The following is a 72089-nucleotide window of genomic DNA, read 5'->3' as shown; positions in this document are numbered from 1 at the left end:
CACACTCAAACGATCTCTATCATAAATCTTATTATTATCATAATTTAAAATTAAAATTAAGATTATTGTTATATCTTATTAAGTTAACATTATGATAGAGATATAGAATATAGATATTGATAATTGATATAGATATTTGATTGATAAAAAAAAAAGATCGGAAAAAATTCTTCCTCCCCCTCATCGTTACATAGATCGTTCCTTTTATAGGCCAAATTATAAATTGAATTTTCATTTACGACCCCTGAACTATGCTCAATTAACAACTTTTTATTATTTAATATTATTCTTATTATGATTTATTTAAATATTATATTTTATTCTTGTGCATAGTTGACTCGTAATTTTTACACCGTTGCGTCGAGCGTTGAGAGTTGGTTCATGTCCTGGTTCCGGATTTTCGAACGTCCTTTCGTACAATTTTATATCGTGTACTTTGCGTTTTGTAACTTGTACTCTTGTCATTTTTAGACGTTCTTCATCAATAAATTGAACCTTTTGAATTGTATCTTGTACATTTGAGCTTTTTGGACGTTTTGGTCTTTCAAATCTTCGTTTTTGTCTTTAAATCTTCATTTTCGAGCGATTTGCGTCTTTCGTCTTCGTACTTATTTATTTAACTATTACAACTAAAAATAAGGAAATTACATTTAAAAACTTTACATATTGGAACGATATTGCTACTAAATATATGTTCATTTGGAACACTATCAAATATCCCCACACTTGAGCGTTGCTTGTCCTCAAGCAATACAGAACTTGAAATAAAAACATACATGAATCACTTTTTTTATTCATCACATTTTGTACATCAGTGATTTTGATATAGCGGTATAAACAATGATAGTAATGATGGTTAAAGGTGGGTGTGTCATCCACAGTTGCCTTGGGTTTAGGTCAACGACACTTGCAATCAAATAGCCGATTTACTTTCGGTTTCCAAAGCAAAGTGCACATTTGAAAGGCGGTTTACAGTCCCACATGACTATAAAAATTTAGATCCTTTAGGAAATAGGATCTTTATGAAAACATTTGATCTTTTGAAAATTCAATCTAGCTTTTACCCTAGATAAGTTTTCTGATTTGATCCACCATTGGTGTTGCAAAATATATTTGTGGATCAATATTTTGGCTAAAAACATTTAGGTTCGTGTAATCCACTGCTATCCCGGTATCAGAAAGCACACATCCAGTTTACTTGTTCCGTATATTACCTTTCGGCAAACTACCGTCCGGTTGTAAAGGAAAGCGATGAACAAGAAACTGTTAAGGCAATGTCCCGTGACATGCAGATGATTATGGTCTTTTAACGTGTCGGATGCTAGAACTATCCTTGGTAGGAGCGATAGTAAAGATCATCCTATGATTTTTCGGTCTGGCACAAGGTCCTGTCTCCGACCATGCTATGCAACCACCGTTCTTACGGTTGACACCCGATTTGGTTCAGGTGACCTAATGAATTCCAGGTGAATTCCTAGGATTTTACGTTCAATGGTAATGAACGCATTGAAAATCGGTTTTCAGAAAACAAATCGGTTTGTATTTTTGATCAAAATATTTTCTCGTTCAAGCTCGAGTTTAGATATCATTGAATTCCATGAGTTTGAATTCTCAATCTTTAAGGTCAATCTCAAGGATTGAGTAATATCAGTCTTAAAAGCTGATTTTTAATCTTTAAGGAGATTATCCTTTCTGGGGATCTGATTCATTAGTCTTATCAAGCTAATTTGCACGGTGCCTCCCCATTGTACGAGATAAATCCTTCTCATGGTTAGGATAAATCTGACCACTTGGCGACCCTGTTTGATGCTGAGGTCCGTGGATTTCCTGCTAATTTTAGAGATGACTTTTCTAGATTTTTCGTCAACCTACAGCTGGTCTGGACGACAACTTCATGACCTAAATCAAGAAGCGCGTGTCTTTTTCGGAAGACTTTACTTCCTTTTAATGATGGAATTGATTCATCGTGTAGATCCATCTTTCTTTAATAAATCGGGTAAAACAGTTAATTTAGTCCAAAACAAAAACACCTGCAATAACTTTACAGAAACATGTGATAGATAGTTTTTAATTGAATAACTTGGTACATTCTCCCCACACTTAGTTTCTTTCTTTGCCTTTTTATTCTCCTTTATTTCATTTTAAATGAATTCAAGCGTTTTAGGTTGTTTCTCAATTTATGCCCTTTCCGAGGTAACGATAATTTCGGTATTAACACCTAGTTTTCACCGTTCATAAATATGTATAAACATAATTTTGACTTCATTTAATTGAAAATTTTTCAAATTTTCACAAAATTTGGCAAATAAACCAAGTATAAACCTGAGAGAATTTATAACCCTTCCCCACACTTAAGATCATGCAATGCCCTCATTTGCATGAAATCAGACTATAATTATAAATTCATGAGGGTGATTAGCGTAGAAAAGTGATTAAAAATACCGAGTTTGTAATTACAAAGCTCGTCGAATGATAGATGGCGCCTCATCGTTCATTCCTTCATTTGTTATATCATATTTGTTGTTTTGCGTCTTGTCGTCAAAATTAGTACCTTTTGCTTAACTTTAATGACAGTCTTTGAAAGTGCGTTGTTTTACCCTGTTTTGTACATAAGATAAAATACAAACATATATATATATATATATTTTTTTGAAGTTTGGTTTATAACCCCACTTTTCAAAAATTTATAAAGTATAATATTTTTGGCATACTTTAAATCAATAAAATTAAAAATAATGATAACAAAATTTGTCGCCCCGCCCTCTGGTAAAGCAATTTCGGCTCAACGACCTAGTCTTTAACTCACGACGAATTTTAGAAATCATTTTTTTAAACTTAATGAAATAAAGTAAATTTTTGTTTTTAAAATCATTCAAAACATAAATTTAAAAAGCATATTAATTTTATATAAAACCTACTAAATAAAAAGATTCAGAATGGAGGGAGAAAACTAGTTCTTTAGTGTCTGCTACCGGAAAAGACCAATCGGGTTCCATTCTCGGAACTACACGAGAACAGAACAACTAACTCTAGATAACATTTTCTTAGAACATTTGAATCTCCCCACACTTAGGTAGCTGTGGTGTCGAAATTGTGATTAACTTCATCGTCAATTTCTTTTGGTCCATAATCAACTTGCCTATCTGTGACTTTTTCTTTAAGCCAGTGCCTAGCTTCTTCTGTGAAATCCCATAATTCAACTAGTTTCGCCTTTTCTTTAGGCGACAGATTGGATACTAACCGGTTACATAACTTAAAGTTCCCCTTACTTCTAGCATCGATAGCCCGTTTAAAAAGTTTCTTCATTGAACTGTTAATAATGGGTCATTTAATTTCGTATCAACAACGGGGTTCTTTGTTATCAAGTCATCATTAGGTGTTACTTCATCTTCCCCACACTTAGGCGTTTTATTATTGTTAAGCACTACCGTTGGAGTTGGTAAAACAACATGGTTATTACCAATTGTTTTTACTGGTTCAACGGTTTTGGTTGGTGGAGATTTAGACTTTCGAATCATAAAGGTGATTGATTTGTTACCACTTTTAAGTGTCATTCTTCCATTTCCTACATCAAATAACGCCCCGGTGGATGCAAAGAATGGTCGACCTAAAATTAGAGGAACGTTTGGGTCCTCTTCTATGTCAATGACAATAAATTCGACTAGAAAGGTTAAATTGCCTACTTGAACGGGTAAGTTGTCAGCAATTCCAACTGGGTGCTTAATGGTTTGATCAAAGAGTCGAACACTCATATCCGTTGGACTTAACTTACCTACACCTAATCTCTTATATAAGGAAAGAGGCATAACACTTACACTTGCACCTAAATCTGCTAGTGCATCATACATGACACAATCACTAAGTAGACAAGGAACAATAAATTCACCCGGATCACCTACCCTAGGTGGAGGTTTTGGTGGAACTGTCTTCACCAGGTTTATATTTACGGTTTTTGTTTCTTGTACTTTCTTATTCTTTTTCTTCTTCTTCTTTCCAGAGGTATCACAATCTTTATTACTTGTTACTTGCTCATACTCAACTCCTTTTCTTGGAAACGAGATGGGTGGTTTGTATGGTGCCACCACTGGCTTTACATACTCGGGTGGTGGTGTTGGTGTAACTTCTTCATTGTTACTCACATCTAAAACCTTCCCATCTTCTGGAGCTGGTTTTTCAGAATTTGTTGACACCATATTAACATTCTCTTTCCGAGGATTTACTTCAGTATTACTCGGTAGCTTTCCTTGTTCCCTCTCATTCATCATGCTAGCAAGAGTACCTACGTATTTTTCTAGATTCAAAATGGAAGCTTGTTGAGTTCTTAATGACTGATCAAACCTCTCGTTCGTTTGGGTTTGAGATGTAATGAATTGTGTTTGAGATTCAATCAGCTTTGCCATCATTTCTTCTAGATTTGGCTTTTTCTTTTCGGTTTGTTGTGGTGGTTTATACAAGCTAGGTCTTTGTTGATTGAAAGTGTTGTTTTGAGTTGGTTGGTTATTCGGACCTTGTTGGTTGTACGAGTTGTTGTTGGGTCCGTTTGGATTGTAAAGAATGTTTTGATTTCGATTGAAGTTTAACTTTGGCGGTTGATAATTATTTTGATAATTATTTTCAGGTCTTTGGTTCATATAGGAAACATTCTCTCGTTGTTCCAATGTTGGTTCAATGTGACAATCTTTCAATAAGTGTGGTCCACCGCATTGCTCACAACTGATTCGTATTGCGTGAATATCTTTATTCATCTTTTCCATTCGTCTTTCGAAAGCATCTATTTTTGCGGAAACGGAATCAAAGTCATGGCTAGAATCGGCTCTAGCCACTTTAGATGAACGAAAAATATCTTTTTCTTGGTGCCACTCATGCGAGTGGGAGGCTGTGTTATCAATAATTTTGTAAGCTTCAGTTGCGGTTTTCTTCATAATGGAACCACCAGCTGTTATGTCGATGTCTTTTCGTGTGACGATGTCTACGCCTTTATAGAAGATTTGTACTATTTGAAAAGTATCTAATCCGTGTTGAGGACATCCTCTCAACATCCTTCCGAATCTTGTCCACGCCTCATATAATGTTTCATTTGGCTTTTGCGCGAACGTAACAATTTCTCCTTGAAGTCTCACGGCTTTGGATGCCGGAAAGAATCGTTTAAGAAATTTTTCAACTAAAACATCCCATGTGTCAATCGCCCCTTCAGGTAACGATTCTAACCAATCTTTGGCTTCTCCCTTTAAAGTCCAGGGAAATAACATGAGATAGATTTGTTCGTCTTCCACTTCTCGGATTTTGAATAGTGTACAGATCCTATTAAACGTACGAAGATGTTCGTTTGGGTCTTCATTCGGCGTACCACTATATTGGCACTGATTAGTTACCATGTGTAGAATTTGTCCTTTAATTTCATAATCTGGAGCATTAACTTCTGGTTTAATAATGGCGTGACCTTGGCCCGTGCGTGTGGCTCTCATTCGATCTTCCATACTTAGAGGTTCCAGATTTTCCATAATTGAATTTGTTGTATCCGAATCACTAGAGGATTCTGATTTAATGGTTTGTGGCTCAGGAGGAATAATTAGTGGTTCAGGATCTTGGAATTGTCCTTGAATATGCTCCGGGTTCTTAATTGTGAAGTCGGGTTCAAAAAAATGGATTATCGGAAATTTGAACTAAAGTACTTGGTCTACTGGATGACGATTCTAAAGAGAAATCAACGGCGGTTATATTTGTTAAATGTCTTGATCTAGTTACAGGTGGTGAACGTACAAAAGGTGGTGAACGTCTTGCTCGGTGCATTCACTGAATATCCTATTAGTTTTTAAAAGGAAAGAAAAATTATAATAAGTTATCCAATCAATAGACTTTTCTGATTTTGCCCACGTTTCGAATAGCCAAAAGATGCAGCAGAGGGGCAGGATTCGTTTGGTCTCAATATAATTGAGGACTGTTTGGCTCCAATAACCCGGTCCACGTACAAATCCAACTATTACTACGAACCAGAAAATTTTGATGTCTATTAATTTAACCACTTAAAATAAATTTTCGTAATTTTAAGAAATTTAGATAAGAAGTAGAATAAAAATCTATGTCCTAAAACTAGAATAGCGAGAAATAAGAGAGAAAAAGAGTGCGTCGAAAAAAAAAAAAAATTGAAAAATAAAAATGGTTGAAAAAAATAAAAGGTCGAAAAATAAGAAAATTGTAGCGCGTCTAAAATTAAAAAGGGATTCTAAACGAAAAACGGGAATTACTTAAAAGGATACTAAAATTTTAACACGGCGTCGCAAAATTTTAAGGCACCTAAATCTTAGTCTAAAGAAAAAGCACTTAAGGGATTTTACGGCAAAGCCTAAAAATCTAAAAGTATAAAAATAACTATGGCAAAACTAAACTTAATACTAAAAGTTGCGACTATAGTCTAAAAATCTAAAGGTAATAAAACTAAAAAAACATTTTTTTTTATAGACAAAATTTTAAAAATATATATATTTTTTTTTTTAATAATTTTTTTTTTTTTTTTTTTCGTTTTTTTAAAATTTTTTAAAAAAAAACGATTTTTTTTTTACAAATTTTTTTTTTTTAAAACGAATTTTTTTTTTCTTTTAAAAAAAACGATTTTTTTTTAAAAAAAACGATTTTTTTTTTTTTTTTAAAAAAACGATTTTTTTTTTTTTTTTTTTTTAAAAAACGATTTTTTTTTTACAAATTAATAATTTTTTTTATAATTATAATTTTTTTTTCAAAACTTTTTTTTTTTAATTCATTTACTATTCATGAATAGTAAATGAAAATAAATTAATTAATTTACTATTCACATGAAAGCGACATGATAGCAATTATTAATTATAAGTTACATAATATACTCCTGAAGTATTTAATAAATACGACTTTTTTAAAATTTACGTATAAATTTTTGATTCTTAAATATTATTATATTATTATATTCTATTTCAATATTATTATATTATTATATTCTATTTCAATATTATTATATTATTATATTTTATTTCAATATTATTATAATTAAAAATATAGCGTTTTAGCGCTCCCCGGCAGCGGCGCCAAAAACTTGATGATGTAGCGTGAGGGTACGAAATAGTATTAATTTTACTACGAAATACTACAAAATATTACACAAGTTTTAATTATTTTACGGATGGATATACCTAAACCTTGCTACAACACTTATAGGCAGTGTACCTAATCGTAGAGTAGTGTAGTTTTTAGTAAGTCCGGTTCGTTCCACAGGGAGCTCGTGAAGTTTAACGCTATATTTTTATAAAACTATATTTTTACAAAAATATATAAATATAAGTAGTATTATTATTATTATAAAAGGGGGTTTTTACCGTTTAGTGACCGGTTTGTCGATTCTATATTTTAAGCGCAAAGATAAATGACGATAATTAAAGTGCGTAAAATAATGACAATAAATAAAATGACAGTAAATAAAATTTCGAGTAATAAAATGACAGTAAATAAAGATACGATGAGAAATACAATAAAAGAATTATGCTTATTTAAACTTCCGTAATCATGATGTTTGACGTGTTGATTTTAATTTATTACCATGGGTTAATTGTCATTTGTCCTGGTTTATTTGATACGTCTATCTGGTTTTTGTCCATAATAGTCCATCGGTCATAAATATAAAGTGCGAGTATCCTCGTCAAATTACCCTTATACCCGAAGTCAAATATTCCAACTGATTAAGGATTTAAACTGTGACGCAGTTATCACTTCTGTCAACAATTACACCAGTTATCACTGTATGTAATCCACCCCTGTTTTAATTAGTTTATGAATATTAATTCATCCACTTGATCAGAATGAATAATCAATTACCCAACCCAATTGATTAATTAAATGATTATAACAGATTCCATATGAACGTCACTAAATAGGACAACCATAATCATTATTAATTATTAGGTTAATTAATTTGAAGATAGGTTCGACAGACTCCAATGAGTTGTCACTCAATTAGACAATACCCCCCATCTATTAATAGTCAATAATTCAATTTCCACAAGTGTCGGTCTTTTGCCCAAACCTTAATTATGGTCCAAAGTCCAATAACCCAATTTTAGTAATTAGCCCAACATCATGAGTACTTCATTTTAAATAAGCATAATAACGACTTAGCTACGAGACATTAATGTAAAAAGGTTGAACATAACTTACAATGATTAAAAATAGCGTAGCGTTACACGGACAGAATTTCGACTTACACACTCAAACGATCTCTATCATAAATCTTATTATTATCATAATTTAAAATTAAAATTAAGATTATTGTTATATCTTATTAAGTTAACATTATGATAGAGATATAGAATATAGATATTGATAATTGATATAGATATTTGATTGATAAAAAAAAAGATCGGAAAAAATTCTTCCTCCCCCTCATCGTTACATAGATCGTTCCTTTTATAGGCCAAATTATAAATTGAATTTTCATTTACGACCCCTGAACTATGCTCAATTAACAACTTTTTATTATTTAATATTATTCTTATTATGATTTATTTAAATATTATATTTTATTCTTGTGCATAGTTGACTCGTAATTTTTACACCGTTGCGTCGAGCGTTGAGAGTTGGTTCATGTCCTGGTTCCGGATTTTCGAACGTCCTTTCGTACAATTTTATATCGTGTACTTTGCGTTTTGTAACTTGTACTCTTGTCATTTTTAGACGTTCTTCATCAATAAATTGAACCTTTTGAATTGTATCTTGTACATTTGAGCTTTTTGGACGTTTTGGTCTTTCAAATCTTCGTTTTTGTCTTTAAATCTTCATTTTCGAGCGATTTGCGTCTTTCGTCTTCGCACTTATTTATTTAACTATTACAACTAAAAATAAGGAAATTACATTTAAAAACTTTACATATTGGAACGATATTGCTACTAAATATATGTTCATTTGGAACACTATCAATTCGTTTGGATAAACTAGCTTGAAACTGGAAACTATAGTTTATTTTTCAAGTTAGAAGGGTTTATTTTTTGCAAGTATTTAATAGAATAGTTGAAGTGAGTAAATTATACAGTTAGTCGTGTAGTTTGCATCAAATTATACCCAAAAGTAAAAATTTACAGATATGGGTGATTTAGCCGTTGTTTGGATGATCACAAAAAAGCTACATTAACAAGCCATAACATTATATTTGATATTTGGGACTTAAGAGAGGCTTACTGTGACGACCCGAAAATTTCCGACCAAATTTAAACTTAATCTTTATATGATTTCGACACGATAAGCAAAGTCTGTAATGTTTAGTCTCAAAAATTTTGAAATGTTTTCATTCATTCATTTAACTTCGACTACTCTCGACGATTCACAAATATTAATTGTATATATATATATATATATATATATATATATATATATATATATATATATATATATATACATATACATATATATATATATACATATATATACATATACATATATATATATATATATATATATATATATATATATATATATATATATATATATATGTATAATAAATTAAGAAATGTTAATAAAACATTAAACGATTCGATTGATATGATAAATAATGAAATACATTATGATTTAGAAACATTAACAAAAAATTAAACGTATAACGTTATACTTATTTGTTTCAAATAAATATCTAAGTAATGAAACGTGTTTATGTATATTATAGTTTCAAATTATTTAGTAAATAATCGTAACATTCGTTTATTAATTCGATTGATATTTAAATAAGTTATTGGCGAATGGGTCTAATTACTGAAAAAGGTACACGTCGGGAAACGTAAAGTACAAGTTTACTCAGCATACGAAAGGACGTTCGAAAAACCGAAATTGAGACATAAGTCGAGCGTCAACGTACAAGTCCTCAGAACGAAAATTACAAGTCAACTATGCACGTGAATATAATATAATATATAATTAATTAATATAAATCAAATATATTATATATATATTATATAATAATATGTCGACAAGGAAGTGGCCAAAAATTGATGAGCTGGAAATCACAGGCCCGCGATCATGAAGCCCATAACACACATACATATCGCGATCGCGGAGCAAAATAATGTGAGCTGGCCTGGAGGGCCATGCGATCGCATGGATTTTACACTATAATCCCATGCGATCGCATGGGGTGCAATTTCAGGATATGTCTATAAATTCAATCGAGTTCAGTTTCTGTCACACACACATATTCATATATCTTACTCCCTCTGTTATTTATATTATTATTATTAAGATTAATATTATCATTATTAATCTTATTATTATTATTATTATTATTATTATTATTATTATTATTATTATTATTATTATTATTATTATTATTATTATTATTAAGTATTATACATAAAATATTACGACGAGGTCATGAGTGTGACGCCCCGTACAAAACCATCGTGTACGAATCATCAACAACAGGATCATTACATGGTCAAACACTATATGCTGTTTGAAAACCAATTTGCATTCATGAAAAGATAACGTTTTACAAAAGATAATATGCTTCCTATGAATAGAAGCATAAACATAAGTGATGTGTTCTAGAGGGTGTGTATGAAACGGCTATCAGTTTTATATTTATTTACTACAGAAAATCACCTAAATTAAACTAAAACACAAAAGGCAAGTATACCTATCGTGTAATAATATAGCTAAGGTAAAGACCGGGAGGTCGATCCGTGGACACTATTATTGGGTGTCTTACTAGGTCAAATTAGTTAATTAAGTAGTTAAACTAGATTTAGTGATATATAGTAATTATAGGTAACTTTGGGGGTTTTTACCGTTTAATGACCGGTTTGTCGATTTTAAAACTTAAGTCACAATTAAAACCTAATGCAAAATATAACTTAATTTAAAGTGTAAAGTAAATGACGATAATTAAAAGTACAATAAATTAAAAGTGCGATAAATAAAATGACAGTAAATAAAAGTATGATGAGATATAAAATAAAGGAATTATGCTTATTTAAACTTTCGTAATCATGATGTTTGACGTTTTGATTTTAATTTATTACCATGGGTTAATTGTCCTTTGTCCTGGATTATTCGATATGTCCATACGGTTTTGTCCATAATAGTCCATCGGTCACAATTATAAAGTGCGAGGGTCTTCGTCAAATTATCTTTATACCCGAAGTCAAATATTCTAACTAATTGGGGATTCGAACTGTAACAAGGTCTTAATACTTTGTTTAATGAATACACCAGGTTATCGACTGTGTGTAATCCAAGGTTTTAATACTTTGTTAACAATTACACCAATTACCCTTGTATGTAATCCACCCCTGTTTTAATTAGTCCATGATTATTAATTTACCCACTTGGCCAGAATGAATAATAAATTACCCAACCCAATTGATTAATTAAATGATTGTAAAAGATGTCATATAAACGTCACTAAATAGGACATGCATAATCATTTAATAATTATTAGATTAACTAATTTGAATATAGGTTCGACAGACTCCAAAGAGTTGTCATTCGATTAGACAATACCCCCCATCTATTAATGGTCCATGGTCCAATGTCCACAAGTGTCGGTCTTTTGTCCATACCCTAATTATGGTACAAAATCCAATAACCCAATCTTTAATATTTAGTCCAACATCATGATTACTTCGGCTCAAATAAGCATAATAATAACTTAGTTACGAGACATTAATTTAAAAAGGAAGAACATAGCTTACAGTGGTGAATAATCGCTTAGCGTTACACGGACAGAGTTCTGACTTTAAAACCCGTAAAACATTTCTTACAATAACTCAATTATTATTAAACTTAAATTAAAATTATAATTATAAATATATATAAATTACATATATAGAGAAAGAAGATTGGAAAAAGGTGTGTCTTTCTTCATTCTCCGTAGTCTCGTTTTATAGGCAAATGTTGATTTGAAATTTTCACTTACGACCCCTTAACTATGCTCAATTAACAACTTTTTATTATTTATTATTATTCTTATTATGAATTATTTAAATATTATATTATATTCTTGTGCATAGTTGACTTGTACTTTCAGCTCCGTTGCGTCGAGCGTTGAAAGTTGGTTCATGTCTCGGTTCCGAATTTTCGAACGCCTTTTCGTATAATTTAATATCTTGTACTTTGCGTTTTGCGGCTTGTACGTTTGTAATTTTTAGACGTTTCTCATCAATATATTGAACCACTTGGATTGTACTTTGTACATTTGAGCTTTTTGGTCGTTTGCGTCTGATAATGCTAAAAACGAACATATATTTCATAGCATTATTCCTCAAGAAAGACAAGCTTTTAGTTGCAATTGTTCTATTTACAAGTGATATTCGTTTAAATAATAAAAGGTGAAGACAAAAGACAGATTCGACGAATTGAAGACGCAAACGACCAAAAAGCTCAAAAGTACAAAATACAATCCAAGAAGTTCCAATTATTGATAAGAAACGTCTCGAAATTACAAGAGTACAAGATTCAAAACGCAAAGTACAAGATATTAAACTGTACGCAAGGACGTTCGAAAATCCGGAACCGGGACCAGAGTCAACTCTCAACGCTCGACGCAACGGACTAAAAATTACAAGTCAACTATGCACATAAATATAATATAATATTTAAATAATTCTTATAATTATTTAATATATTATATTATTTATAAAACCGTCGGCAGAAGAAAACAACCAAATATGAGCCTCCCCAGCTGGCCATGCGATCGCATGGCCTGGAAGGCATAAATCCATGCGATCGCATGAGCCCCAGTTCCAGCCCACATGCCTATAAAAATCGAGCTTTGGTGCACCAAAAATATCCATCTATCTTTCTCTTCTCTCCATTTATACGATATATTTATATTTATAATTTATATTTTAATTTTAATTTTAATTATAATTCTAATAATAAGGGTATGTTAGCGAATGTTGTAAGGGTGTAAGTCGAAATTCTGTCCGTGTAACGCTACGCTATTTTTAATCATTGTAAGTTATGTTCAACCTTTTTACATTAATGTCTCGTAGCTAAGTTATTATTATGCTTATTTAAAACGAAGTAATCATGATGTTGGGCTAATTACTAAAATTGGGTAATTGGGCTTTGTACCATAATTGGGGTTTGGACAAAAGAACGACACTTGTGGAATTTAGACTATGGGCTATTAATGGGCTTTATATTTGTTTAACTAAATGATAGTTTGTTAATGTTAATATAAAGATTTACAATTGGGCGTCCCTATAAGTTACCATATACACTCGATCGGACACGATGGGCGGGGTATTTATATGTACGAATAATCGTTCATTTAACCGGACACGGGAATGGATTAATAGCCACTAGAATAATTAAAACAGGGGTGAAATTATGTACAAGGACACTTGGTATAATTGATAACAAAATATTAAAACCTTGGGTTACACTCAGTCGACATCCTGGTGTAATTATTAAACAAAGTATTAAAATCTTGTTACAGTTTAAGTCCCCAATTAGTTGGAATATTTAACTTCGGGTATAAGGATAATTTGACGAGGACACTCGCACTTTATATTTATGACTGATGGACTGTTATGGACAAAAACCAGACGGACATATTAAATAATCCAGGACAAAGGACAATTAACCCATGGGCATAAAACTAAAATCAACACGTCAAACATCATGATTACGGAAGTTTAAATAAGCATAATTCTTTTATTTCATATTTAATTTCCTTTATTTTATATTTAATTGCACTTCTAGTTATCGAATTTTTATTGTTATTGTATTTAATTGCACTTTTAATTATCGTACTTTTTAATTATCGCAAGTTTATTTTATTGCATTTTTATTAATCGCAATTTCATTATCGTTATTTACTTTACGCTTTAATTTAAATCTTGTATTTATTTTTTATTTTACATTTGGTTTTAACTGCGACTAAAGTTTTAAAATCGACAAACCAGTCATTAAACGGTAAAAACTTCCCCTTTATAATAATAATATTACTTATATATATATTTGTATTTTTATAAAAGTAAACTAATATAGCGTTAAGCTTTGTTTAAAGATTTCCCTGTGGAACGAACCGGACTTACTAAAAACTACATTACTGTACGATTAGGTACACTGCCTATAAGTGTTGTAGCAAGGTTTAAGTATATCCATTCTCTAAATAAATAAATATCTTGTGTAAAATTGTATCGTATTTAATAGTATTTCCTGTAAAAATATAAGCTATTTTATATACACCTCGCGAAACATCAAGTTATTTTTGGCGCCACTGCCGGGGAACAATCTAGCTTAAAAGCCGGAAGCGCAACGCTAATAAAAAAAAGAATTTTTAGTTTACTTTTATTAAAATTCGTTTTTATAAAAATATGTTTTAAATATTCGAAAATATAAAAAGAAAAACAAAAATATAAATATTTTTAGGAGTTTGATAAATATTTAAGTTTTATAAAGTTTCTTTATTTCCATTTTTTTTAGTTTGTAAAAATATAAGTTTTATTTAATTAATAAATATATTTTATATTTTACAGCAAAAAAAATAAAAAAAAATTAATTCGGCCCGAACACTGTAGCAGCCCAGCTCTTGGCCCGAAACCCTAGCCCATGCGATCGCATGGCTGGGCAACTGAGGACTCATGCGATCGCATGAGCCCATCTGACACGCCAGACTACAACTGCATTAATTACGGATAATAATAATAATTATTATATTTAAACCCTAATTAGGGTTATATATAATATATATTAATTTAGTTTTTATTATTAATTTGTATTTTTAGTTTAATTAGTTTATTTAAATTGTAAAATTAATAGTTTTATAAAATAAATAATATAAAAATAATATTTTTATAAAAATTGTACTTTTTACAACTTTTTATATATTTTTATATTTTGTCCCTTTTTAATCGTTTTAGCGTAATATTTATATTTTTCGCTCATATTTAGTTTTAATTCATAGTTTTTGCCATAATTATTTTTACTTCTAGATTTTTAGGCTCTGCCGTAGAATTCCTTAAGTGCTTTTTCTTTAGACTAAGATTTAAGTGCTTTAGAATTTTGCGACGCCTTTTTAAGTTTTAGTTTCTTTTTAAGTTATTTCCATTTGGGATTTAGTTTTACCTGTAAGCTTTAATATTTTTAGACGACTTTTACCTATGTATCAATTATCATTCCAATTAGTAATCTCAATTTGCGATTATAATTTTAAGTTAGTTGTAGTAATAAGGTTAGGTTAGTCAAGTGTTTTAAGTTTTATAAGTTTCTTTTATTTTTCCGTCACCTTTTATTTTTCAACCATTTTTCTTTTTCGACCTTTTTCGACGAGCTCTTTTTCTTTCTTATTTCTCGCTATTCTAGTTTTAGGACATAGATTTTTATTCTACTTCTTATCTAAATTTCTTAAAATTACGAAAATTTATTTTAAGTGGTTAAATTGATAGACATCAAAATTTTCTGATTCGTAGTAATAGTTGGATTTGTACGTGGACCGGGTTATTGGAGCTAAACAGTCCTCAATTATATTGAGACCAAACGAATCCTGCCCCTCTGCTGCATCTTTTGGCTATTCGAAACGTGGGCAAAATCAGAAAAGTCTATTGATTGGATAACTTATTATAATTTTTCTTTCCTTTTAAAAAACTAATAGGATATTCAGTGAATGCACCGAGCAAGACGTTCACCACCTTTTGTACGTTCACCACCTGTAACTAGATCAAGACATTTAGCAAATATTACCACCGTTGATTTTTCTTTAGAAACGTCATCCAGTCGACCAAGTACTTCAGTTCAAATTTCCAATAATCCATTTTTTGAACCCGACCTCACAATTGAGAATCCGGAGAATATTCAGGAACGGTTCGTAGATCCTGAACCACTAAACTTTCCCCCGGAACCACCAATCATTCAAACAGAGATTGTTGAGGAACGAACCATTAAATCAGAATCCTCTAGTGATTCCGATTCAACAAATTCAATTATGGAGAATCTGGAACCTTTAAGTATGGAAGACCGAATAAGAGCTAAACGCACTGGCCAAGGTCACGCAATAACTCATCCAGACATTAATGCGCCAGATTATGAAATCAAAGGACAAATTCTACACATGGTGACTAATCAATGCCAATTTAGTGGTGCGCCGAAGGAAGATCCAAATGAACATCTACGTACCTTTAATAGGATCTGCACACTATTTAAAATCCGAGAAGTAGAGGATGAACAGATATATCTCATGTTATTTCCCTGGACTTTAAAGGGAGAAGCCAAAGATTGGTTGGAATCATTACCTGAAGGGGCGATTGATACATGGGACGTTTTAGTTGAAAAATTTCTTAAACAATTCTTTCCTACATCTAAAGCCGTAAAACTTCAAGCAGAAATTGTTACGTTTACACAGAAGCCAAATGAAACTCTATATGAGGCGTGGACTAGATATGGAAAGTTATTAAGAGGATGTCCGCAACATGGTTTAGACACCTGTCAAATAGTATAAATATTCTACCAAGGATGCGACATCACTACAAGGAAAGACATAGATATAGCAGCTGGTGGTTCTATTATGAAGAAAACCGAAACTGATGCTTACAAAATTATTGATAACACTGCTTCCCACTCACATGAGTGGCACCAAGAAAAAGATATCGTTAGATCATCTAAAGCAGCTAGAGCCGATTCTAGCCATGACTTAGATTCCATTTCCGCAAAGATAGATGCTGTGGAGAGACGAATGGAAAAGATGACTAAGGATATTCACTCAATACGAATTAGTTGTGAGCAGTGTGGAGGACCACATTTGACAAAAGATTGTCTCAGTATTGAATTAACAATGGAACAAAGAGAGAATATTTCATACATAAACCAAAGGCCTGGAAATAATTATCAGAATAATTATCAACCGCCAAGACCGATTTACAATCAAAACCAAAATTATAACCGAAATATTCCATACAACAACCAACAAGGTCCTAGCAATCAACAAGTATCCAATAATACTTATAATCAGCAAAGACCTAATTTTCAAAACAAACCACCACAACAAACCGATGATAAAAAGCCGAATTTAGAAGATATGATGACGAAGCTAGTTGAAACTCAAACGCAGTTTTTCACATCTCAGAAACAAACTAATGAACAAAATGCTCAAGCATTTAGAAATCAACAAGCTTCTATTCAAAATCTGGAACAAGAAGTAAGTAACCTAGCAAGGTTAATAGGTGAAAGAAAACCGGGAAGTCTACCTAGTGATACAAATGCTAACCCCCAGAATGAAACAGCTAAAGCCATTACCACAAGAAGTGGTACAACACTTAAACCACCTGAAATACCTGTAACTTCTGATGAAGCTATTCCTACTCCACAAGAACCACAACCTGATCAAGATAAGGAAAAAGAATCGGTATTTGAAAAGGTTAATGAAGATAACACAGTTAAGGCTAAACCTTATGTTAAACCATACCAACCACCACTTCCTTACTCGAGTAAAATGAAGAAAGAGAAACTTGAAGCCGAGCAATCCAAATTCTTGGATATGTTTAAACAGATAAATGTAACTCTTCCTTTCATTGATGTGATTTCAGGAATGCCTAGATATGCTAAATTCTTGAAAGATCTAATCTCAAATAGAAAAAAATGGAAGAACTCTCGGCTGTTACTATGAATGCTAATTGTTCAGCAGTGCTGTTGAATAAGATACCAGAAAAATTATCTGATCCAGGAAGTTTCACAATTCCATGTTTTCTGGGTAGTCTTAGTTCAATAGAAGCATTGGCAGACTTAGGTGCTAGTATAAATCTAATGCCGTATTCACTATACGCTAAACTAGACCTTGGAGAATTGAAACCAACCAGAATAAGCATACAACTAGCCGATAGATCAATAAAATATCCTAGAGGGATAATGGAGAACATGCTAATTAAAGTTGGTACTTTAGTATTTCCAGTAGATTTTGTTGTTTTAGACATGGAAGAAGATTCTCAAGTTCCTCTCATATTAGGAAGACCATTCTTAAACACGGCTAAAGCAATAATAGACGTGTTCGGTAAGAAATTGACCCTAAGTATAGAGGATGAGAGTGTTACCTTTTCAGTTGATAGAGCAATGCAACAACCGCAATCTGCAGATGATACATGTTATTATATTCAAACTATAGATGCACATGCAGAATTATTAGAAGAATTTCCAGAATTACAAGGAACAGGAGAATGTTCTTTAGGAGAAGGTAATGAACCAATTGATGAAGCTGAAATGTTAGCTACACTTATAGCTAATGGATATGAACCAACAACAGAAGAAATTCAAATGCTAAAAGAAGAAGACAGATATCGATATAAATCATCGATAGAAGAACCTCCGAAATTAGAGTTAAAGCCACTTCCAAACCATTTGGAATACGCTTATTTACATGGTGAATCTGAATTACCTGTAATAATATCGTATTCTCTTACTGAAAATGAGAAATCACAACTCATTTCTGTGTTGAAAGCTCATAAACCAGCCATTGCATGGAAGATTCATGATATTAAAGGAATAAGTCCTTCGTATTGCACACATAAAATCCTTATGGAAGAAGGTCATAAAACGTATGTGCAACGCCAACGAAGACTAAATCCTAATATGCAAGATGTAGTTAAGAAAGAGATTATTAAACTGCTAGACGCAGGTCTAATTTATCCAATCTCTGATAGTCCATGGGTAAGCCCAGTTCAATGCGTGCCTAAGAAGGGTGGCATGATTGTCATTACAAATGAGAAAAATGAGCTTATTCCTACTAGGACTGTAACAGGATGGCATGTATGTATTGATTATAGAAAATTAAATGACGCCACCAGAAAAGATCACTTTTCCTTACCCTTCATAGATCAAATGTTGGAAAGATTAGCCGGAAATAGTTACTATTGTTTTCTAGATGGATTTTCCGAATATTTTCAAATTCCAATAGCACCCGAAGATCAAGAGAAAACCACATTCACGTGCCCTTATGGTACTTTTGCTTACAAACGCATGCCATTTGGACTTTGTAACGCCCCTGCAACCTTTCAAAGGTGTATGATGGCGATTTTTCATGACATGACAGAAGAATGCATGGAAGTTTTCATGGATGACTTTTCAGTCTTCGGTGATACATTTGAATCATGTCTAGTTAATCTGGAACGAATGCTTATTAGATGCGAACGATCAAATCTAGTACTTAATTGGGAAAAATGCCATTTCATGGTTAAAGAAGGCATTGTTCTTGGTCATAAAATTTCAAAAGAAGGAATTGAAGTGGATAGAGCTAAAGTAGATGTAATTGCTAAACTTCCACATCTCATCAATGTTAGAGGAGTTAGGAGTTTTCTAGGGCATGCCGGTTTTTACCGACGTTTCATAAAAGATTTTTCTAAAATTGCCACTCCTATGAATAAACTCCTAGAAAAGGATGCTCCATTCATCTTTTCAGATGAGTGTATCAAATCTTTTAATATTCTTAAATAAAAACTAACTAATGCGCCGATCATGATAACACCAAATTGGAATCTACCATTTGAACTAATGTGCGATGCAAGTGATTTTGCAATGGGAGCCGTTTTAGGACAAAGGATTGAAAAACGATTTCAACCTATATATTATGCTAGTAAGACGTTACAAGGAGCACAAACGAACTATACAACTACTGAGAAAGAACTCCTTGCTATTGTCTTTGCTTTTGACAAATTTCGATCATATCTCGTTCTAGCAAAAACGGTGGTCTATACCGACCATTCTGCTCTTAGATACCTATTTTCAAAACAAGATGGTAAACCAAGATTAATCCGTTGGATCTTACTCTTACAAGAGTTTGATATTGAAATCCGAGATAAAAGAGGAGCAGAAAATCTCGCCGCTGATCATCTTTCTCGTCTTGAAAATCCCGAATTAGAAGTTCTGAATGAATCGGCCATACAAGACAACTTTCCTGATGAATATCTATTGAAGATAGATTATAAAGAAATTCCATGGTTTGCAGACTATGCAAACTACTTAGTTTGTGGATTCCTTGAAAAAGGATTATCGTACCAAAAACGAAAGAAATTCTTCAGTGATATAAAACACTATTTCTGGGAAGATCCACATTTGTTTAAAAGTTGTCCAGATGGAATAATACGCCGATGTATATTTGGAGATGAAGCTAGTAAAATTTTAAACAATTGTCACACAGGACCAACAGGAGGGCATTATGGGCCTCAACTAACAGCAAGAAAAGTTTATGATGCTGGATTCTATTGGCCTACAATTTACAAAGACGCACACCTTCTTTGCAAATCCTGTGATGCATGTCAAAGGGTCGGAAAAATAAGTCAACGTGATGAAATGCCACAAAATGTCATCCAAGTATGTGAAGTATTTGACATTTGGGGTATTGACTTTATGGGTCCATTTCCAAAATCTCATAATAATCTATATATACTCGTAGCCATTGATTATGTATCTAAATGGGCAGAAGCACAAGCTCTCCCAACTAACGATGCACGAGTTGTAGTCAACTTTTTAAAACGTCTTTTTGCAAGGTTTGGAACACCGAAAGCTTTAATAAGTGATCGGGGTACTCATTTCTGTAATAATCAACTTGAGAAAGTTCTTAAAAGATATGGAGTAACTCATAAAATCTCCACCGCATATCATCCACAAACAAGTGGACAAGTTGAAAATACCAACCGAGATTTAAAACGTATTCTAGAGAAAACCGTAGGATCAAATCCGAAGGAATGGTCCATTAAATTGGAGGATGCACTCTGGGCTTTTAGAACAGCCTACAAAACTCCAATTGGAACCACACCTTTTAGACTTGTTTATGGAAAAGCATGTCATCTTCCAGTAGAAATTGAACACAAAGCGTTTTGGGCTTTGAAGACATGTAATCTTGATTTACATGAAGCCGGACGTCTACGATTAAGTCAACTAAACGAATTAGAAGAATTAAGACATGAAGCATACGAAAATTCGTTAATCTATAAAGAAAGAACGAAGAAATGGCATGATAAAAGAATCAGAAGTTCAAAAGAATTTAAAGAAGGAGACAGAGTTCTTCTTTTCAATTCGCGATTCAAGCTATTTCCTGGAAAATTGAAATCAAGATGGTCTGGACCATTCATAGTCAAAAGAATTTTCCCATACGGAACGATAGAATTAATAAATTCAAATGGGATTGAATTTAAAGTTAATGGTCACAGAGTTAAACATTATATAAATAGTCCGATGGAAGTCGACAACGAAGTTAATCATAATTTCGACACCACAGCTAACTAAGTGTGGGGAGAATCAAGTCTTTAAAAGATAATATGTATTTCTGTTAGAGTTAGATTGTCTGTTTTCGTGTAGTTCTCGAAAATAGAACCTGAATGGTCTTTCCCTAGCAGACCCTAAAGAACTAGGCTTCTCCCCCCATTCTGAATTTTTATTTTTTTAGGTTTTTACAAAATGAAGACTGCCTGTGAACTAAACCATGGTCTAATGCTACACGCTTTGATCACTAAACGTAATAATGACACACTACCGAGTGAAATAGTATCAGTAATCAGAGAAAGAATGGACGGAGTTAGAAAAGAATCCAGATGCGAAGATAATAAGTTACAATTTGGTAAAGAAAAATCAAAATCCGCATCAAAAAGAAGAGCACGACACCTAGAAAGATGTCACAAATGCGGAAAATGGTCACATGGAGGTAAATGTTCAAATAATCAAACCTATTCAAATACCGAATTTGTTACTTTATGCAGAGACGGACCGTTCATATGTTTAGAAGAAAAGACACTGAATGCTTGAGGTTACGCCTATGTAGCTATGGAAAACCAATTAAACCGACTATCTTATGAATGGGATAGATCATATAAATAAGAAATCTATTTCACAGGTATGTTTGTACAGTTTTTATTTTTTTTTTATTTTTAACCTTTTGATAATAAACGCTAATTTGTTCGCTATAAAGTATTAAATTGGTATTGAATAAAATTAGGTTTGGCAACCGAAATTATTGATATCATTCAAAAATTTATTACATCACTGCGAAATTTAACGTTTATTCTTAAGGTATAAATATCTTTAATCAATCAACCCAAAATATTTCAAAAATTCGTCATGAGTTAAATTAGGTCTTGGAACCGAAATTACTTTACCGAAAAGAGGGGCGCATATTTTTGATAATATTTGATTGATTAAAGTGAGATAAAAAGCCAAAAAGATTTTTAATTTTATTTTTACCATGTTTTTAAAATTAATATTTAAATCTTAAATTAATATTGTAAACTTTATAAAAACAATATATTTAAAATTATAAATATTTGAAAAATTAATATAAGTTTGGTGTGAATTTATAATATGAATTTTTAAATTAAGTTTGGTGTGAATTTTTAATTTTTAAAATAGGAATTTTTAATTTTATGCATTTCAAATTTTAAGTTTGGTGTGAATTTTTAATATTAATCTTGAATTTTATATTTAAATTGTGTGAATTTAAAAACAAAAATTTACTTTATCTCATTAAGTTAAAAATATGATTTTTAAAATTCGTCGTAAGTTGAAGACTAGGTCTTTGAACCGAAATTGCTTTATCCGAGGGAGGGACGAGAACTTTTATTATCATTATTTTTAATCTTATTGAATTAAAGTATGCCAAAAACATTAAAAAAAAAAAAACCCAAAAATCTTTACTTTTAAAAACCGCTACATCCTGAGCACACTCTACATCCTAATCTGAGATTTGATAGAAGATGGAGAGATTACGAGACATATCAAAGGAACAAATTCAAATTGGTAACAAAAAATGTAGAGGTGCCAAGGGTAATTGATTGGGCCCCTTTGGAAACGGTCCATCTAGCTGACCGTGTTAGACAGCTTTTAGTTCAAAGGTATGGCAGTTCTTCTTTTACAGATTGGGAACGTCTTTTCACCATTCGTAGACCTGTATATAAGGAATGGTGTGTTGAGTTGATTAGTACTGTATCACTTGATACAAATATAGTTAGAATAGATGATAGAAGATTTCTTAGGTTTATCCTTGGCGGTAGGATGTACAGAATGTCCATGCTGGACATGGCCAGGGCCTTACAGATATATACTCCTGGTGAGTTGCTATTACCCGATTGTACAAACTTGATTCATTATGGTGAACGGGTAGATAGTAACTTTGACGCTGACGCCATTTGGAGGCGTATGTCACATTTTGATGTTTTTACACGAGAAGGAGGACACTCCTATACACATATTGACAGAGCCGAGCTTCGTATTATTCATAGATTTTTGGCTAACTCGATTACACAAAGAGGTCATAATAAAGAAAAAATTACCTTATATGATTTATTCTACCTAAAGTGTATTCGGGATCCTAGAAGCTTTGTCAATATCCCTTACTGTGTTGCTTTTTATTTATCTAAAATGGTAGAGGGAATGCAGGACGGGAGTATAATAGGAGGAGGTATTTTTGTTACTCTCATTGGAGAGTATTTAGGTGTTGATAGGAACCAAGGGGGTCCATTACAGATTTGTAGAGAACAGGTTGAGCCCTTAGGATTGAAAGTTTATGTGGGTGCTAAGGTATTGAAAAGTAGACGTAACCAGGCAGTACCCTATGAGGGATCTCATCCTCAGGTAGAGAGAGGCTCAGACGAGGAAATGGAGGAGGCGGAAGACATTAGGGATGTCTTTCGAGATGCTATTCTTGACGTCCACGTTCGTATAGATGAGGAAGCAATGACGAACGCGGCCAGACATAGTATGTATGAGCAGTGGAACTTCGAGCGAGTATACGAGGATTATAGGCGACGCCAACACGATAGCTGGTTAGTTCATCAGCACCAAATCATGAGCCAGCTATCATATCAGGTACCAAATAACTATGTACCTACTCGACCTGCTCATTTTCTGCCACATAGCCCCGATATCCGACCACCCTTTAACCGGTATGACTATGACCAAGCCTATCAGAACACCTATAACCAACAATGGAACCCACCCGATGAGATGAACTGGAACCCCTATCCAGACTGATTTAGTTCCATTTGGTTATTTTTATGATTTTTATGATTTTTTTTGTTTTTATCTTTTGACTTTTTCATGTTTAAACTTATGTTATTGGATATATTTGTGTAATTTTTATTATTTTATTATTATTGTGTACTAATATTTCATATTTAAAATTTGAAAGTGGGATATTAAGTCCCATTTCAAATTGCCATGCATGATTATATTTGTATGTATGTATATTGTCGATTGTACAAAACAGGATAAAACAGCGCATTTTCAAAGACTGGCATTAAGTTCAGCAAAAGCTACTAATTTTGACGACAAGATGACAAATAAATGTGATGTAACAAAAGACGAAATGAACAAATGATATGCACCATTTATCATTCAGCAAACAAATGCCAATATGTTTGGAAACTTTGGTAAAATTTAATCATTTCTACGCTAATCACCCTCAATAATTTAAATTGTACTGATTTCTTGCAAATGAGGGCATTGCAAGATCTTAAGTGTGGGAAGGGGTTAAATTTTTTCGGATTTTTAAAATTTTTATCTTTATACACTTGGTTACCATTAAAAATACTAGTAACGTAGTAGTTGTATTAGAATCTAGTGCTCTCTAATAAAGAACAGCCCTAGTCTTATATACTGACTACCCAATTCTAGTAAAATTTTTCATAATTTTCAATTAAATGAACTCAAAATCATGTTTATACATATTTATGAACGATAAAACTAGGTGTTAACACCGAAATTATTGTAACCTCGGAAAGGACATAAATTGAGAAACAAACCAAAATGTTAAAATTCATTCAAAATGGAATAGAGGACGATAAAAAGGAAAATAAAAGCCAAGTGCGGGAAAATTTACCAAGTTATCTTAAACATATGTCACATATATCTGTGACAAATAACTGAAAATACTTTTGCTTTGAACTAAACTAAAACTGTTTTACCCGATGAAAGAAAAGAAAAGATGGATCTACACGATGACTCAATTCCATCATTAAAAGGAAGTAAAGGCTTCCGAAAAAGACACGCGCTTCTTGATTTAGGTCAAGAAGTTGTCGTCCAGACCAGCTGTAGGTTGACGAAAAATCTAGAAAAGTCATCACTAAAATCAGCAGGAAATCCACGGACCTCAGCATTAAACAGGGTCGCCAAGTGGTCAGATTTATCCTAACCATGAGAAGGATTTATCTCGTAAAATGGGGGGGCACCGTGCAAACTAGCTGGATAAGACTAATGAATCAGAATCCCAGAAAGGATAATCTCCTTAAAGATTAAAAATCAGCTTTTAAGCCTGATATTACTCAATCCTAGAGATTGACCTTAAAGATTGAGAATTCAAACTCATGGAATTCAATGATATCTAAACTCGAGCTTGAACGAGAAAATATTTTGATCAAAATTACAAACCGATTTGTTTTCTGAAAACCCTATTTTCAATGCGTTCATTATCATTGAACGTAAAATCCTAGGAATTCACCTAGAATTCATTAGGTCACCTGAACCAAATCGAGTGTCAACCGTAAGAACGGTGGTTGCATAGCATGGTCAAAGACAGGACCTTGTACCAGACCGAAAAATCATAAGGGTGAGCTTTACTATTGCTCCTACCAAGGATAGTAATTGCGTCCGACACGTTATAGACCATAATTAAAAGCATGTCAGGGGACATTGCCTTAACAGTTGCTTGTTCAACGCTTTCCTTTACAACCGGACGGTAGTTTATCGAAAGGTAATATACGGGACAAGTAAACTGGACGTGTTGCTTTCCAAATACAAGGTTAGCAAGTGGGTGACACAAAACCGCAAGTTTTGAGCTAAAATTTTCAAATCTGAAACCCACCAAACCCACAAAAATATTTTGCAAACACCGGTGAAGGGTTAATCCGGAAAACTTATCTAGGGTAAAAACTAGATTTAATTTTCAAAAGATCAAATGTTTTCATAAAGATCCAATTTCCTTAAGGATCTACATTTTCATAGTCATGTGGGACTGTAAACCGCCTTTCAAATGTGCACTTTGCTTTGGAAACCGAAAGTAAATCGGCTATTTGATTGCAAGTGTCGTTGACCTAAACCCGAGGCAACTGTGGATGACACACCCACCTTTAACCATGGTTCTATCGTTACTATCATTGTTTATACCGCCTTATAGAAATCACTAATGTACAAAGTGTGAAGAATAAAGAAGTGATTCTAGTATTTCAAGACGGTATTGCTTGAGGACAAGCAACGCTCAAGTGTGGGAATATTTGATAATACTAAAAATGAACATATATTTCATAGCATTATTCCTCAAGAAAGACAAGCTTTTAGTTGCAATTGTTCTATTTACAAGTGATATTCGTTTAAATAATAAAAGGTGAAGACAAAAGACAGATTCGACGAATTGAAGACGCAAACGACCAAAAAGCTCAAAAGTACAAAATACAATCCAAGAGGTTCCAATTATTGATAAGAAACGTCTCGAAATTACAAGAGTACAAGATTCAAAACGCAAAGTACAAGATATTAAACTGTACGCAAGGACGTTCGAAAATTCGGAACCGGGACCAGAGTCAACTCTCAACGCTCGACGCAACGGACTAAAAATTACAAGTCAACTATGCACATAAATATAATATAATATTTAAATAATTCTTATAATTATTTAATATATTATATTATTTATAAAACCGTCGGCAGAAGAAAACAACCAAATATGAGCCTCCCCAGCTGGCCATGCGATCGCATGGCCTGGAAGGCATAAATCCATGCGATCGCATGAGCCCCAGTTCCAGCCCACATGCCTATAAAAATCGAGCTTTGGTGCACCAAAAATATCCATCTATCTTTCTCTTCTCTCCATTTATACGATATATTTATATTTATAATTTATATTTTAATTTTAATTTTAATTATAATTCTAATAATAAGGGTATGTTAGCGAATGTTGTAAGGGTGTAAGTCAAAATTCTGTTCGTGTAACGCTATGCTATTTTTAATCATTGTAAGTTATGTTCAACCTTTTTACATTAATGTCTCGTAGCTAAGTTATTATTATGCTTATTTAAAACGAAGTAATCATGATGTTGGGCTAATTACTAAAATTGGTTAATTGGGCTTTGTACCATAATTGGGGTTTGGACAAAAGAACGACACTTGTGGAATTTAGACTATGGGCTATTAATGGGCTTTATATTTGTTTAACTAAATGATAGTTTGTTAATGTTAATATAAAGATTTACAATTGGGCGTCCCTATAAGTTACCATATACACTCGATCGGACACGATGGGCGGGGTATTTATATGTACGAATAATCGTTCATTTAACCGGACATGGGAATGGATTAATAGCCACTAGAATAATTAAAACAGGGGTGAAATTATGTACAAGGACACTTGGTATAATTGATAAAAAAATATTAAAACCTTGGGTTACACTCAGTCGACATCCTGGTGTAATTATTAAACAAAGTATTAAAATCTTGTTACAGTTTAAGTCCCCAATTAGTTGGAATATTTAACTTCGGGTATAAGGATAATTTGACGAGAACACTCGCACTTTATATTTATGACTGATGGACTGTTATGGACAAAAACCAGACGGACATATTAAATAATCCAGGACAAAGGACAATTAACCCATGGGCATAAAACTAAAATCAACACGTCAAACATCATGATTACGGAAGTTTAAATAAGCATAATTCTTTTATTTCATATTTAATTTCCTTTATTTTATATTTAATTGCACTTCTAATTATCGAATTTTTATTGTTATTGTATTTAATTGCACTTTTAATTATCGTACTTTTTAATTATCGCAAGTTTATTTTATCGCATTTTTATTAATCGCAATTTCATTATCGTTATTTACTTTACGCTTTAATTTAAATCTTGTATTTATTTTTTATTTTACATTTGGTTTTAACTGCGACTAAAGTTTTAAAATCGACAAACCAGTCATTAAACGGTAAAAACCCCCTTTATAATAATATTACTTATATATATATTTGTATTTTTATAAAAGTAAACTAATATAGCGTTAAGCTTTGTTTAAAGATTTCCCTGTGAAACGAACCGGACTTACTAAAAACTACACTACTGTACGATTAGGTACACTGCCTATAAGTGTTGTAGCAAGGTTTAAGTATATCCATTCTCTAAATAAATAAATATCTTGTGTAAAATTGTATCGTATTTAATAGTATTTCCTGTAAAAATATAAGCTATTTTATATACACCTCGCGAAACATCAGCGTCTTCAAATCGTCGAATCTGCCTTTTGTCTTCACCTTTTATTATTTAAACGAATATCACTTGTAAATAGAACAATTGCAACTAAAATCTTGTCTTTCTTGAGGGATAATGCTATGAAATATGTGTTCGTTTTTAGCATTATCAATATTCTCACACTTGAGCGTTGCTTGTCCTCAAGCAATATAGTCTTGAAATAAAAACATACTTGAATCACTTCTTTATTCTTCACACTTTGTACATCAATGATTTCAATACGGCGGTTATGAACAATGATAGTAACGATGTGGTTTACAGTCTCACATGACTATAAAAATTTAGATCCGTTAGGAAATTGGATCTTTATGAAAACATTTGATCTTTTGAAAATTCAATCTAGTTTTTATCCTAGATAAGTTTTCCGGAATAACCCTTCACCGGTGTTGCAAAATGTTATTGTGGGTTTTGTGGGTTTCGGATTATAAAATTTTAGCTCAAAACTTTACGGTTTTGTGTCATCCACTTGCTAACCTTGTATTAGAAAAGCAACACGTCCAGTTTACTTGTCCCGTATATTACCTTTCGGTAAACTACCGTCCGGTTGTAAAGGAAAGCGATGAACAAGAAACTGTTAAGGCAATGTCTAATGACATGCATTTGTTCATGGTCTAAAACGTGTCGGATGCTATTGCTATCCTTTGTAGGAGCAATAGTAAAGATCATCCTATAATTTTTCTGGTCTGGCACAAGGTCCTGTCTTCGACCATGCTATGCAACCACCGTTCTTACGGTTGACACCCGATTTGGTTCAGGTGACCTAATGAATTCTGATGAATTCTCAGGATTTTACGTTCAATGGTAATGAACGCATTGAAAATAGGTTTTCAGAAAACAAATCGGTTTGTAATTTGATCAAAATATTTTCTCGTTCAAGTTCGAGTTTAGATATCATCGAATTCCATGAGTTTGTAATTCTCAATCTTTAAAGTCAATCTCAAGGATTGAGTAATATCAGACTTAAAAGCTGATTTTTAATCTTTAAGGAGATTATCCTTACTGGGGGGTCTGATTCATTAGTCTTATCAAGCTAATTTGCACGGCGCCCTCCCCATTTTACGAGACAGATCCTCTCATGGTTAGGATAAGTCTGACCACATAGTGACCCTGTTTGATGCTGAGGTCCGTGGATTTCCTGCTGATTTTAGAGATGACTTTTCTAGATTTTTCGTCAACCTACAGCTGGTCTGGATGACAACTTTTTGACCTAAATCAAGAAGCGCGTGTCTTTTTCGGAAGACTTTACTTCCTTTTAATGATGGAATTGATTCATCGTGTAGATCCATCTTTCTTTCGAATATATTACAGTAACTCGGGTAAAACTGATTAGTTTAGTCCAAAACAAAAGTACCTGCAATAAGCTTGTACAGATATGTGATATATGTTTTAAAGAACTTGGTGAATTCTTCCCACACTCAGCTTTTATTTATTTCTTTCTTTGCCTTTTTATTCCCCTCTATTCCATTTTAAATGAATTCAAGCATTTTGGGCTGTTTCTCAATTTATGTCCTTTCCAAGGTAACAATAATTTCGGTAGTATCACCTAGTTTTATCGTTCATAAATATGTATAAACATGATTTTGAATTCATTTAGTTGAAAATTTTTCAAATTTTCACAAAATTGGGCAATTAAACCAAGTGTAAACCCGAGAGAATTTATAACCCTTCCCCACACTTGAGATCTTGCAATGCCCTCATTTGCAAGAAATCAGTAAAAATTTAAATTCATGAGGGTGATTAGTGTAGAAAAATGATTAAAATTACCGAGTTTGCAAACATATTGTTGTTATTTCACATTTGATATTTTGCGTCTTGTCGTCAAAATTAGTAGCTTTTGCTGAACTTAATGACAGTCTTTGAAAGTGCGTTGTTTTACCCTGTTTTGTACATAAGATAAACTACAAACATATATACATATTTTTGAAGTTTGGTATATTACCCCACTTTCAAAAATTTATAAAATCTAATATTTTTTTGGCATACTTTAAATCAATAAAATTAAAAATATTGATAACAAAATTTGTCGTCCCGCCCTCGGGTAAAGCAATTTCGGTTCAATGACCTAGTGTTTAAATCACGATGAATTTTAGAAATCATTTTTTTAAACTTAATTAAATAAAGTAAATTTTTGTTTTTAAAATCACACAAAACTTAAATTTAAAAAACATATTAATTTCATATAAAACCTACAAAACAAAAAAAAAATTCAGAATGGGGGGAGAAAACTAGTTCTTTAGTGTCTGCTAGTGGAAAAGACCAATCGGATTCCATTCTCGGAACTACACGAGAACAGAACAACTAACTCTAGACAGCATTTTCTTTTTAGAACATTTTGAATCTCCCCACACTTAGGTAGTTGTGGTGTCAAAATTGTGATTAACTTCATCGTCAATTTTTCTTGGACCATAATCAACTTGCATATCTGTGACTTTTGCTTTAAGCCATTGGTCGGATTCTTGTGTAATATCCACAAATTCAACTAATTTCGCCTTTTCTTTAGGCGACAGATTGGATACTAACCGGTTACATAACTTAAAGTTCCCCTTGGTTCTAGCATCGCGAATCTGTTTAATAAGTTTCTTCATTGAACTATTAATAACGGGATCATTTAATTTCGTATCAACTATGGGGTTCTTTGTTATCAGGTCATCATTAGGTGTTACTTCATTTTCCCCACACTTAGGCGTTTTATTATTGCTAAGCACTACCGTTGGAGTTGGTAAAACAATATGTTTCTTACCAATCGTTTTTATTGGTTCAAAGGTTTTGGTTGGTGGAGATTTAGACTTTCAAATCATAAAGGTGATCGATTTCACATCATTACTAAGTGTCATTCTACCCTTTCTTACATCAAATAACGCCCCGGTGGACGCTAAGAATGGTCGATCCAAAATTAGAGGAATGTTTGGGTCCTCTTCTATGTCAATGACAATGAATTCGACTAGAAAGGTTAAATTACCTACTTGAACGGGTAGGTTGTCAACAATTCCAACTGGGTGCTTAATGGTTTGATCAAGGAGTCGAACACTCATATCCGTTGGACTTAACTCACCTACTCCTAATCTCTTATATAATGAAAGAGGCATAACACTCACACTTGCACCTAAATCTGCTAGTGCATCATACATGACACAGTCACTTAGTAGACAAGGAACAATAAATTTACCCGGATCACCTACCCTAGGTGGAGATTTTGGTGGAACTGTCTTCACCGGGTTTACTTCTACGGTTTTTGTTTCTTGCACTTTCTTATTCTTCTTCTTCTTCTTTTTTCCAAAGGTATCACAAACTTTATTACCTATCACTTGCTCATACTCAACTCCTTTTCTTAGAAACGGGATGGGTGTTTTGTATGGTGCCACCACTGGCTTTACATACTCGGGTGGTGGTGGTGTTGTAACTTCTTCATTGTTACTCACATCTAAAACCTTCCCATCTTCTGGTGTTGGTTTTTTAGAATTTGTTGACACCATATTAACATTCTCATTCTGAGGATTTACTTCAGTATTACTCAGTAGCTTTCCTTGTTCCCTCTCACTCATCATGCTAGCAAGAGTTCCTACGTGTTTTTCTAGATTCAAAATGGAAGCTTGTTGAGTTCTTAATGACTGATCAAACCTTTCATTTGTTTGGGTTTGAGTATCAATAAATTGTGTTTGAGATTCAACTAGCTTAAATACCACTTCTTCCAGATTTGACTTTTTCTCTTCGGTTTGTTGTGGTGGTTTATACAAGCCAGGTCTTTGTTGATTGAAAGTGTTGTTTTGAGTTAGTTGGTTATTCGGACCTTGTTGGTTGTATGAGTTATTATTGGGTCCATTTGGATTGTAAAGAATGTTTTGATTTCGATTAAAGTTTGGCCTTGGCGGTTGATAATTATTTTGATAATTATTTCCCGGCCTTTGGTTTATGTAGGAAACATTCTCTCATTGTTCCATCGTTTGCTCAACATTACAATCTTTCGTTAAGTTTGGTCCACCGCATTGCTCACAACTGATTCGTATTGCGTGAATATCTTTAGTCATCTTTTCCATTCGTCTCTCGAAAGCATCTATTTTTGCGGAAACATAATCAAAGTTATGGCTAGAATCGGCTCTAGCCGCTTTAGATGAATGAAAAATATCTTTTTCCTGATGCCACTCATGAGAGTGGGATGCTGTGTTATCAATGATCTTGTGAGCTTCGGTTGGGGTTTTCTTCATAATGGAACCACCAGCTGCTGTGTCGATGTCTTTTCGTGTGGCGATGTCGACGTCTTTATAGAAAATTTGCACTATTTGAAAAGTATCTAAACCGTGTTGAGGACACCCTCTCAACATCCTTCCGAATCTTGTCCATGCCTCATATAACGTTTCATTTGGCTTTTGCACGAACGTGGCAATTTCTCCTTGAAGTCTCACGGCTTTAGATGTCGGAAAGAATCTTTGAAGAAATTTCTCAACTAAAATATCCCATGAGTCAATCGTTCCTTCAGGTAACGATTCTAACCAATCTTTGGCTTCTCCCTTTAAAGTCCAGGGAAATAACATGAGATAGATCTGTTCATCCTCAACTTCTCTGATTTTGAATAGAGTACAGATCCTATTAAAAGTTCGAAGATGTTCGTTTGGATCTTCTTTTGTTGTACCACCAAATTGGCACTGATTGGTGATCATGTGTAGGATTTGTCCTTTGATTTCAAAATCTGATGCTCTAACATCTGGCTGATTAATGGCGTGACCTTGGCCCGTGCGTGTGGCTCTCATTCGGTCTTCCATACTTTGAGGTTCCGTTACTTCCATAATTGAATTTGTTGAATCCGAATCACTAGAAGATTCTGATTTAACTATTTGTGGTTCAGGAGGAATGATTAGTGGTTCAGGATCTTGGAATTGTCCTTGAATATCCTCCGGATTCTCAGTTGTGAAGTCGGGTTCAAAAAATGAATTATCGGAAATTTGAGTTGGAGAACTTGTTCGACTAGATGATGATTCTAAAGAAAAATCAACGGCAACAATATTGGCTAGATGCCTTGATCGAGTTACAGGTGGTGAACGTATGAAAGGTGGTGAACGTTTTCCTCAGTGCATTCACTGAATATCCTATTAGTAATAAAAATAAAAATTATATAAGTTATCAAATTAATAGACTTTTCTGATTTTGCCCACATTTCGAATAGTCAATAGATGCAGCAGGTAGCCAGGACCCTTTAAATCGGAAGCCCACAACTCGCCACTAACAAATCCAATTATTACTACGAACCAGAAAATTTGGATGTCTATCAATTTAATCGCTTAAAATAATTTTTCGTTTGAAATTTTAGAGAAGAAATAGAAAATTCTATGTCCTAAAAACTAGAGCGTCGAGAAATAAGAAAGAAAAAGATTGCGTCGAAAAACGTCGAAAAAATAAAAGGTCGAAAAATAAAAATAAGAAAGTAGCGCGTCGAAACTTAAAAGGGATTCTAAACGAAAAACGGCAATTACTTAAAATGATACTAAAATTTTAACACGGCGTCGCAAAATTTTAAGGCACCTAAATCTTAGTCTAAAGAAAAAGCACTTAAGGGATTTTACGGCAAAGCCTAAAAATATAAAAGTATAAAAATAACTATGGCAAAACTAAACTTAATACTAAAAGTTATAACTAGAGTCTAAAAATCTAAAGGTAATAAAACTTAAAATAAATATATTTTTTTTAATTTTATAGACAAAATCTTAAAAATATATATATATATTTTTATTTTTTTTAAATTCTTTTTTTAAAAAAAAATTTATTTTTATTTTTTTAACGATTTTAATATTTCTTTTTTAAGGATTTTAAAAATTTTTTTTTTAAAAACTTTTTTTCTTTTTTTTCACGAAATTAATAATTTTTTTATTATTTGTTTTTAAAAAACTTTTTTTTAACTCATTTACTATTCATGAATAGTAAATGAAACGAAATTAATTAATTTACTATTCACATGAAAGCGACATGATAGAAATTATTAATTATAAGTTACATAATATACCCCTGGAGTATTTAATAAATACGACTTTTTAAAACTTTACGATTCAAATTTGATTCAATATTATTATTATTGTATTATTATATTTTATTTCAATATTATTATATTATTATATTTTATTTCAATATTATTATATTATTATATTTATTAAATTATTATATTTAAATTAATATATCTTTAATCAATCAAAAACTATAAAAAAAAAACTTAAATACCCCGTGAAGACACAAAAAGTGTCCCCGGCAGCGGCGCAAAAAACTTGATGTGTTCTAGAGGGTGTGTATGAAACGGCTATCAGTTTTATATTTATTTACTACAGGAAATCACCTAAATTAAACTAAAACACAAAAGGCAAGTATACCTATCGTGTAATAATATAGCTAAGGTAAAGTCCGGGAGGTCGATCCGTGGACACTATTATTGGGTGTCTTACTAGGTCAAATTAGTTAATTAAGTAGTTAAACTAGATTTAGTGATATATAGTAATTATAGGTAACTTTGGGGGGTTTTACCGTTTAATGACCGGTTTGTCGATTTTAAAACTTAAGTCACAATTAAAACCTAATGCAAAATATAACTTAATTTAAAGTGTAAAGTAAATGACGATAATTAAAAGTACAATAAATTAAAAGTGCGATAAATAAAATGACAGTAAATAAAAGTACGATGAGATATAAAATAAAGGAATTATGCTTATTTAAACTTTCGTAATCATGATGTTCGACGTTTTGATTTTAATTTATTACCATAGGTTAATTGTCCTTTGTCCTGGATTATTCGATATGTCCATACGGTTTTGTCCATAATAGTCCATCGGTCATAATTATAAAGTGCGAGGGTCTTTGTCAAATTATCCTTATACCCGAAGTCAAATATTCCAACTAATTGGGGATTCGAACTGTAACAAGGTCTTAATACTTTGTTTAATGAATACACCAGGTTATCGACTGTGTGTAATCCAAGGTTTTAATACTTTGTTAACAATTACACCAATTACCCTTGTATGTAATCCACCCCTGTTTTAATTATTCCATGATTATTAATTTACCCACTTGGCCAGAATGAATAATAAATTACCCAACCCAATTGATTAATTAAATGATTGCAAAAGATGTCGTATAAACGTCACTAAATAGGACATGCATAATCATTTAATAATTATTAGATTAACTAATTTGAAGATAGGTTCGACAGACTCCAAAGAGTTGTCATTCGATTAGACAATACCCCCCATCTATTAATGGTCCATGGTCCAATGTCCACAAGTGTCAGTCTTTTGTCCATACCCAAATTATGGTACAAAATCTAATAACTCAATCTTTAATATTTAGTCCAACATCATGATTACTTCGGCTCAAATAAGCATAATAATAACTTAGTTACGAGACATTAATTTAAAAAGGAAGAACATAGCTTACAGTGGTGAATAATCGCGTAGCGTTACACGGACAGAGTTCCGACTTTAAAACCCGTAAAACATTTCTTACAATAATTCATTTATTATTAAACTTAAATTAAAATTATAATTATAAATATATATAAATTACATATATAGAGAAAGAAGATTGGAAAAAGGTGTGTCTTTCTTCATTCTCCGTAGTCTCGTTTTATAGGCAAATGTTGATTTGAAATTTTCACTTACGACCCCTTAACTATGCTCAATTAACAACTTTTTATTATTTATTATTATTCTTATTATGAATTATTTAAATATTATATTATATTCTTGTGCATAGTTGACTTGTACTTTCAGCTCCGTTGCGTCGAGCGTTGAAAGTTGGTTCATGTGTCGGTTCCGGATTTTCGAACGCCTTTTCGTATAATTTAATATCTTGTACTTTGCGTTTTGCGGCTTATACGTTTGTAATTTTTAGACGTTTCTCATCAATATATTGAACCACTTGGATTGTACTTTGTACATTTGAGCTTTTTGGTCGTTTGCGTCTTCAAATCGTCGAATCTGCCTTTTGTCTTCACCTTTTATTATTTAAACGAATATCACTTGTAAATAGAACAATTGCAACTAAAATCTTGTCTTTCTTGAGGGATAATGCTATGAAACATGTGTTCGTTTTTAGCATTATCAATAAGTATTTGACCCTAAGGTCGTTACAAAGCCATTGTTTGAAAATAACATAAATTACGAAAGCAAAAGAAAAGTTCCATAATTGAGGCATCTCTAAGTTATGCAGCGGATATCTAACACAGTAGGTCCTTAACAGTAAGTCTAAACAGCATGACAGCAAGTCTAACAGCGGAAGCAAGATACCTCTAAGCACCTGAGAAAACATGCTTAAAACGTCAACAATAATGTTGGTGAGCTATAGTTTAAGTTGTAACAGTAATATAAGGTTGACTACGAGATTTCAATGTTTCAAAATAGTATGAAAAGTATATGTATAACCGTGGACACATGATAACTAGACTTAACGTAAATATAAATATCACCCCCTAAAAGTACACCTGGTGGGTGCGTATGTCCTCGAAGTATTAAACACCCATTAAACGCTAGCGTGACTAGCCCGAGTGGGGATGTCAAACCCTATGGATCCATATCTAATATTCGCGTTCACCGGTTCAAAAACCAATGATTAAACGTTACCGTGCTAAGGGGAATCTTTATGCCATTATATAACCCACACATATGTAAAGTTTAAGTACTCGTGTCAAGTAAGTAAAACATAAAAAGCGCATGTATTCTCAGTCCCAAAAATAGTATAAGTAAAAAAAGGGAAGCTATAACTCACAGTGAATAAGCAATACAAGTCGATACGAAAGTGTTCAAGTAGTAAGTCGGTCCGAAAGGTCGTCAACCTAAATCAAAGGTTACTAGGTCAGTAGGTTGTCTTTATAAGTTCTATTAGTGCATAAAATAAGTTTAAGTGTCATCATCATCATCATTCATCATCATAAAAGCTAAGTAAGTTAATCAAGTATAGAGGTCAAAACAATAGGATGATTTGGATCAGCTGCTACGACCTCTACGTAAATCTAAAAGACACGTAGTCAGTGGCTATGGCTCCGTATGTGAGTCCTCTAACCGCTGACCAATTTTCAGAACCTAACTCGTCTTTGTTTGACCGTGGAGACGGTTTAAGTGCGAGTAGGTCAGAAATTTCAGCACAACGTTACAAGGGCGTAGTGACTTTCGGAGGGCCATAAATCCTAAACCGTAACTCGGATTAAGACGAGGCCTAAACGGAAAATCATCTAATCGAACCGAAATAACTGAAAATAAACTTTACAGTAGCCCAGGTTACTGATCAGAACCCTAAAAATAGTAAACAAGTGCTCCGGTGGGTTTCTTGGTGCTTGATGCTCATCACGGTTCTCATCCTTGATGCTTGTAGCTTCAAGTGTACAACTCGTTGATGGGTTAGCATCACCTTGACCAAGATTCCACCATCAACACACAATAAGTTAAGACCAAGTAAGAACACAACTCAATTAAGAGTCTTAGATGGATGATGAACCAAAGTTACATCATATCCTTAGTCTTAACACAATTACAAGTTACATTTACAACTAAAGCTACAAACTTTACATCAATCAAACAAGTATGAACATAATCTAAGTCAAATGAGGTGATGGAACCCTAAGCTAGAGAGCTTGGATCCTTTTCACACAAGTTACAAGGTTACAAAGCTAGAAAGCTTGAACCTTTGGTGTTCTTGAAGATCTTGAAGCATAAAGCTTGGATCTTTAAGTTACATGAAGACCATAAACACAAGTTTTGATCTTTAGAATAAAATAATGAGATCATAAGTTAGAAAACTTAGATCCATCAAAAGATATGGAGATTCAAGCTAGAAAGCTTGCATCTTAGTTGTTCTTGAAGATCTTGAAGCATAAAGCTTGGATCTTTAAGTTACATGGAGATTACAAACAAAAGTTTTAATCTTTATAAACAAATAATAAGATTAAAGCTAAAAAGATTTAGATCTACAAAGTAGGTGAAGATTCAAAGCTAGAAAGCTTGAATCTTCCATGTTCTTGAAGGATTCATGCTTGAATCTACAAGAAGTAATCAAGATCAAAGCTAAAAAGCTTGATCCTTTAAATGATGATGATGAACACGTTATTAAGAAGGGAAGAAGAAGAAGAAAATCAAAAACTTACAAGTTTTAGAGTGAGAAAGAATAGAGAGAAAATAAGAGAGTAAGTGTGTATGAAATGCAAATGAGAGCAAGTGTAAAATGGATGGAATAAGGCTTGTATTTATAGATGGGGAGGAGGTGGTGGTGGTGTCAAAACTGTAGGGGTATGGAGGGATAAGGGGGACACCTTTTTCACTTTTTGGTTAATGGTTGTCTAAAGTTGGTGCTTATGCTAGGATCCCATGCAACATTAAGGATAATACTTGACAAAAATGCTAGCATGTTCCCTCTAATTAATGGGCATTTGTCTTACTTATTAATGGGTCACTAGCTATTAATAATTAGGCTAATTAAATAGTCCACTAACTAGTGTAGGGTGGGCTAAGGTCCAACAAGGTAGAAAGTCCAACAAGACTAACTAGTAAGCATAAGTAAATTACTAAGCGTAATTAAGCATCCAAAAACCCAAGTAATTATTATTATAAAATAATAATTAATATTTTGTAGTCATAATATTCCGATTATGACAAAAGTTAAACGTGTATGCAGTACGCAGTTTGTTCGAAACGTCAAGTGACACTAACGGTCGTAAAAACATTCGGGGATCAAGTTAAGTGATTACACACTTAATAGCACGTTGTAAGATATTAATGAAAGTAATTAATCATTAAATAAGATCCCAGAGCATAAACTAGCTCCGTACGCACATATACGCAGTTTCGAGAAAGCACAAAGCACAAAAGCAAGTCGAAAAAGCCGAGTGGTTTTTTGAGCGGGATAGAGTTAAGAAAATTATGGGTTATATGAAATGTCCCATTCTTATTGATTAAAAACGTTCCATATTAATTGATTTCGTTGCGAGGTTTTGACCTCTATATGAGACGTTTTTCAAAGACTGCATTCATTTTTAAACAAACCATAACCTTTATTTCATCAATAAAGGTTTAAAAAGCTTTACGTAGATTATCAAATAATGATAATCTAAAATATCCTGTTTACACACGACCATTACATAATGGTTTACAATACAAATATGTTACAACAAAATAAGTTTCTTGAATGCAGTTTTTACACAATATCATACAAGCATGGACTCCAAATCTTGTCCTTATTTAAGTATGCGACAGCGGAAGCTCTTAATAATCACCTGAGAATAAACATGCTTAAAACGTCAACAAAAATGTTGGTGAGTTATAGGTTTAACCTATATATATCAAATCGTAACAATAGACCACAAGATTTCATATTTCAATACACATCCCATACATAGAGATAAAAATCATTCATATGGTGAACACCTGGTAACCGACAATAACAAGATGCATATATAAGAATATCCCCATCATTCCGGGACACCCTTCGGATATGATATAAATTTCGAAGTACTAAAGCATCCGGTACTTTGGATGGGGTTTGTTAGGCCCAATAGATCTATCTTTAGGATTCGCGTCAATTAGGGTGTCTGTTCCCTAATTCTTAGATTACCAGACTTAATAAAAAGGGGCATATTCGATTTCGATAATTCAACCATAGAATGTAGTTTCACGTACTTGTGTCTATTTTGTAAATCATTTATAAAACCTGCATGTATTCTCATCCCAAAAATATTAGATTTTAAAAGTGGGACTATAACTCACTTTCACAGATTTTTACTTCGTCGGGAAGTAAGACTTGGCCACTGGTTGATTCACGAACCTATAACAATATATACATATATATCAAAGTATGTTCAAAATATATTTACAACACTTTTAATATATTTTGATGTTTTAAGTTTATTAAGTCAGCTGTCCTCGTTAGTAACCTACAACTAGTTGTCCACAGTTAGATGTACAGAAATAAATCGATAAATATTATCTTGAATCAATCCACGACCCAGTGTATACGTATCTCAGTATTGATCACAACTCAAACTATATATATTTTGGAATCAACCTCAACCCTGTATAGCTAACTCCAACATTCACATATAGAGTGTCTATGGTTGTTCCGAAATATATATAGATGTGTCGACATGATAGGTCGAAACATTGTATACGTGTCTATGGTATCTCAAGATTACATAATATATAATACAAGTTGATTAAGTTATGGTTGGAATAGATTTGTTACCAATTTTCACGTAGCTAAAATGAGAAAAATTATCCAATCTTGTTTTACCCATAACTTCTTCATTTTAAATCCGTTTTGAGTGAATCAAATTGCTATGGTTTCATATTGAACTCTATTTTATGAATCTAAACAAAAAAAGTATAGGTTTCTAGTAGGAAAAATAAGTTACAAGTCGTTTTTGTAAAGGTAGTCATTTCAGTCGAAAGAACGACGTCTAGATGACCATTTTAGAAAACATACTTCCACTTTGAGTTTAACCATAATTTTTGGATATAGTTTCATGTTCATAATAAAAATCATTTTCTCAGAATAACAACTTTTAAATCAAAGTTTATCATAGTTTTTAATTAACTAACCCAAAACAGCCCGCGGTGTTACTACGACGGCGTAAATCCGGTTTTACGGTGTTTTTCGTGTTTCCAGGTTTTAAATCATTAAGTTAGCATATCATATAGATATAGAACATGTGTTTAGTTGATTTTAAAAGTCAAGTTAGAAGGATTAACTTTTGTTTGCGAACAAGTTTAGAATTAACTAAACTATGTTCTAGTGATTACAAGTTTAAACCTTCGAATAAGATAGCTTTATATGTATGAATCGAATGATGTTATGAACATCATTACTACCTTAAGTTCCTTGAATGAACCTACTGGAAAAGAGAAAAATGGATCTAGCTTCAATGGATCCTTGGATGGCTCAAAGTTCTTGAAGCAAAATCATGACACGAAAACAAGTTCAAGTAAGATCATCACTTGAAATAAGATTGTTATAGTTATAGAAATTGAACCAAAGTTTGAATATGATTATTACCTTGTATTAGAATGATAACCTACTGTAAGAAACAAAGATTTCTTGAGGTTGGATGATCACCTTACAAGATTGGAAGTGAGCTAGCAAACTTGAAAGTATTCTTGATTTTATGAAACTAGAACTTTTGGAATTTATGAAGAACACTTAGAACTTGAAGATAGAACTTGAGAGAGTTCAATTAGATGAAGAAAATTGAAGAATGAAAGTGTTTGTAGGTGTTTTTGGTCGTTGGTGTATGGATTAGATATAAAGGATATGTAATTTTGTTTTCATGTAAATAAGTCATGAATGATTACTCATATTTTTGTAATCTTATGAGATATTTCATGCTAGTTGCCAAATGATGGTTCCCACATGTGTTAGGTGACTCACATGGACTGCTAAGAGCTGATCATTGGAGTGTATATACCAATAGTACATACATCTAAAAGCTGTGTATTGTACGAGTACGAATACGGGTGCATACGAGTAGAATTGTTGATGAAACTGAACGAGGATGTAATTGTAAGCATTTTTGTTAAGTAGAAGTATTTTGATAAGTGTATTGAAGTCTTTCAAAAGTGTATAAATACATATTAAAACACTACATGTATATACATTTTAACTGAGTCGTTAAGTCATCGTTAGTCGTTACATGTAAGTGTTGTTTTGAAACCTTTAGATTAATGATCTTGTTAAATGTTGTTAACCCAATGTTTATAATATCAAATGAGATTTTAAATTATTATATTATCATGATATTATCATGTATGAATATCTCTTAATATGATATATATACATTAAATGTCTTTACAATGATAATCGTTACATATATGTCTCGTTTAAAAATCATTAAGTTAGTAGTCTTGTTTTTACATATGTAGTTCATTGTTAATATACTTAATGATATGTTTACTTATCATAGTATCATGTTAACTATATATATATCCATATATATGTCATCATATAGTTTTTACAAGTTTTAACGTTCGTGAATCACCGGTCAACTTGGGTGGTCAATTGTCTATATGAAACATATTTCAATTAATCAAGTCTTAACAAGTTTGATTGCTTAACACGTTGGAAACATTTAATCATGTAAATATCAATCTCAATTAATATATATAAACATGGAAAAGTTCGGGTCACTACAGTACCTACCCGTTAAATAAATTTCATCCCGAAATTTTAAGCTGTTGAAGGTGTTGACGAATCTTCTGGAAATAGATGCGGGTATTTCTTCTTTATCTGATCTTCACGCTCCCAGGTGAACTCGGGTCCTCTACGAGCATTCCATCGAACCTTAACAATTGGTATCTTGTTTTGCTTAAGTCTTTTAACCTCACGATCCATTATTTCGACGGGTTCTTCGATGAATTGAAGTTTTTCGTTGATTTGGATTTCATCTAACGGAATAGTGAGATCTTCTTTAGCAAAATATTTCTTTAAATTCGAGACGTGGAAAGTGTTATGTACAGCTGCGAGTTGTTGAGGTAACTCAAGTCGGTAAGCTACTGGTCCGACACGATCAATAATCTTGAATGGTCCAATATACCTTGGATTTAATTTCCCTCGTTTACCAAATCGAACAACGCCTTTCCAAGGTGCAACTTTAAGCATGACCATCTCTCCAATTTCAAATTCTATATCTTTTCTTTTAATGTCAGCGTAGCTCTTTTGTCGACTTTGGGCAGTTTTCAACCGTTGTTGAATTTGGATGATCTTCTCGGTAGTTTCTTGTATAATCTCCGGACCCGTAATCTGTCTATCCCCGACTTCACTCCAACAAATCGGAGACCTGCACTTTCTACCATAAAGTGCTTCAAACGGCGCCATCTCAATGCTTGAATGGTAGCTGTTGTTGTAGGAAAATTCTGCTAACGGTAGATGTCGATCCCAACTGTTTCCGAAATCAATAACACATGCTCGTAGCATGTCTTCAAGCGTTTGTATCGTCCTTTCGCTCTGCCCATCAGTTTGTGGATGATAGGCAGTACTCATGTCTAGACGAGTTCCTAATGCTTGCTGTAATGTCTGCCAGAATCTTGAAATAAATCTGCCATCCCTATCAGAGATAATAGAGATTGGTATTCCATGTCTAGAGACGACTTCCTTCAAATACAGTCGTGCTAACTTCTCCATCTTGTCATCTTCTCTTATTGGTAGGAAGTGTGCTGATTTGGTGAGACGATCAACTATTACCCAAATAGTATCAAAACCACTTGCAGTCCTTGGCAATTTAGTGATGAAATCCATGGTAATGTTTTCCCATTTCCATTCCGGGATTTCGGGTTGTTGAAGTAGACCTGATGGTTTCTGATGCTCAGCTTTGACCTTAGAACACGTCAAACATTCTCCCACGTATTTAGCAACATCGGCTTTCATACCCGGCCACCAAAAATGTTTCTTGAGATCCTTGTACATCTTCCCCGTTCCAGGATGTATTGAGTATCTGGTTTTATGAGCTTCTCTAAGTACCATTTCTCTCATATCTCCAAATTTTGGTACCCAAATCCTTTCAGCCCTATACCGGGTTCCGTCTTCCCGAATATTAAGATGCTTCTCCGATCCTTTGGGTATTTCATCCTTTAAATTTCCCTCTTTTAAAACTCCTTGTTGCGCCTCCTTTATTTGAGTAGTAATGTTATTATGAATCATTATATTCATAGATTTTACTCGAATGGGTTCTCTGTCCTTCCTGCTCAAGGCATCGGCTACCACATTTGCCTTCCCCGGGTGGTAACGAATCTCAAAGTCGTAATCATTCAATAATTCAATCCACCTACGCTGCCTCATATTCAGTTGTTTCTGATTAAATATGTGTTGAAGACTTTTGTGGTCGGTATATATAATACTTTTGACCCCATATAAGTAGTGCCTCCAAGTCTTTAATGCAAAAACAACCGCGCCTAATTCCAAATCATGCGTCGTATAATTTTGTTCGTGAATCTTCAATTGTCTAGACGCATAAGCAATCACCTTCGTTCGTTGCATTAATACACAACCGAGACCTTGCTTTGATGCATCACAATAAATCACAAAATCATCATTCCCTTCAGGCAATGACAATATAGGTGCCGTAGTTAGCTTTTTCTTCAATAACTGAAACGCTTTCTCTTGTTCATCATTCCATTCAAATTTCTTCCCTTTATGCGTTAATGCAGTCAAGGGTTTTGCTATTCTGGAAAAGTCTTGGATGAACCTTCTGTAGTAACCAGCTAGTCCTAAAAACTGGCGTATGTGTTTCGGAGTTTTCGGGGTTTCCCACTTTTCAACAGTTTCTATCTTTGCTGGATCCACCTTAATACCTTCTTTGTTCACTATGTGACCAAGGAATTGAACTTCTTCCAACCAAAATGCACACTTTGAAAACTTAGCGTACAATTCTTCCTTCCTCAATACTTCTAACACCTTTCTCAAATGTTCACCGTGTTCTTGGTCATTCTTTGAGTAAATAAGTATGTCATCAATGAAAACAATGACAAACTTGTCAAGGTATGGTCCACACACTCGGTTCATAAGGTCCATGAACACAGCTGGTGCATTAGTTAAACCAAACGGCATGACCATAAACTCGTAATGACCGTAACGTGTTCTGAAAGCAGTCTTTGGAATATCATCTTCTTTCACCCGCATTTGATGATACCCGGAACGTAAGTCAATCTTTGAATAAACAGACGAGCCTTGTAGTTGATCAAATAAGTCATCGATTCTCGGTAGTGGGTAGCGGTTCTTGATGGTAAGTTTGTTCAACTCTCGGTAGTCGATACACAACCTGAATGTACCATCTTTCTTCTTGACAAACAAAACAGGAGCTCCCCACGGTGATGTGCTTGGTCGAATGAAACCACGCTCTAAAAGTTCTTGTAATTGGCTTTGTAGTTCTTTCATCTCGCTGGGTGCGAGTCTGTAAGGAGCACGAGCTATTGGTGCAGCTCCTGGTACAAGATCTATTTGAAATTCAACGGATCGATGTGGGGGTAATCCCGGTAATTCTTTCGGAAATACATCAGGAAATTCTTTTGCGACGGGAACATCATTGATGCTCTTTTCTTCAGTTTGTACTTTTTCGACGTGTGCTAGAACAGCATAGCAACCTTTTCTTATTAGTTTTTGTGCCTTCAAATTACTAATAAGATGTAGCTTCGTGTTGCCCTTTTCTCCGTACACCATTAAGGGTTTTCCTTTTTCTCGTATAATGCGAATTGCATTTTTGTAACAAACGATCTCCGCTTTCACTTCTTTCAACCAGTCCATACCGATTATCACATCAAAACTCCCTAACTCTACTGGTATCAAATCAATCTTAAATGTTTCGCTAACCAGTTTAATTTCTCGATTCCGACATATATTATCTGCTGAAATTAATTTACCATTTGCTAATTCGAGTAAAAATTTACTATCCAAAGGCGTCAATGGACAACTTAATTTAGCACAAAAATCTCTACTCATATAGCTTCTATCCGCACCCGAATCAAATAAAACGTAAGCAGATTTATTGTCAATAAGAAACGTACCCGTAACAAGCTCTGGGTCTTCCTGTGCCTCTGCCGCATTAATATTGAAAACTCTTCCACGGCCTTGTCCATTCGTGTTCTCCTGGTTCGGGCAATTTCTAATAATGTGGCCTGGTTTTCCACATTTATAACAAACTACATTGGCATAACTTGCTCCGACACTACTTGCACCGCCATTACTCGTTCCGACACCATTTGTTCCTTTCGTTCTATTAACCCCTGGTCCGTAGACCTCACACTTCACCGCGCTATGACCATTTCTTTTACACTTGTTGCAAAATTTGGTGCAGAACCCCGAGTGATTCTTTTCACACCTTTGGCATAGTTGCTTCTGATTGTTGTTGTTGTTGCGGTTATTATTGTTGTTGGGATGATTGTTGTAGTTGCTGTTGTTGTTGTTGTTGTTGTTGTTGTTGGGCCGTTTGTTGTAGTTGCGATTGATGTTGCGATTGTTGGGATAATTGTTGCGATTATTGTTGTAATTGCTGTTGTTGTTGTATTGGTGATTCTTATCACCGTTTTCCTCCCACTTTCTTTTGACTTGCTTCACATTGGCCTCTTCAGCAGTCTGTTCTTTAATTCTTTCTTCAATCTGGTTCACTAGTTTGTGAGCCATTCTACATGCCTGTTGTATGGAGGCGGGCTCGTGTGAACTTATATCTTCTTGGATTCTTTCCGGTAATCCTTTCACAAACGCGTCGATCTTCTCTTCCTCATCTTCGAATGCTCCCGGACACAATAGGCACAATTCTGTGAATCGTCTTTCGTACGTGGTAATATCAAATCCTTGGGTTCGTAACCCTCTAAGTTCTGTCTTGAGCTTATTGATCTCGGTTCTGGGACGGTACTTCTCGTTCATCAAGTGCTTGAATGCTGACCACGGTAGTGCGTACGCATCATCTTGTCCCACTTGCTCTAGATAGGTATTCCACCATGTTAACGCCGAACCTGTGAAGGTATGCGTAGCGTACTTCACTTTGTCCTCTTCAGTACACTTACTTATGGCAAACACCGATTCAACCTTCTCGGTCCACCGTTTCAATCCGATCGGTCCTTCGGTTCCATTAAATTCCAAAGGTTTGCAGGCAGTGAATTCTTTGTAGGTGCATCCTACACGATTTCCTGTACTGCTAGATCCAAGGTTATTGTTGGTATGTAGCGCAGCCTGTACTGCGGCTATGTTTGAAGCTAGAAAAGTACGGAATTCCTCTTCATTCATATTCACGGTGTGTCGAGTAGTCGGTGCCATTTCCTTCAAAATAGTTAAATGGAACAAGTTAATCATACAGAATATTAAGAGTAGTTAATAGTATTTCGTAGCATAATATGAACTCATTTATAAAAGCTTTTTCTTCATATTAGCGTTTTATAAGTTTAAATTCGGGTAGTACCTACCCGTTAAGTTCATACTTAGTAGCTAATATACAATTCAACTACTACAATTCTATATGAAAAACTGATTGTAATAATATTTCGCGTTCAAACTTTTATACAATATTTTACAAACTTACAATACCGCTTATTTTACATAAAGCATGAAATATAGCACACAATAACTTTGATACAAGATAGTTGTGAAGACAATTCTAGCTAGTACACAAGTCGTTCGGCAAAGGCAATAAAGACACGTAATTCATACGTCCAGAAACAAGTCATGCATTCTGGTTTTACTAGGACTACTTCCCATCCTTGGTCTTGTGCAACATAACCGTTATGGCCGTTGATAAGACAGCGTGTTGTAACATCATCAAAGGGACGAGGGTTACGTAATGTCCAACAGTCCCGTAATAATCTAAAAACCTCATTTCTTACCCCAATTACCGACTCCGTCACTTGTGGAAACGTTTTGTTTAATAGTTGTAGCCCGATGTTCTTGTTCTCACTTTGGTGAGAAGCGAACATTACTAATCCGTAAGCATAACATGCTTCTTTATGTTGCATGTTAGCCGCTTTTTCTAAATCACGAAGTCCAATATTCGGATATATTGAGTCAAAATAATTTCTTAACCCGTTGCGTAAAATAGCATTTGGGTTCCCCGCAATATATGAGTCAAAGTAAACACATCGTAACTTATGGGTTTCCCAATGTGATATCCCCCATCTTTCAAACGAAAGTCTCTTATAAACCAAGACATTCTTGGAACGTTCTTCGAATGTCTTACAAACTGATCTCGCCTTAAATAGTTGTGCCGAGGAATTCTGGCCGACTCTAGACAAGATTTCATCAATCATGTCTCCGGGTAGGTCTCTTAAAATATTGGGTTGTCTATCCATTTTGTGTTTTTAAACTGTAAAATAGACAAGAGTTAGATTCATAAAAAAATACTTATTAATACAAGCAATTTTTACATATATCATAAAGCATAAGAACACTATATTACATATATTACACCACACGAATACAACTATCTTATTCCGACTCGCTCGTTTCTTCTTCTTCGGTTTTGGTTCGTTTTGCCAAGTTTCTAGGGATATATGATGTTCCCCTAATACGAGCCGTCGTTGTCCACATTGGTTTAGAAAAACCTGGTGGTTTAGAGGTTCCCGGGTCATTGTTACAACTTAAGGACTTCAGGCGTTGACGATACATATAAAGTTCATCGGGGTTGGAATTAGATTTCTCTATTTTTATGCCCTTTCCCTTATTATTTTCTTTTGCCTTTTTAAATTCAGTTGGGGTAATTTCTATAACATCATCGGAATTCTCGTCGGAATCCGATTCATCGGAGAATTGGTAATCCTCCCAATATTTTGCTTCCTTGGCGGAAACACCATTGACCATAATTAACCTTGGTCGGTTGGTTGAGGATTTTCTTTTACTTAACCGTTTTATTATTTCCCCCACCGGTTCTATTTCTTCATCTGGTTCCGATTCTTCTTCCGGTTCCGATTCTTCTTCCGGTTCCGACTCTTCTTCCGGTTCCTCTTCGGGAACTTGTGAATCAGTCCACGAATCATTCCAATTTACATTTGACTCTTCATTATTATTAGGTGAGTCAATGGGACTTGTTCTAGAGGTAGACATCTATCACATAATATCAAACGCGTTAAGAGATTAATATATCACATAATATTCACATGTTAAAAATATATAGTTTCCAACAAAATTTGTTAAGCAATCATTTTTCAAGTAAACACGGTCGAAGTCCAGACTCACTAATGCATCCTAACAAACTCGATAAGACACACTAACGAAAAATTCTGGTTCTCTAAGACCAACGCTCGGATACCAACTGAAATGTCCCGTTCTTATTGATTAAAAACGTTCCATATTAATTGATTTCGTTGCGAGGTTTTGACCTCTATATGAGACGTTTTTCAAAGACTGCATTCATTTTTAAACAAACCATAACCTTTATTTCATCAATAAAGGTTTAAAAAGCTTTACGTAGATTATCAAATAATGATAATCTAAAATATCCTGTTTACACACGACCATTACATAATGGTTTACAATACAAATATGTTACAACAAAATAAGTTTCTTGAATGCAGTTTTTACACAATATCATACAAGCATGGACTCCAAATCTTGTCCTTATTTAAGTATGCGACAGCGGAAGCTCTTAATAATCACCTGAGAATAAACATGCTTAAAACGTCAACAAAAATGTTGGTGAGTTATAGGTTTAACCTATATATATCAAATCGTAACAATAGACCACAAGATTTCATATTTCAATACACATCCCATACATAGAGATAAAAATCATTCATATGGTGAACACCTGGTAACCGACAATAACAAGATGCATATATAAGAATATCCCCATCATTCCGGGACACCCTTCGGATATGATATAAATTTCGAAGTACTAAAGCATCCGGTACTTTGGATGGGGTTTGTTAGGCCCAATAGATCTATCTTTAGGATTCGCGTCAATTAGGGTGTCTGTTCCCTAATTCTTAGATTACCAGACTTAATAAAAAGGGGCATATTCGATTTCGATAATTCAACCATAGAATGTAGTTTCACGTACTTGTGTCTATTTTGTAAATCATTTATAAAACCTGCATGTATTCTCATCCCAAAAATATTAGATTTTAAAAGTGGGACTATAACTCACTTTCACAGATTTTTACTTCGTCGGGAAGTAAGACTTGGCCACTGGTTGATTCACGAACCTATAACAATATATACATATATATCAAAGTATGTTCAAAATATATTTACAACACTTTTAATATATTTTGATGTTTTAAGTTTATTAAGTCAGCTGTCCTCGTTAGTAACCTACAACTAGTTGTCCACAGTTAGATGTACAGAAATAAATCGATAAATATTATCTTGAATCAATCCACGACCCAGTGTATACGTATCTCAGTATTGATCACAACTCAAACTATATATATTTTGGAATCAACCTCAACCCTGTATAGCTAACTCCAACATTCACATATAGAGTGTCTATGGTTGTTCCGAAATATATATAGATGTGTCGACATGATAGGTCGAAACATTGTATACGTGTCTATGGTATCTCAAGATTACATAATATATAATACAAGTTGATTAAGTTATGGTTGGAATAGATTTGTTACCAATTTTCACGTAGCTAAAATGAGAAAAATTATCCAATCTTGTTTTACCCATAACTTCTTCATTTTAAATCTGTTTTGAGTGAATCAAATTGCTATGGTTTCATATTGAACTCTATTTTATGAATCTAAACAAAAAAAGTATAGGTTTCTAGTCGGAAAAATAAGTTACAAGTCGTTTTTGTAAAGGTAGTCATTTCAGTCGAAAGAACGACGTCTAGATGACCATTTTAGAAAACATACTTCCACTTTGAGTTTAACCATAATTTTTGGATATAGTTTCATGTTCATAATAAAAATCATTTTCTCAGAATAACAACTTTTAAATCAAAGTTTATCATAGTTTTTAATTAACTAACCCAAAACAGCCCGCGGTGTTACTACGACGGCGTAAATCCGGTTTTACGGTGTTTTTCGTGTTTCCAGGTTTTAAATCATTAAGTTAGCATATCATATAGATATAGAACATGTGTTTAGTTGATTTTAAAAGTCAAGTTAGAAGGATTAACTTTTGTTTGCGAACAAGTTTAGAATTAACTAAACTATGTTCTAGTGATTACAAGTTTAAACCTTCGAATAAGATAGCTTTATATGTATGAATCGAATGATGTTATGAACATCATTACTACCTTAAGTTCCTTGGATGAACCTACTGGAAAAGAGAAAAATGGATCTAGCTTCAATGGATCCTTGGATGGCTCAAAGTTCTTGAAGCAAAATCATGACACGAAAACAAGTTCAAGTAAGATCATCACTTGAAATAAGATTGTTATAGTTATAGAAATTGAACCAAAGTTTGAATATGATTATTACCTTGTATTAGAATGATAACCTACTGTAAGAAACAAAGATTTCTTGAGGTTGGATGATCACCTTACAAGATTGGAAGTGAGCTAGCAAACTTGAAAGTATTCTTGATTTTATGAAACTAGAACTTTTGGAATTTATGAAGAACACTTAGAACTTGAAGATAGAACTTGAGAGAGTTCAATTAGATGAAGAAAATTGAAGAATGAAAGTGTTTGTAGGTGTTTTTGGTCGTTGGTGTATGGATTAGATATAAAGGATATGTAATTTTGTTTTCATGTAAATAAGTCATGAATGATTACTCATATTTTTGTAATCTTATGAGATATTTCATGCTAGTTGCCAAATGATGGTTCCCACATGTGTTAGGTGACTCACATGGACTGCTAAGATCTGATCATTGGAGTGTATATACCAATAGTACATACATCTAAAAGCTGTGTATTGTACGAGTACGAATACGGGTGCATACGAGTAGAATTGTTGATGAAACTGAACGAGGATGTAATTGTAAGCATTTTTGTTAAGTAGAAGTATTTTGATAAGTGTATTGAAGTCTTTCAAAAGTGTATAAATACATATTAAAACACTACATGTATATACATTTTAACTGAGTCGTTAAGTCATCGTTAGTCGTTACATGTAAGTGTTGTTTTGAAACCTTTAGATTAATGATCTTGTTAAATGTTGTTAACCCAATGTTTATAATATCAAATGAGATTTTAAATTATTATATTATCATGATATTATCATGTATGAATATCTCTTAATATGATATATATACATTAAATGTCTTTACAATGATAATCGTTACATATATGTCTCGTTTAAAAATCATTAAGTTAGTAGTCTTGTTTTTACATATGTAGTTCATTGTTAATATACTTAATGATATGTTTACTTATCATAGTATCATGTTAACTATATATATATCCATATATATGTCATCATATAGTTTTTACAAGTTTTAACGTTCGTGAATCACCGGTCAACTTGGGTGGTCAATTGTCTATATGAAACATATTTCAATTAATCAAGTCTTAACAAGTTTGATTGCTTAACATGTTGGAAATATTTAATCATGTAAATATCAATCTCAATTAATATATATAAACATGGAAAAGTTCGGGTCACTACATTATAGCTATGGAGGTTATGGGTATTGCTTGGGGGTTATGATCGTGAGTCAAAGGTCAACGTAGCATTTATCATTTCCGTTGCGTCTACGTACTTTCCTGCAATATTGAATCACAATATTGATATGTTCGTGAATCCGAGGCCAACCCTGCACTTGTTCAGTGTCGTAGCTCCCTTCTACGTACCCAAATTATAGTATCATGAGTTTCATTAGCTTCCTTTTTAATTGCTTTTGCAATATATATTTTTGGGCTGAGAATACATGCACTTTATTTTAAAAACAATGGACACAAGTACATACTTAATTCTACACTGAGTTTGAACCAAAAATCCCTTAGCTTTGGTAACTAGTAACTGCCGGTTATAAGAACTGGTGGGCGCGAGTAGTTATATATATGGATCCATAGGGCTTGACATCCCCGTCTGTTCCAGGTATAGAAACCCTAGCCTGAACTATAAAACAGACGTATGCTATTTGAGCTTAGTACACGTTGGTTTACGTGTATTGTACATGTTAGTTGCATGTATGTTAAAACAGGGGTACTTATTATATATACGTTAAGTTTAGTTACCAGGGTGCTCAATTTCGTAGAATATTTTAATAAACGTTTTGGATGAAATAACTGAAATCTTGTGATCCACCTTTATATACAGATTATGCGAAATGTTAAAACTATGAACTCACCAACCTTTGTGTTGACACTTTTAAGCATGTTTATTTTTAGGTTCCTAGAAGTCTTCTGCTGTTTGCTTATATGTTATACAAGCTATGTGCATGGAGTCATACATGCTTTATTCGAGAAAACTTTGCATTCACAAAATCATTACCATGTATCTTATTTTGACTGCATTGTCAATGGATGTGTTATTATAAACTATTATTTACGGTGATGGTCTATATGTAGAAATCATCAGATGTTAAAAATCTTGGAATTAGATATTCATTTATGGTGTGTCTTTTCAAATGAATGCAATGTTTAAAAAACGTATCATGTAGAGGTCAAAACCTCACTATGAAATCAATGAATGATGTATTCATCCAAATGGATTTGGACGGGTCATCACAGTTGGCATTAGAGCTTGAGGTCATAGGGAACCAAAATTTGCATTAGTGTGTTTAACTAGTAATTGTTAGGATGCATTAGTGAGTCTGGACTATGACCATATCTGTTTTTACTGAGTTTTTGAAATGTCCCGTTCTTATTGATTAAAAACGTTCCATATTAATTGATTTCGTTGCGAGGTTTTGACCTCTATATGAGACATTTTTCAAAGACTGCATTCATTTTAAAACAAACCATAACCTTTATTTCATAAATAAAGGTTTAAAAAGCTTTACGTAGATTATCAAATAATGATAATCTAAAATATCCTGTTTACACACTACCATTACATAATGGTTTACAATACAAATATGTTACATCGAAATCAGTTTCTTGAATGCAGTTTTTACACAATATCATACAAACATGGACTCCAAATCTTGTCCTTATTTTAGTATGCAACAGCGGAAGCTCTTAGTATTCACCTGAGAATAAACATGCTTTAAACGTCAACAAAAATGTTGGTGAGTTATAGGTTTAACCTATATATATCAAATCGTAACAATAGACCACAAGATTTCATATTTCAATACACATCCCATACATAGAGATAAAAATCATTCATATGGTGAACACCTGGTAACCGACATTAACAAGATGCATATATAAGAATATCCCCATCATTTCGGGACACCCTTCGGATATGATATAAATTTCGAAGTACTAAAGCATCCGGTACTTTGGATGGGGTTTGTTAGGCCCAATAGATCTATCTTTAGGATTCGCGTCAATTAGGGTATCTGTTCCCTAATTCTTACATTACCAGACTTAATAAAAAGGAGCATATTCGATTTCGATAATTCAACCATAGAATGTAGTTTCACGTACTTGTGTCTATTTTGTAAATCATTTATAAAACCTGCATGTATTCTCATCCTAAAAATATTAGATTTTAAAAGTGGGACTATAACTCACATTCACAGATTTTTACTTCGTCGGGAAGTAAGACTTAGCCACTGGTTGATTCACGAACCTATAACAATATATACATATATATCAAAGTATGTTCAAAATATATTTACAATACTTTTAATACATTTTGATGTTTTAAGTTTATTAAGTCAGCTGTCCTCGTTAGTAACCTACAACTAGTTGTCCACAGTTAAATGTACAGAAATAAATCGATAAATATTATCTTGAATTAATCCACGACCCAGTTTATACGTATCTCAGTATTGATCATAACACAAACTATATATATATATATTTTGGAATCAACCTCAACCCTGTATAGCTAACTCCAACATTCACATATAGAGTGTCTATGGTTGTTCCGCAATATATATATAGATGGGTCAACATGATAGGTGAAACATTGTATACGTGTCTATGGTATCTCAAGATTACATAATATACAATATAAGTTGATTAGGTTATGGTTGGAATAGATTTATTACTAACTTTCACGTAGGTAAAATGAGTAGTTTTTATCAATCTTGTTTTACTCGCCATTTCTTCGTTTCTAATCCGTATTGAGTGATTCCAGTGGCCACGGTTTCGTATTTAACTTAAATTTATTAATCTAAATAGAAAAAGTATAAGTTTATAGTCTAAAATACAAGTTACAAGTCGTTTTTGAAAGAGGTAGTCATTTTCGTCGAAAGAACGACATCTTGATGACCATTTTGAAAAACATACCTTCACTTTGAGTTTAACCATGATTTTTGGATATAGTTTCATGTTCATAATAAAAATCATTTTTCCAGAAGTATAGCTTTTAAATCAAAGTTCTTCTTAGCTTTTAATTATCCCAACCAAAACAGCCCCCGGTTTTACTACGACGGCGTATATCCAGTTTTATGGTGTTTATCGTGTTTCCGGGTTTTAAATCATTAAGTTAACATATCATATAGATATAGAACATGTGTTTAGTTGATTTTAAAAGTCTAGTTAGAAGAATTAACTTTATTTGCGAACAAGTTTAGAATTAACTAAACTATGTTCTAGTGATTACAAGTTTATAACGTTGAATAAGACAGCTTTTTATGTATGAATAGAATGATGTTATGAACATCATTACTACTTCAAGTTCCTTGGATAAACCTACTGGAAATGAGAAAAATGGATCTAGCTTCAAAGGATTCTTGGATGGCTTGAAAGTTCTTGAAGCAGAATCATGACACGAAAACAATTTCAAGTAAGATTTCCACTCGAAATAAGATTGTTATAGTTATAGAAATTGAATTAAAGTTTGAATATGATTATTACCTTGTATTAGAAATATAACCTACTGTAAGTAACAAAGGTTTCTTGATCTTGGATGATTACTTGGAATGGATTTAGAAAACTTGGAAGTAAACTTGCAATCTTGGAAGTATTCTTGATTTTATGAAACTAGAACTTTTGAAATTTATGAAGAACACTTAGAACTTGAAGATAGAACTTAAGAGAGATCAATTAGATGAAGAAAATTGAAGAATGAAAGTGTTTGTAGGTGTTTTTGGTCGTTGGTGTATGGATTAGATATAAAGGATATGTAATTTTGTTTTCATGTAAATAAGTCATGAATGATTACTCATATTTTTGTAATTTTATGAGATATTTCATGCTAGTTGCCAAATGATGGTTCCCACATGTGTTAGGTGACTCACATGGGCTGCTAAGAGCTGATCATTGGAGTGTATATACCAATAGTACATACATCTAAAAGCTGTGTATTGTACGAGTACGAATACGGGTGCATACGAGTAGAATTGTTGATGAAACTGAACGAGGATGTAATTGTAAGCATTTTTGTTAAGTAGAAGTATTTTGATAAATGTCTTGAAGTCTTTCAAAAGTGTATGAATACATATTAAAACACTACATGTATATACATTTTAACTGAGTCGTTAAGTCATCGTTAGTCGTTACATGTAAGTGTTGTTTTGAAACCTTTAGGTTAACGATCTTGTTAAGTGTTGTTAACCCAATGTTTATAATATGAAATGAGATTTTAAATTATTATATTATCATGATATTATGATGTATAAATATCTCTTAATATGATATATATACATTAAATGTCGTTACAACGATAATCGTTACATATATGTCTCGTTTCAAAATCATTAAGTTAGTAGTCTTGTTTTTACATATGTAGTTCATTGTTAATATACTTAATGATATGTTTACTTATCATAATATCATGTTAACTATATATATATATATCCATATATATGTCATCATATATTTTTTACAAGTTTTAACGTTCGTGAATCACCGGTCAACTTGGGTGGTCAATTGTCTATATGAAACCTATTTCAATTAATCAAGTCTTAACAAGTTTGATTGCTTAACATGTTGGAAACACTTAATCATGTAAATAACAATTTCATTTAATATATATATATAAACATGGAAAAGTTCGGGTCACTACAGTACCTGCCCGTTAAATAAATTTCGTCCCGAAATTTTAAGCAGTTAGAGGTGTTGACGTATCTTCTGGAAATAAATGCGGGTATTTCTTCTTCATCTGATCTTCTCATTTCCAGGTGAACTCGGGTCCTTTACGAGCATTCCATCAAACTTTAACAATTGGTATCTTGTTTTGCTTAAGTCTTTTAACCTCACGATCCATTATTTCGACGGGTTCTTCGATGAATTGAAGTTTTTCGTTGATTTGGATTTCATCTAATGGAATAGTGAGATCTTCTTTAGCAAAACATTTCTTCAAAATCGAGATGTGGGAAGTGTTATGTACAGCCGCGAGTTGTTGAGGTAATTCAAGTCGGTAAGCTACTGGTCCGACACGATCAATAATCTTGAATGGTCCAATATACCTTGGATTTAATTTCCCTCGTTTACCAAATCGAACAACGCCTTTCCAAGGTGCAACTTTAAGCATGACCATCTCTCCAATTTCAAATTCTATATCTTTTCTTTTAATGTCAGCGTAGCTCTTTTGTCGACTTTGGGCGGTTTTCAACCGTTGTTGAATTTGGATGATCTTCTCGGTAGTTTCTTGTATTATCTCCGGACCCGTAATCTGTCTATCCCCCACTTCACTCCAACAAATCGGAGACCTGCACTTTCTACCATAAAGTGCTTCAAACGGCGCCATCTCAATGCTTGAATGGTAGCTGTTGTTGTAGGAAAATTCTGCTAACGGTAGATGTCGATCCCAACTGTTTCCAAAATCAATAACACATGCTCGTAGCATGTCTTCAAGCGTTTGTATCGTCTTTTCGCTCTGCCCATCAGTTTGTGGATGATAGGCAGTACTCATGTCTAGATGAGTTCCTAATGCTTGCTGTAATGTCTGCCAGAATCTTGAAATAAATCTACCATCCCTATCAGAGATAATAGAGATTGGTATTCCATGTCTGGAGAAGACTTCCTTCAAATACATTCGTGCTAACTTCTCCATCTTGTCATCTTCTCTTATTGGCAGGAAGTGTGCTGATTTGGTGAGACTATCAACTATTACCCAAATAGTATCAAAACCACTTGCAGTCCTTGGCAATTTAGTGATGAAATCCATGCTAATGTTTTCCCATTTCCATTCCGGGATTTCGGGTTGTTAAAGTAGACCTGATGGTTTCTGATGCTCAGCTTTGACCTTAGAACACGTCAAACATTCTCCTACGTATTTAGCAACATCGGCTTTCATACCTGGCCACCAAAAATATTTCTTGAGATCCTTTCACATCTTCCCCGTTCCAGAATGTATTGAGTATCTGGTTTTCTGAGCTTCTCTAAGTATCATTTCTCTCATATCTCCAAATTTTGGTACCCAAATCCTTTCAGCCCTATACCGGGTTCCGTCTTCCCGAATATTAAGATGCTTCTCCGATCCTTTGGGTATTCCATCCTTTAAATTTCCCTCTTTTAAAACTCCTTGTTGCGCCTCCTTTATTTGAGTAGTAAGGTTATTATGAATCATTATATTCAAAGATTTTACTCGAATGGGTTCTCTGTCCTTCCTGCTCAAGGCGTTGGCTACCACATTTGCCTTCCCCGGGTGGTAACGAATCTCAAAGTCGTAATCATTCAACAATTCAATCCACCTACGCTACCTCATATTCAGTTGTTTCTGATTAAATATGTGCTGAAGACTTTTGTGGTCGGTGTATATAATACTTTTGACCCCATATAAGTAGTGCCTCCAAGTCTTTAATGCAAAAACAACCGCGCCTAATTCCAAATCATGCGTCGTATAATTTTGTTCGTGAATATTCAATTGTCTAGACGCATAAGCAATCACCTTCGTTCGTTGCATTAATACACAACCGAGACCTTGCTTTGATGCGTCACAATAAATCACAAAATCATCATTCCCTTCAGGCAATGACAATATAGGTGTCGTAGTTAGCTTTTTCTTCAATAACTGAAACGCTTTCTCTTGTTCATCCTTCCATTCAAATTTCTTCCCTTTATGCGTTAATGCAGTCAAGGGTTTTGCTATTCTGGAAAAGTCTTGGATGAACCTTCTGTAGTAACCAGCTAGTCCTAAAAACTGGCGTATGTGTTTCGGAGTTTTTGGGGTTTCCCACTTTTCAACATTTTCTATCTTTGCCGGATCCACCTTAATACCTTCTTTGTTCACTATGTGACCGAGGAATTGAACTTCTTCCAACCAAAATGCACGCTTTGAAAATTTAGCGTACAATTCTTCCTTCCTCAATACTTCTAACACCTTTCTCAAATGTTCACCGTGTTCTTGGTCATTCTTTGAGTAAATAAGTATGTCATCAAAGAAAACAATGACAAACTTGTCAAGGTATGGTCCACACACTCGGTTCATAAGGTCCATGAACACAGCTGGTGCATTAGTTAAACCAAACGGCATGACCATAAACTCGTAATGACCGTAACGTGTTCTGAAAGCAGTCTTTGGAATATCATCTTCTTTCACCCACATTTGATGATACCCGGAACGTAAGTCAATCTTTGAATAAACAGACGAGCCTTGTAGTTGATCAAATAAGTTGTTGATTCTCGGTAGTGGGTAGCGGTTCTTGATGGTAAGTTTGTTCAACTCTCGGTAGTCGATACACAAACTGAATGTACCATCTTTCTTCTTGACAAACAAAACAGGAGCTCTCCACGGTGATGTGCTTGGTCAAATGAAACCACGCTCTAAAAGTTCTTGTAATTGGCTTTGCAGTTCTTTCATCTCGCTGGGTGCGAGTCTGTAAGGAGCACGAGCTATTGGTGCAGCTCTTGGTACAAGATCTATTTGAAATTCAACGGATCGATGTGGGGGTAATCCCGGTAATTCTTTCGGAAATACATCGAGAAATTCTTTTGCGACGGGAACATCATTGATGCTCTTTTCTTCAGTTTGTACTTTCTCGACGTGTGCTAGAACAGCATAGCAACCTTTTCTTATTAGTTTTTGTGCCTTCAAATTACTAATAAGATGTAGCTTCGTGTTGCCCTTTTCTCCGTACACCATTAAGGGTTTTCCTTTTTCTCGTATAATGCGAATTACATTTTTGTAACAAACGATCTCTGCTTTCACTTCTTTCAACCAGTCCATACCGATTATCACATCAAAACTCCCTAACTCTACTGGTATCAAGTCAATCTTAACTATTTCGCTACCCAGTTTAATTTCTCGATTCTGGCATATATTATCTGCTGAAATTAATTTACCGTTTGCTAATTCGAGTAAAAATCTACTATCCAACGGCGTCAATGGACAACTTAATTTAGCACAAAAATCTCTACTCATATAGCTTCTATCCGCACCCGAATCAAATAAAACGTAAGCAGATTTATTGTCAATAAGAAACGTACCCGTAACAAGCTCCGGGTCTTCCTGTGCCTCTGCCGCATTAATATTGAAAACTCTTCCGCGAGCCTTGTCCATTCGTGTTCTCCTGGTTCGGGCAATTTCTAATAATGTGGCCCGGTTTTCCACATTTATAACAAACTACATTGGCATAACTTGCTCCGACACTACTTGCTCCGCCATTACTCGTTTCGACACCATTTGTTCCTTTCGTTCTGTTAACCCCTGGTCCGTAGACCTCACACTTCGCCGCGCTATGACCATTTCTTTTACACTTGTTGCAAAATTTGGTGCAGAACCCCGAGTGATACTTTTCACACCTTTGGCATAGATGCTTCTGATTGTTGTTGTTGTTGCGGTTGTTATTGTTGTTGGGATGATTGTTGTAGTTGCTGTTGTTGTTGTTGTTGTTGTTGTTGTTGTTGGGCCGTTTGTTGTAGTTGCGATTGATGTTGCGATTGTTGGAATAATTGTTGCGATTATTGTTGTAATTGCTGTTGTTGTTGTATTGGTGATTCTTATCACCGTTTTCCTCCCACTTTCTTTTGACTTGCTTCACATTGGTCTCTTCAGCAGTCTGTTCTTTAATTCTTTCTTCAATCTGGTTCACTAGTTTGTGATCCATTCTACATGCATGTTGTATGGAGGCGGGCTCGTGTGAACTTATATCTTCTTGGATTCTTTCCGGTAATCCTTTCACAAACGCGTCGATCTTCTCTTCCTCATCTTCGAACGCTCCCGGACACAATAGGCATAATTCTGTGAATCGTCTTTCGTACATGGTAATATCAAATCCTTGGGTTCGTAACCCTCTAGGTTCTGTCTTCAGCTTATTGACCTCGGTTCTGGGACGGTACTTCTCGTTCATCAAGTGCTTGAATGCTGACCACGGTAGTGCGTAAGCATCATCTTGTCCCACTTGCTCTAGATAGGTATTCCACCATGTTAACACAGAACCTGTGAAGGTATGCGTAGCGTACTTCACTTTGTCCTCTTCAGTACACTTACTTATGGCAAACACCGATTCGACCTTCTCGGTCCACCGTTTCAATCCGATCGGTCCTTCGGTTCCATCAAATTCCAAAGGTTTGCAGGCAGTGAATTCTTTGTAGGTGCAACCGACACGATTTCCTGTACTGCTAGATCCAAGGTTATTGTTGGTATGTAGCGCAGCCTGTACTGCGGCTATGTTTGAAGCTAGAAAAGTACGGAATTCCTCTTCATTCATATTGACGGTGTGTTGAGTAGTCGGTGCCATTTCCTTCAAAATAGTCAAATGGAACAAGTTAATCATACAGAATACTAAGAGTAGTTAATAGTATTTCGTAGCATAATATGAACTCATTTATAAAAGCTTTTTCTTCATATTAGCGTTTTATAAGTTTAAATTCGGGTAGTACCTACCCGTTAAGTTCATACTTAGTAGCTAATATACAATTCAACTACTACAATTCTATATGAAAAACTGATTATAATAATATTTCGCGTTCACACTTTTATACAATATTTTACAAACTTACAATACCGATTGTTTTACATAAAGCATGAAATATAGCACACAATAACTTTGATACAAGATAGTTGTGAAGATAATTCTAGCTAGTACACAAGTCGTTCAGCAAAGTCAATAAAGACACGTAATTCATACGTCCAGAAACAAGTCATGCATTCTGGTTTTACTAGGACTACTTCCCATCCTTGGTCTTGTGGAACATAACCGTTATGGCCGTTGATAAGATAGCGTGTTGTAACGTCGTCAAAGGGATGAGGGTTACGTAATGTCCAACAGTCCTGTAACAATCTAAAAACCTTGTTTCTCACCCCAACTACTGAGTCCGTTACTTGTGGAAATGTTTTGTTTAATAGTTGTAGCCCAATGTTCTTGTTCTCACTTTGGTGAGAAGCTAACATTACTAACCCGTAAGCATAACATGCTTCTTTATGTTGCATGTTAGCAGCTTTTTCTAAATCATGAAGTCCTATGTTCGGATACATTGAGTCAAAATAATTTCTTAACCCGTTGCATAAAATAGCACTTGGGTTCCCCGCAATATATGCGTCAAAGTAAACACATCGTAACTTATGGGTTTCCCAATGTGATATCCCCCATCTTTCAAACGAAAGTCTCTTATAAACCAAGGCATTCTTGGAACATTCTTCGAATGTCTTACAAACTGATTTCGCTGTAAATAGTTGTGCCGAAGAATTCTGACCGACTCTAGACAAGATTTCATCAATCATGTCTCCGGGTAGGTCTCTTAAAATATTGGGTTGTCTACCCATTTTGTGCTTTTATACTGTAAAATAGACAAGAGTTAGATTTATAAAAAAAATACTTATTAATACAAACAATTTTTACATATATCATAAAGCATAAGCACAATATATTACATATATTACACCATACGAATACAACTATCTTATTCCGACTCGCTCGTATCTTCTTCTTCGGTTTTGGTTCGTTTTGCCAAGTTTCTAGGGATATATGATGTTCCCCTAATACTAGCTGTCGTTTTCCACAACGGTTTAAAAAAACCTGGTGGTTTAGAGGTTCTCGGGTCATTGTTACAACTTAAGGACTTCGGGGGTTGACGATACATATAAAGTTCATCGGGGTTGGAATTAGATTTCTCTATTTTTATGCCCTTTCCCTTATTATTTTCTTTTGCCTTTTTAAATCCAGTTGGGGTAATTTCTATAACATCATCGGAATTCTCGTCGGAATCCGATTCATCGGAGAATTGGTAATCCTCCCAATATTTTGCTTCCTTGGCGAAAACACCATTGACCATAATTAACCTTGGTCGATTGGTTGAGGATTTTCTTTTACTTAACCGTTTTATTATTTCCCCCACCGGTTCTATTTCCTCCTCCGGTTCCTGCTCTTCCGATTCTGATTCTTCTTCCGGTTCTAATTCTTCTTCCGGTTCCTCTTCGGGAACTAGTGAATCAGTCCAATATATATTCGACTCTTCGTTATTATTAGGTAAGTCAATGAGATTTGTGCTAGAGGTAGACATCTATCACACAATATCAAACATGTTAAGAGATTAATATATCACATAATATATACATGTTAATAATATATAGTTTCCAACAAAAATGTTAAGCAATCATTTTTAAAGAAAACACAATCGAAGTCCAAACTCACTAATACATCCTAACAAACTCGATAAGACACACTAATGCAAATTTTCTGGTTCTCTAAGACCAACGCTCGGATACCAACTGAAATGTCCCGTTCTTATTGAATAAAAATGTTTCATATTAATTGATTTCGTTGCGAGGTTTTGACCTCTATATGAGACGTTTTTCAAAGACTGCATTCATTTTAAAACAAACCATAACCTTTATTTCATAAATAAGGTTTAAAAAGCTTTACGTAGATTATCAAATAATGATAATATAAAATATCCTGTTTACACACGACCATTACATAATGGTTTACAATACAAATATGTTACATCGAAATCAGTTTCTTGAATGCAGTTTTTACACAATATCATACAAACATGGACTCTAAATCTTGTCCTTATTTTAGTATGCAACAGCAGAAGCTCTTAGTATTCACCTGAGAATAAACATGCTTTAAACGTCAACAAAAATGTTGGTGAGTTATAGGTTTAACCTATATATATCAAATCGTAACAATAGACCACAAGATTTCATATTTCAATACACATCCCATACGTAGAGATAAAAATCATTCATATGGTGAACACCTGGTAACCGACGTTAACAAGATGCATATATAAGAATATCCCCATCATTCCGGGACACCCTTCGGATATGATATAAATTTCGAAGTACTAAAGCATCCGGAACTTTGGATGGGGTTTGTTAGGCCCAATAGATCTATCTTTAGGATTCGCGTCAATTAGGGTGTCTGTTCCCTAATTCTTAGATTACCAGACTTAATAAAAAGGGGCATATTCGATTTCGATAATTCAACCATAGAATGTAGTTTCACGTACTTGTGTCTATTTTGTAAATCATTTATAAAACCTGCATGTATTCTCATCCCAAAAATATTAGATTTTAAAAGTGGGACTATAACTCACATTCACAGATTTTTACTTCGTCGGGAAGTAAGACTTGGCCACTGGTTAATTCACGAACCTATAACAATATATACATATATATCAAAGTATGTTCAAAATATATTTACAATACTTTTAATACATTTTGATGTTTTAAGTTTATTAAGTCAGCTGTCCTCGTTAGTAACCTACAACTAGTTGTCCACAGTTAGATGTACAGAAATAAATCGATAAATATTATCTTGAATCAATCCACGACCCAGTTTATACGTATCTCAGTATTGATCACAACTTAAACTATATATATATTTTGGAATCAACCTCAACCCTGTATAGCTAACTCCAACATTCACATATAGAGTGTCTATGGTTGTTCCGCAATATATATATAGATGGGTCAACATGATAGGTCGAAACATTGTATACGTGTCTATGGTATCTCAAGATTACATAATATACAATATAAGTTGACTAGGTTATGGTTGGGATAGATTTATTACTAGCTTTCACGTAGGTAAAATGAGTAGTTTTTATCAATCTTGTTTTACTCGCCATTTCTTCGTTTCTAATCCGTTTTGAGTGATTCCAGTGGCCACGGTTTCGTATTTAACTTAACTTTATGAATCTAAATAGAAAAAGTATAAGTTTATAGTTGAAAATACAAGTTACAAGTCGTTTTTGAAAGAGGTAGTCATTTCCGTCGAAAGAACGACATCTTGATGACCATTTTGAAAAACATACTTTCACTTTGAGTTTAACCATGATTTTTGGATATAGTTTCATGTTCATAAGAAAAATCATTTTTCCAGAATTATAGCTTTTAAATCAAAGTTCTTCTTAGCTTTTAATTATCCCAACCAAAACAGCCCCCGATTTTACTACGACGGCGTATATCCAGTTTTATGGTGTTTATCGTGTTTTCGGGTTTTAAATCATTAAGTTAGCATATAATATAGATATAGAACATGTGTTTAGTTGATTTTAAAAGTCTAGTTAGAAGGATTAACTTTATTTGCGAGCAAGTTTAGAATTAACTAAACTATGTTCTAGTGATTACAAGTTTATAACGTTGAATAAGACAGCTTTTTATGTATGAATAGAATGATGTTATGAACATCATTACTACCTCAAGTTCCTTGGATAAACCTACTAGAAATTAGAAAAATGGATCTAGCTTCAAAGGATCCTTGGATGGCTTGAAAGTTCTTGAAGCAGAATCATGACACGATAACAATTTCAAGTAAGATTTCCACTCGAAATAAGATTGTTATAGTTATAGAAATTGAATTAAAGTTTGAATATGATTATTACCTTGTATTAGAAAGATAACCTACTGTAAGTAACAAAGGTTTCTTGATCTTGGATGATTACTTGGAATGGATTTAGAAAACTTGGAAGTAAACTTGCAATCTTGGAAGTATTCTTGATTTTATGAAACTAGAACTTTTGAAATTTATGAAGAACACTTAGAACTTGAAGATAGAACTTGAGAGAGATCAATTAGATGAAGAAAATTGAAGAATGAAAGTGTTTGTAGGTGTTTTTGGTCGTTGGTGTATGGATTAGATATAAAGGATATGTAATTTTGTTTTCATGTAAATAAGTCATGAATGATTACTCATATTTTTGTAATTTTATGAGATATTTCATGCTAGTTGCCAAATGATGGTTCCCACATGTGTTAGGTGACTCACATGGGCTGCTAAGAGCTGATCATTGGAGTGTATATACCAATAGTACATACATCTAAAAGCTGTGTATTGTACGAGTACGAATACGGGTGCATACGAGTAGAATTGTTGATGAAACTGAACGAGGATGTAATTGTAAGCATTTTTGTTAAGTAGAAGTATTTTGATAAGTGTCTTGAAGTCTTTCAAAAGTGTATGAATACATATTAAAACACTACATGTATATACATTTTAACTGAGTCGTTAAGTCATCGTTAGTCGTTACATGTAAGTGTTGTTTTGAAACCTTTAGGTTAACGATCTTGTTAAGTGTTGTTAACCCAATGTTTATAATATGAAATGAGATTTTAAATTATTATATTATCATGATATTATGATGTATAAATATCTCTTAATATGATATATATACATTAAATGTCGTTACAACGATAATCGTTACATATATGTCTCGTTTCAAAATCATTAAGTTAGTAGTCTTGTTTTTACATATGTAGTTCATTGTTAATATACTTAATGATATGTTTACTTATCATAATATCATGTTAACTATATATATATATATATATATATATATATATATATATATATATATATATATATATATATATATATATATATATATATATCATTATATAGTTTTTACAAGTTTTAACGTTCGTGAATCACCGGTCAACTTGGGTGGTCAATTGTCTATATGAAACCTATTTCAATTAATCAAGTCTTAACAAGTTTGATTGCTTAACATGTTGGAAATACTTAATCATGTAAATAACTATTTCATTTAATATATATATAAACATGGAAAAGTTCGGGTCACTACAGTTTTGCTTATCATTTCTTGTCAGAAATTACTTGCTTATCATTCTTAAGTCTAGACACATTTTCCTGCATTTATTGCATAAATAGTGTACAGACGAATTCATATCTTAGCATATCTGTTACTGTAAACTTTGCCTGACATCTTCCGAAGATTCCTCCGTGATTTATGGAATTTTGGGATTATATATACATATGTAAATTATGTATTGAAGAATACCAATCTAAATCCTATAATCTATTTCATATCAAAAATCATTTCCCTGATTATACAAGATGGATCCCGTATCTAGTTCAAATTCCTTAGATTCCGACAGCTATTCCGATATGGATTTCCACTCGAGCTCCGAAAGCAGTGTGACCAGAATGGATCAACCAATAAGCCATCATCTATTCTGGATGAATTGGGGATGGGTTCGTAATCTACTTAATCATTGGAGACAAGAAGAAGGTGATCCCTTCCATCCACCACATTTACCTCTTGACGAAGAACCTGAAGCACTTACCGGCGAACCAGTCCGAAACACCATTTTCTCTCTCATTTCCAGAGTATCTCATCACGATTATATACTATCTCAAATTCTAAATCTTATTCATCCGCTCATCCGAACCGCCAATCATCCCAGTGTAATAGAAGAAGTCAACGATCTTCGCGCTCGAGTAGTGGCGTTGGAGAATATGGTGCAAAGATTACAAGCACCACCAGCAGCAGCAGTACCACCAACAACATTCACATCGCAAGCTTCAATACCACAAGCACCAGCAGCATCACCGACATCAACAGTATCACCATCATCAACATCAATAGTACCATTACCACCAACAACAATAACATCTACATCACACACCTCAACATCACAATTTATACCTCGAGCATCAACGTCATATGCACCGTAGATACCAAGGTGTACCAACAACAATAAACAACGAAGTATTCATTCATCACTTCATTGAAGAAATATTCTGTAGAGAATATGTAGTTTCTAAAAGTTTTAGAGATTATTTATTCTAGTTCTAATTGAAAACTAGATGAGTGGGCGAATAGAAATGATGAAATGAAACCCTGACAGGAATGGTGTGCGATTTACAAGCTAAACTTATTATACAAACGCCACTGATGTGCAAAAGTGTGCAGTGCTTAATTTGCCTTTCAAACTTTTAAATTTATATAACCTTTATTATTACACTTTTAACACCCTAACGAGCAATAAAACCCGATCAGAGGTAGTATTTTAGGTTATCGTCCCCAAGAAGTGCTAGGTATGGATAAGAGTTGTTTTATTATTTAATTCTTATTAAAGAATTAAAGATATGTTTTTATGTCTTTTATGGGATAGATTTATCTCTTAGGAAAGAGTTACTTTTAAAGATAAACAAAACAAAATAAGGAATTAAAGATTCAAAATAAAATACAATACAAATAAAGATACAAGTGATTACATGGACAACCAATTCATACGGGAATCATATTAGATAAGTTTCATAACTTATATTAACACAATTCAAGATAATAATCATAGACCAATTATTATCCCTAAGCAGGTTAAGACAAGTGTTGCATATTAATTAATAAGCAGGACTTAAAACATATGCTAGATATGTGATGTGCATAACTAACATCTTAATTCTTCATGTTCAATTCACTTACATGATACATACCAATCTTGTGATGAGGATCAATATGCAAATAGACTGACAAATTATATAAGCTATTAAACATTAAGTAGATCAACTCAAGTTACTAGCTGAAAGTCAATTACTACTAAGTTTTCATGCAATCATTAATTAAACAAATCCAAACGAAGGTTCTTCGATTAAGCCTAACAATATTAACTTCTATTATATAAGCGTAACTTAAATCAAATAAGTTTATCACTATTAAGTTCTTTAACCTAGTTGCATGCAATTCAATTTAACAAGTTTGATGGACTAGATCTAAACAAGTAGCATGAATAGAATAATAGATTTATCGGATCAAGGACTAATCAACCCTAAAATCATGTTATTTAATCATTAAGTATGGCAAACAAGTATAGTCAAACAAAACAGACTCAAAACAATTCAATTATCATTACAGAAACTCAACCATACAGATCTGGAAAAGAACCAGAAATTGCACAGAATAAAGCACGAAGCCGGCCGGCTTCCTTCACTCCAAGCCGGCGGCTTGAGGGTGAAGCCGGTGGCTTCATCTGACTCCCAGATGAAGTTTAGTTTTCATCCACGTAATCACTATGAACGTTTAGTTCATAATAAAAGACGAACAGAAACGAATACAGTAAATAAAATAGATAAAACAATAAAATAGGGATAGAATCATACCTCAAAAAGAAGGTAGATGTAAAAAGACTTGAATTAAATCTTGAATCTTGATTACAAAAAGTAAATCTAACCTAAGGGTTTAGAGAAAACCCCTAGAAAACGACCTTACAAAATCTGGAAAAACTATCTACTTCTGAACATATGAAAACTGAGACCAGAGGCCTTAATTTATAGAATTCTGGGGGGGTGGCCAAGCCGACGGCTTCAGTGGGAACCCGGAGGCTTGCCTTGAGTCGGTGACTCCTCGTGCAAGTTATACTTTATCCGCAAGCTAAATCTTTGTAACCGTCATACTGAAGCCGGCGGCTTCACTTGATTCGCCAAATCTTTCTGATTTTATCTTGATTTTGTTTCCATTTTTACTTGAATTTGGTCGATAAGTTGAGAAACCTTGTCAACCAGGCCGGCGGCTTCATTGGGAAGCCGGCGGCTTCCTTACCTTTTTCTTGATCAACAAGTTCTTTCAATTTTACATCGATTCTGGAACATTCTGGTGTATTCAGCTCCAAGCTGGCGGCTTCATCATCACCACGTCGGCGGCTTCATCTAGCCACTTTGTAATTTTCTTTATTTTTGATCCTGTTTAATACATAACTTGGACATAATCATTAGAAATATCTTTTTCCCATTTTTACCCATTTTAGTGTGTTTTAGCATCAAAATGACTCAAAAATACTAAGATAACTCTTCAAAATGTTATCAAAAAACTGTATAATTTAGGAGTTATCAGCCACCAGTAGTACCACTAGCATCACCATCAGTATCACCAACACTAGCAACACCTGTAGCACCACAAGCTACACCAGCTCCATAACTACCAACGATATCGACAACACAATCACCAATGGGTATATTGAAATAATGAATTATGAAGTATTAGCTCATTATTTCCAAAGAATTTATATATTATATATATAAATTCTGGAAACCATAATATATCTTTTCGTATTAAGCTATTATATATGAATTGAAAAAGAGTAGATATTACTCGATTAATTCATATTACAAATGTGCTATGATGTACATTCTTCGTTGATGACTTAACAACCGTTAACTATAATCTCTGCTTCAACTCAATGAATTCCATTTCATAATAAACCAAGTGTATTATTCAATTATATGCTCGATTGTACATTTTCATCTTCGATGTACTCGAAACTTTCTAGAAAACATCATTCGTACCTTGCGAAGTTCGCAAGAATTCCACGAAAATCAACATCCTTCACCAAGGAATATCAATAAGAACAAATAATGAAGTATTGATTACATTATAAAATAATCCGCAAGGATTTTGTAATCTCTAAATGTTTCAGAGATTATTCATTTCTAATTCCAGCCGAAAATCAAATGAGCTTAATATGATATTAACTCATTAAATATGTATTACATCTGAAGAAAATATACATACATATATTTTCATAAAGACTGTAAAGAAAATTCTTTTATAAAAAGTATTACTTGTGAAATCTTTAACGGGTAGGTAATACCCGGGAAATATTTAAGTTCATAATTAATATGTTACACTGTACATTCTTCAATTTTGATTCAAAAATCATTAACTATACCCACTACTCTCACAACGATATACATTTATTTATAGAAATCTGAGCAACCATTCTCACTCAAATTCAATTACATATTATGATTCTAAAAGATCAGAATCCAAGTCGAGATATAACCAATATCATCACTCTTAGATCCCTATATCTTTCAAAGCTATACTTTGACTTCAAAACTGTGCTAGAACACCACTTCTATTCATAAAACCTAGAAAAATATTTGTATCATTCAAAATTCTAGAACATCATATATATCTTGACAACTACAATCTTCATTCAAACCATTCAAACTCTTGAAAACACCTCGGATTGATAACCGACGATTCAGTTATGATAACTTTGAATGCTGATGAAGCAGCAAAACTGTAAATGGTCTTAATGGCCAAAAGTTTGATAATAAAGAATGGTGTGTTGAAAAAGCCCAGTTTTGATACTGAAAAACGGATAGATCAAACCATGAAGGAGGCTGTGGACAAATCACAAATACTAAATCTACCTTCAAAGAATCCAAATGATTCAGTGTCTGCTGAAGTCTTTAGCGAACACCTTACTCCTTATTCTAAACCTTTGCAAACAAATTTTCTGCATCATCTTTTGATTCTAGATATTTTAAAATTATAAAATATCATCGTATCTCTCGGTATAAATATCCTCAAGATTTTATAAAGATATCTTCATAGCTATCATTGCCCGGGATTATTTATCTCTTTGCGCAATCTGTGTTACATCAAAAAGGAAACTGTTTTAGTTTCTAAACTTTTGAAACCTTCGAATTTAAATTATGAATATTTTTGGAGAAGTGTTGGGAATTGAAGCATGAGTTAGTATAATATAATGACCTGACCAACGTGGTTATATTACAGTAAGTCATGCTGAGTTTCTAATGAAACGTGATAAAGGTTCACAGATCATACCCTCATCATGAACCATGTTACATAACTCTTTCATTCTATTTAACCTCTAAACATATCAAGAAAATACTTTTCTTGATGATTCGGTCTTTTCCGGATATTCTGGTAATTTGACAAATCAAATCGTGCTATTACCTCTCCTTTCTGCTTTGTATATTATGATCATTCGAAACTTCATACCTACGAATTATGGACCATCATTCGCTTGACTTGAAGTCGGGAAGGAAAAACAAAAGCATGGAGCTCCTAAATATAAGGGAAAATATAAAGTCGACAACAACACATAAATTACAAACCATGTATATCAATACGTATTGCAACGTAAAGACACGGGAGAATTAAAACCATTATAACCCCAAGGTAATAGTAAAAGAAAATAACTTCCTCTGGTGGCAGATGAAAAAGAAGAATGAAGGATACGATAGCCAGGAAAATATCAAGAATCATAGCAAGCAAGACGGCTTACGCATTGAATCAGAGAAAATCCTAATTTCCTTAATTACCAAAAAATCTAATCTTATTTAGATTTCGAAGATTTTCTTTAATTTCCATGAATTTCAGAAATCAACCATGACCACGTCAAGAGTTAAGACGAATCTTTATTTCTCATTTCACTCTTTTGTGATAGCTTCATTCGTACTCTTCGCATGATTGAATTGTTTTATCTATATTACTCAATGGTGATAAAACTCTACTTTTCAACGCGTATTCGTCATGAAA

At 33.5% G+C, this 72089-nt stretch overlaps 1 non-coding gene across 1 annotated transcript; it reads left to right on the top strand.

Annotated features, from left to right (window-relative positions):
• Positions 1–32512: 32512 nt before the first annotated feature.
• LOC139895041 (small nucleolar RNA R71) lies at positions 32513–32619 on the top strand. Its single transcript, XR_011775512.1, has one exon. It is a non-coding gene; the product is annotated as a small nucleolar RNA R71 (small nucleolar RNA).
• The last annotated feature ends 39470 nt before the right edge of the window (positions 32620–72089 follow it).

Source organism: Rutidosis leptorrhynchoides, chromosome 2, assembly GCF_046630445.1.
Source record: "Rutidosis leptorrhynchoides isolate AG116_Rl617_1_P2 chromosome 2, CSIRO_AGI_Rlap_v1, whole genome shotgun sequence".
NCBI classification, from domain to species: domain Eukaryota; kingdom Viridiplantae; phylum Streptophyta; class Magnoliopsida; order Asterales; family Asteraceae; genus Rutidosis; species Rutidosis leptorrhynchoides.
Note: the sequence above shows the minus strand (reverse complement) of the source record. Positions and strands in the feature narration are given on the sequence as shown.